General features: G+C 35.5%; 1 protein-coding gene across 1 annotated transcript; it reads right to left on the reverse strand.

Moving 5' to 3' along the window:
• Positions 1-11253: 11253 nt before the first annotated feature.
• Positions 11254-47192, reverse strand: LOC148943605 (venom protease-like). The gene is made up of 6 exons (XM_089101886.1): positions 47124-47192; positions 43188-43352; positions 37880-38006; positions 35596-35858; positions 22176-22330; positions 11254-11428 (listed from the first exon to the last, which is right to left on the reverse strand). Exons 1-6 carry the CDS (start codon positions 47173-47175, stop codon positions 11270-11272), a joined length of 921 nt encoding a protein of 306 aa, XP_088958012.1. The 5' UTR covers positions 47176-47192; the 3' UTR covers positions 11254-11269.
• Between the last annotated feature and the right edge of the window lie 5308 nt (positions 47193-52500).

Consider the following 52500-nt stretch of genomic DNA (forward strand, 5'->3'; position numbering starts at 1 on the left):
GTGTGTGTGTGTGTGTGTGTGTGTGTGTGTGTGTGTGTGTGTGTGTGTAAGTTTCTGTGTGTGTGTAAGTGTAGCGTGTGTGTGTGTGTAGTTTTTGTGTGTGTGTAAGTTTTCGTGTGTGTCTGTGTGTGTAAGTTTTTGTGTGTGTGTGTATGTGTGTGTGTAAGTTTTTGTGTGTGTGTAAGTTTTTGCGTGTGGGTGTAAGTTTTGTGTGTGTGTGTGTGTGTGTGTGTAAGTTTTTGTGTGTGTTAGTTTGTGTGTGTGTGTGTGTAGTTTTTGGGTGTGGGTGTAAGTGTGTGTGTGTGTGTGGGTGTGTTAGTTTGTGTTTGTGTCAGCTTTTGTTGGTGTAAGTTTTGATGTGTGTGTGTAAGTTTTCGTGTGTGTGTGTATAAGTTTTTGTGTGCATGTAAGTTTTCGTGTGCATGTGTTAGTTTTTGTGTGTGTCTGTGTGTGTAAGTTTTTGTGTGTGTGTGTAAGTTTTTGCGTGTGTGTGTTAGTTTTCGTGTGTGTGTGTGTAAGTTTTTGTGTGTGTGTGTTTAAGTTTTTGTGCGTGTGTGTTAGTTTTTGTGTGTGTGTGTAAGTTTTTGTGTGTCTAAGCTATTGCGTGTGGATATAAGTTTTTTGTGTGTTTGTGTAAGTTTGTGTGTGTGTGTGTGTGTGTGTGTGTGTGTGTGTGTGTGTGTGTGTGTATTTTTGTGTGTTTGTTTGTGTAAGTTTGTGTGTGTGTGTGTGTGTGTTAGTTTTTGTGTGTGTATGTTTTGGAGTGTGTGTGTTTGTTTTCTTGTGTGTGTGTGTAAGTTTTGTGTGTGTGTGTGTGTGTAAGTTTTTGTGCGTGTGTGTGTGTGTGAGTTTTTGTGTTCTTGTGTTTGTTTTTTTGTTTTTGTGTGTGTGTGTGTGTTAGTTTTTTTGTGTGTTTAAGTTTTGGCGTGTGTGTGTGTGAGTTTTTTTTGTGTTCATGTGTAAGTTTTTGTGTGTGTGTGTGTGTGTGTGTGTGCGTAAGTTTTTGTGTGTGTGTAAGTTTTGGCGCGTGTGTGTGTGAGTTTTCGTGTGTGTGTGTGTGAGTGTGTGATTTGTCGTGTTTGTGTGTGTGTTTGTGAGTTTTTGTTAGCATGAAAGTTTTTGTGTGAATTTAATTTTTAGTGTGCATGTTTAATTTTTTGTGTGTTTGTGTGTGTTTTTGTTATTTTTTGTGTTTGTGTGTTTGTGTAAGTTTTGGCGTGTGTGTGTAAGTTTTCGTGTGTGTGTGTGTGTGTAAGTTTTCATGTGCATGTGTAAGTTTATGTGTGTGTGTAAGTTTTGGCGTGTGTGTGTAAGTTTTCGTGTGTGTATGTGTAAGTTTTGTGAGTATGTGTGTGTGTAAGTTTTTGTGCGTGTGTGTGTGAGTTTTGTTGTGTTCATGTGTAAGTTTTTGTGTGTGTGTGTTTGTGTGTGTGTGTATTTTTTTGTGTTTGTGTGTGTTTTGGCGTGTGTGTGTAATTTTTGGTTTTTGTGTGTTTTTTTGTTTTGTGTGTGTGTGTGTGTGTGTGTGTAAGTTTTTGTGTGCATTTAAGTTTTTGTGTGCATGTAAGTTTTCGTGTGCATGTGTAAGTTTTTGTGTGCTTCCCAAATCATAATTTTCTGAAAGGACACACCTATGAAAGGCTAAGAAATCTAGCTTAGAAAGGTCAAAAATAGCAAATTAACCATCCCAAATCATAGGTTTCAGTCAACACACACCTACGAATGGCTATGAAATCCTGCTCAGAAAAGTAAAAAAATATCAGCCCACACACCCCCAAATCATAGGTTTCAGACATCACACACCTACGAAAGACTAAGAAATCCGGTTATGAAAAGTCAGAAATAGCAAATTACATATCCCAAATCATAGGTTTCAGGCATCACTCACCTATGAACGGCTAAGAAAACTAGCTCATAAAAGTCAAAAATATCAAACTAGTCATCCAAAACTATATGTTTAAGACAACAAACACCTTTGAAAGTCTAAGAATTCCAGCTCAGAAAAGTCTAAAGTAGCAATCCAAACACCCCAAATCATATGTTTCAGACACTACACACCTATGAAAGACTAAGAAATCCAACTCAGAAAAGACCGAAATAGAAGACCACACATCCCAAATCATAGATTTAAGACACAACACACATAAGAAAAACTAATAAATCCTTATATTAAATTTCGTAATTCGCAAAGGACTCATCCCAAACTATTGGTTTCAGACAACATTCACCTACGAAATACTAGAAAACCTTAGCTCAGAAAAGCCTGAAATAGCAAACTACACATCCCAAATCATAATTTTCTGACAACATATACCTATGAATGGCTAAGAAACCTAGCTCAGAAAAGTCAAAAATAGCAAACTACACATCCCAAATCATAGGTTTCAGACACCATACACCTATGAAAGACTAAGAAATCCAACTCAAAAAAGCCCGAAATAGTAATTTACATATCCCAAATCATAAGTTTCAGACAGCATTCACCTACGAAATACTAAGGAACCTTAGCTCAGAAAAGTCTGAAATAGCCAACTACTCATCCCAAACTCGAAGTTTCAGACAACAAACACCTATGAGTGACTAAGAATCCTAGCTCTGAAAAGTCCAAAAAGCAAACTACACCTCCCAAATCATAATTTTCTGAAAGGACAGACATATGATAGGCTAAGAAATCTAGCTCAGAAAAGTCAAAAATAGCAAATTAACCATCCCAAATCATATGTTTCAGTCAACACACACCTACGAATGGCTAAGAAATCCATCTCAGAAAAGTCAAAAAAATAGCAACCAACACCCCCCAAATCATAGGTTTCAGACACCACACACCTACGAAAGACTAAGAAATCCGGTTATGAAAAGTCGGAAATAGCAAATTACATATCCCAAATCATAGGTTTCAGACAACACTCACCTATGAACGGCTAAGAAACCTAGCTCAGAAAAGTCAAAAATAGCAAACTAGTCATCCCAAACTATAGGTTTCAGACAACAAACACCTATGAAAGGCTAAGAAATCCAGCTCAGAAACGTCAAAAGTAGCAATCCACCCCTCCCAAATCATAGGTTTCATAGAACACACGCCTATGAAAGACTAAGAAATCCAGCTCAGAAAAGTCAAAAATAGCAAACTACATATCCCAAATCATCGGTTTCAGTCAACACACACCAACGAAAGACTAAGAAACCTAGCTCAGAAAAGTCAAAAATAGCAAACTATTCATCCCAAACTATTGGTTTCAGACAACATTCACCTACGAAATACTAGAAAACCTTAGCTCAGAAAAGCCTGAAATAGCAAACTATACATCCCAAATCATAATTTTCTGACAACGCATACCTATGAAAGGCTAAGAAATCCAGCTCAGAAAAGTCGAAAATAGCAAACTACACATCCCAAATCATAGGTTTCAGACACCACTCATCTATGAAAGACTAAGAAATCCAACTCAGAAAAGTCAAAAATAACAAACTACATATCCCAAATCATAAGTTTCACTCAACACACATCAACGAAAGGCTAAGAAACCTAGCTCATAAAAGCCTGAAATAGCAAACTACTCATCCCAAACTATTGGTTTCAGACAACATTCACCTAGGAAATACTAGGAAACCTTAGCTCAGAAAAGCCTGAAGTAGCAAACTACAAATCCCAAATCATAGGTTTCAGACAACACACATCAACGAAAGACGGGTGCTCGGGGAGAGCCTTTGAGGGTCTGTTGGGTCCCTTGAGGGTCTGTGGTCCTTTGGGAGCTTGGGGGGACCTTTGGGGACCAGGGGTTGGGCTTTGGGGTCGGGGGATGGCATTTGGGGGTCTGGGGGGGCCTTGGGGGCGCCGGGAGGGCCTTGGGGTGCCTGGGGGACATTTGGGGACCGGTGGAGGGCCTTTGGGACCCCGTTGGTTATTTGGGAGCTCGATGTGCCTTTGGGGGGCCCGGGGATGGCATTTGGGGGTCTGGGTGGGCCTTTGGGGCGCTGGTGGCTCTTTGGGAGCTTGGGGGGCCTTTGAGTGTCCGGTGGGGACAGTTGGGAGCCTGGGGGACATTTGGGGCCTGGGGATGGCCTTTGGGGGTCTGGGTGGGCCTTTTGGGGACCGGTGGAGGGCCTTTGGGAGTTTGGGGGGCTTTGAGGACCGGAGGCTTCCTTCGGGGTTGGGGTGGGAGGATTGGAACCCTTTGGGGTTGGGTTAGAGGACATCACAACACTGTTCAAATGAAACTTGTGTATTATAACGACCACACTCAAATTCTCTTCTAAAATCTCTTCAAAAATCTTCTTTTAAAATGTCTCTATCTGTTTCGCCGAAATAGTTCCATAACCTGTCTAAAACGGTTTCACCCAAATAATCCCTAAACGTAAATTCAGCGTGTTCCTTTGTTATTGGCATCTCTGCGCTAACGCATTTCAAATTAATATGAAACCTTTTCGTGCGCTAAAACAATTCATCGCTAAGATGTTTCTCGCCTAATTGTTTCCATGGCCTTTGGTTATTAATATCCTTTGGAGTTCGACCAGTAGAACTGTTCCCGAGGCAAAGACATTAATGATTTGGATCTATTCCTGGAGAAATGTTTCTAGGCGAAAATTTTTAAAGTCTGACAGATGATGTCATTGATTGATTGATCTGTCAAGAAAGGGGAAATTAATTTGTTGTTTCTAAGGGGAATTATTGATTCACGATAGGTGAATTGAGGTCGACAGCACAGGTGCTCTGACTCGTGACAGCACCACGTGGTTTATGGTTTTCTCAGTGAGAAAGTTCCTGTTTTTTCAAATTCTCACTGACAAAAACCATAAAAACATACAAAAATGTGAGAAAGTTCCTGTTTTTCAAATTCTCACTGACAAAAACCATAAAAACAGACATAAATGTGACAAAATTCCTTTTTTTTAAAATTCTCACTGACAAAAACCATAAATAATCCATATCCATCCATGAAAACAGACATAAATGTGACAAAATTCCTGTTTTTCAAATTCTCATTGACAAAAAAACCATAAACCACGTGGTTCTCGTGCCAATATATGGTGTTAAAAAAAGTTGTAGGTGGCAGCAGGGGTGAGGGATCGCGCCTTCTGACCCCTCTCTACTGTCGTTCGCTCTTTACTAGGTTGCAGCTGTCGCTGCAACGATGATACCTTGCCGGAACATGCTTTAAAAAATGAGCCTAGAAAAAATTAAAAAAAACAACTGTGGATACCGATACCGATATTCCCGATACGATACATACGATAACAATACATCCGATACCGATACGCGCAATATCGATACGCCCAATACCACATACAGCCCTTCCCCGGGGATTATGGAGGGCCATATCATCATCAAAACCATATATATTGGACCTTTGAACTATGTTGAACAAAATGTCTATCTCAAAATTTTATAGGACTAGTTGGAGGGAGGGGGCCTGTATGGAGGGGGCTATTTGCCCTCCAGTCTTTTTTGTCACTTAAAAAGGGCACCTAAAAATTTAATTGCCTTTCGAATGAGCTATTACACACCTCTCTATGATGCTCTGGCCACCCCCTAGCCCTGCTAGAAAAGAAAAGAAAAAAAGGGAGACAGATCAGTGCTACCCATGCAGAAAAGTCATTTTCCTTGGTTTTCAGGGTGGGGGGCTGTACAGTATTCTACACAAGGTTTTGGTTGTGATTCCAGTGGTGTACTTTTTATTTCGATTTGACGCAATTTTCAAGGGGTTTCAGACTCTTTTTCGAAATCATCATAAATTTCTTTTCGCAATAAACTTTTACTTCTAAGATTAACCGGAACAATAATTATTATTCCTGATTCAGTGTCAGATGGAAATTTTTTCTCACTAGACAGTTTTTTTGAACACATATTTTCAACTTTTTATTATTATGGGTTGTTGTTCGCTCTTTACTAGGTTGCAGCTCCCGCTGCAAACATGATATCTTAGCCCCAGACCTCCTCACATTGCCAGTAGACTCCGAAAGGATTCGAGGCTGAGACTTCACCCTGACATTCCATTCTGAACACACTGTTTACTATTTTGCTGCATTTTCTTATCTCCAGTTCTATGCCTGCCACTTCATTCCAACCCCTTATTCCACAACCATTTAAAACTGATATTACCTGCGAAGCCCTTAAACTTTTCGTTCTGTATTGCAACACTTCCAGGCAAGCTGCATTTACTAACCTATTATTTGGTAAGCTAATGACCTTTTCCCAATATCCTGCCATTATAACCATTCTTGTACCCTCAATGAAAACAATCTTTGATCGCCCATTAACACCAAATTATTGAATTTTACGCTTATGTTATTAAAAATTGGTTTTATTTTCTTATGAACATTAATTTAATTGGATACTTATTCCTTCACGGGTCAATTTTTCTTGCGTAACCTTGAACTTGATTGAACTTAATGGACTAATAGGACGTTAATCATCTTAAAGACTAATAGGACCAACAGCCAATTATCATAAGTTGAGAATAAATACTATTTTCATGAAAAAAGCCAACATCTTTTGAGTTACAGCTTGCCATTCCTCACTGGTCTAAGTATCGATTGTGTCCCATGTCTCGCATTCTAGTAGTCCTTACAGAAGGTTTAGTGCAATACGACGCATATTTTCGTCAGCAAAACATGTTTTCGGAATGAAAATAGAAATAGACAATAATCATGGTTGCAGCGATAGCTGCAACCTAGTAAAGAGCGAACCCGAACCCATAGTAACCAAAAGTTAAAAAAATCGTTTTGAAAAAACCGCCAGGTGAAAAAAATATTCACACCTGACACTGACTCAGGAATGTTAATTATTATTTTGGTTTGTCTTGAAAGTAAAAGTTTATTGCGAAAAGAAATGTATCGTGATTTCGAAAGAAAGCCTCAAACCCCTCGAAAATGGTGTCAAGCCAAAATTAAAAGTGTACCATTGGAATCATGAAGGTCGAAAACCTCATATAAGGAAATTACAGTCCCCCTTTTGAACAACAAGGAAAATCACTTTTTTGCATCGGTAGCACTGATCTGTCGCCCGTTTTTTTTTTTTTTTTCAACAGGCCTAGCGGGCTACCAGAACATCATAGAGAGATCCTTAATGACTCATTCAGAAGCTATTTCTCATATTTACGTGATTTTTATAAATATCGCCATCTGCAAGTCCTACATGGCACTAAAATGGCACTTTTTGTGCCATTTCTCAAGGGGGCACTTGCAGGCTACCAGAACATCGTAGACAGATCTTTTATAGTTTATATAAAAGATATTGCTCCTATTTACGTCCTTCATATAAATTCCACCAGCAGCAAGTTCCAAATGACACTAAAAACGGTACTTTGGGTGCTGTGTCTCCAATGAAAAAGCTGGACCATTGGGCTATTGGAAGTTATATGAGTGATGTCTAATGACTCGTTTGAAAGCTATTGCTCACATATACGTGCTTTTTTTTTATTTTATCATTCGCAAGTGTTATACAGCACTGGAAACAACACTTTTGGTGCCACTTCTCAAGCAGAAAAGCTCTAAAGTACAAAACAGGTACTATTGTAATAGTTATCTTCCAGAACCCTTAACTGGAGGTTCACAAGGACCCCACCCGTAAACTCCTCCTCCAAGCCCTCTTATTAAGTTTCATAAATTATCTGCTCGTCAGTAAGCTACTGAAACATTAGCAGGCTACCACACTATCGTAGATACATGTTTAATGGCTCAATTAAAAGCTATTGGTTATATTTACTAGGTTTTCAAAAATTCTACCACCTATTAGACTTCACAGATTTCAATGTTAACTAGTTCCTGGGGAGAATTTGCAATGAAATCTTGTCATGGTTGGAGCATTAGCTGCAACCTAGTAAAGAGCGAACCACAGCCCACAGAATCTAAAAGTAAAAAAATGTTAAAACGGTTTTTTTTTTCTTCTTTTTTCCAGACCTAGTGTGTTACTAGAACATCATATAGAAATGCTTAAGAGCTCATTCAAAATCTATTTCTCATATGTACTGGGTTTATATAATTTCCATCGTCTGCAAGCGCCATATGGCACGAAAAAAGGCACTTTATGCCGTTTCTCAAGAGATGGGGCTAGAGGGATATAAGAACATCTTAGATTTTTGATAGCTCTTATAAAAAATATTGCTCATATCTACGGTCTTCCTATAAATTCCACTATCTGCAAGTTTCAAATGGCACTTAAAATGAAACTTTTGGTGCCTTGTCTCAAGTGAAAAATCTGGGGCTAGTGGGCTACCAGAACTGTTTAGAGTGTTGTTTAATGACTTATTTGAAAACTTTTTCTCATATCTGCGTGATTTTTTTTTCAATTCTACCATTTGTAAGTGAGATATAGTACTGAAAACAACACTTTTGGCGCCACTTCTTAAGGGAAAAATCTTGCAAGCATAAGACGGTATGATTGTTATAGTGCAAAATCCTTAACTGGAGGTTTGCAAGAACACTTCCTGCAAATTCCTTTTCCAGGCCCTCTTAATAAGCTACGTAATTAAATTCCTACAAACGCCAATATATTAAATTATATTATTAGAGGGGTGGTTCTATTAGTACAGCCCTGGAATTAGATTATCATGCGTTCGATTCCAGCTTGGATTATTTTTTTTTTCAATCATGATTTGTCCCTGCTTACTATTACTTTTCAGATAATCCACTATTTTTGCAAATATGATGCAGTCATTTTTTAAAGCATATCCCGAGAAGGGTCAGTTTAAAGCTATTAATCATATCTACGTACTTTTTGACAATTTTACCATCCATAAGTGCCATATAGCACTAAAAACGGCACTGTTGGGGTCAGTTCTTAAGTGGAAGAGTTTGGCAGCATAAAATGGTTACATTGCAATAATTAATGTCCAAAGCCCTTAACTGGAGGTTTATAAGAACCCCTCACATATACTCCCCTCCAAACCTTCTTAGTAAGCTTAATAAATCGCTTACTCATCTTAAAAGTAAGAGATTATTGCGAAAAAAAATTAACTAAAACTAAAAACTTTTCAACTAAAAATCTAGGAAAAATTAAGCTTGAATGATCAACAGTTTTGAACTGAACCTTCAAACTCGTGGCTTCTTCAGGTGATGTCAGCCGAGTAAAAATAGCTTTTTGCTCATTGAAAAACAAATTTCCTGAAAAAAATATATTGTTTTGTGAAGTATGGACAATGAAGTATGTGCTATAGACTGAAAGTTTTTCGTAGCTGTCAAGGTTGTTTGCAGTATTTTGTAGAGGTGTCATATCTCCCCTAGATCAGTGATAATTAGAAATTATATTAAAAAAAAGTTTTCAACTGAAACCAAGGAGTGACATTAAAACTTAAAACGAACATACATTATTCTATACAAATAAAAAAGATCATGGCAGCGTTGTTTCTACATTAAATTTTAATAAAAAACCAACAAAGATTAATTTGAAAAAACAAAGCTTTTTGAGGGAAGTAAAGAGCGAAGTTGAAACTTAAAATAGACAAAAATTATTACTTCACAGCCTATCGAATATATATAAATAAAACTAGTACAAACAAACCAATTAATTATTTTTCCCTACGTTTTTATGATTATGAAAACTAGCGCTTTACTGAAAACACAAAATAATATAGGAGTTTTGGCACAGTAAAAGCAAACCAATTAAGGACACTTTTTACAGAAGAAAAATATTATCAATCCCTTTTAGGGTCAATCCCTTAAAGACAAAACAACAATTCATTTTAGGATTGTTGCTTTTATATATATATATATATATATATATATATATATATATATATATATATATATATATATATATATATATATATATATATATATATATATATATATATATTTGCAGGAAAAAAAAGGGATTACCTCAAAGGGCTCTTGGGAGCTTAAGGGCTAGGCAAACGTAGCTGATTTCGGGAACCGATTTTAGCAAGGGTGTATTCCACGTCTATTAATTCAAATTAATGATTCGAAGAGGTGGGGCTTAGTGACGGTTTTTCGGTGATTAATCATCATTAATTGCGTTCTAGACAAGGAATTTAGTAGAGCTATAGAGCTTTAGGCATGTAATTGATCGCATTTAATGATTATCGTAAATTAATCGTAAATTAATCGTAATTAATGATGATTAATCAACGAAAAATGTCACTAATCCCCGCCTCTTAGCATCATTAATTATAATCATTCGACGTGGAATACACCCTTGCTGAAATCGGTTCCCGAAATCAGCTGCGTGTGCCTTGCCCTTTAGTGTTAATTGAGAGCTTTGTTTAAAATAGCGTTGGGTTTGATTCTGCGATCCTTCAGATAGAAAGCATTCTCATCAGAGGCAATACACCAGCGTTGATTTAACAGAGCGCCATTCGCCTCTAATTAAAAATTGAAAGTTCTAGTTAACTTTTTCAAATATGAAGGCGACGTACTCTACCCTTTCACGGCATCAGATTAAGATTTTTGGGTATTCACTCTTTTTTTACCCTGGGATAGCCAAAAGGTCTAAAGAGTGTGCCTCTGAAGTCGACATGACCCCATCCCACCCAGGTGGAACGGTCTGTGCAAATTATCCAGTTTTCACAGATACGTTTTAGTAAAGGGCGGCCAGGTTTGGTCTTTATTTTCCAATCACCTTGGAATCTTAGGGATTCTTTGCTAGGCCATGATTTCCCAGAACTTAACAGGAATCTGTATCGGGATAGACAAGCAAATTTAATTAAATTAAGACTTTATTTGCGTCCAAGTATTCGGAATGTATTTTCTGCAATATCTATGGAATGGCTTGGAAGACCAAATTGAAACTTTAGAAGAGTGTTGGAGAGATCAAGCAAATCTCGAATTATTCCTTCGGAGTAAAGATAGGTAAATCAAAAGATGATATGTGTATCCAGGGTACCAAAGTAGCATACCTGGAATGTCTCGGGAATGGCTTGTGCGAGGGAGTTGAAAGGTAGTTTGGGAGGGGGGCACAAAGGAAATTAAAGTGTACTTGGAAGGACTAGAAATTGCTTGTCTGTGATCCACCCAAAAGTTTATGTAGCTTACTATAAGCCCTCATTGGACTTGACTCACTGTCAAGTAACGAGATAAATCAAAAGGCATTGTGTTTTTTTCCTTCTAGATTAATGACAAACTACGTCTTTGGACCAGGTTAAAACTTTGAGGGAGATAGAAACAGAAAGATAATTGAATAGATAGATAGAAAGAGAGAGATCAAAAAGATCTTTAACTTCTTGCTACAAGTAAGAAAAGTCATTTACTCATTCAAAAATAGTTTTTATTTGAGTACAAAAATAATCTGAGAATACTATGAAAAAAAATGCATTCATTCCTCAATGCTAGACATAATCCATTCAGAATAGTTGGGAACATACGTGTAAACGCCAGGGAAGCTAGCGCTGCCGCATAAATGACCAGTTGACACAATACCAATGACGAAGAATCTACCACTGACTTGGTAGAGCAAAGGGCCACCAGAGTCACCCTAGAATGATATTATGAATTAAAGGTAATGAATTAATGATATTACGAATTAAAGGTAATAAAAATGGCAATAATGCTGCCAATACTCTGTTTTTTAAGGGTTGGGTGGACAACAGAACAATAATGTTTCTCGTTGGTTAATTTTACTAATATTACTTTGAGAATTCGAAATAGTACACAAAAAAAAATGCACACATATACATGACCTACTGATCTTAAAAAAAAAACATTACTTTTTTTTTGTTATAAGCAGTTAATATATGGTTTCTGTTATTTACAACGGATAGATCCTTTCTAAGCAACATTTACGCTTCCTAGAAATCTGAACAGTGTTTACATCAGAATAAACACGTCATTAATATAAAACAAAGAATAATAATTTTAGGGGGTTATTCATTAATGTTGTGTAAGTTTTATTTGGATTTAGAGACCTTTGAAATATATTTTGGTCATTGGTGCCATTTTAAAGTTCTATCTTTATTTTGCTACATAACTTGGATGTTTCATGAGAGCCTTTTGATATTTATCAGCTGTTAAGGTCTATCTCAAAGACTGAATACTTTTTTGTAAGCAGAGATTACTCTGCAGAAAAAAAAGAAGTTACATCATTGAATTTTATCCAAGTGAGGTTTCGTTGTCCCACCTCTTGGCCACCCAAGGACACTATCACCTTAAATACTACATGTGACTACACGTAAATCAAAGCATATCCTCATTTTTTTCAGTGGGTAAGTTGCTTTCTCTTTTTTCCTTAAGAATTTTCAAAGAAAAAGCTTTTTTTTTAAAACCTTGTCACCTGAAAATGCTGTGAAGCAGGACTCAGATAAAAGCCTATAGTGATGAAAAAACAACTTTCAGACTGGGACAAGATACCATAGATAAGCGTTTACTAAACCCATAACAACATTCTGAAAACAATTTTTTCGGTTAAAAGAAATTATCTAATAGATTTCATCAGGTTTGACAATTTTCATAGCAGTTTCCTGAGTTTTCTTTCCTGCTCTTTTTCAGCTGTTATCATGGTTGCAGCGGCAGATGCAACCCAGTAAAGAGCGAACAATGGCCTATAGTAACCAAAAATTAAAAACCACGTTTAGAAAAAAATCTGCCTAGTGAAAACAAAATTGCTATCTTACACTGATTCAGGAATGTTAACTATCATTTCGGTTCGTATTAAAAATAAAAGTTTATTGGGAAAAGAAATTTATGGTAGTTTCGAAAAAAAGGCTGAAACCCGTAAAAAATGACGTCAGATCGAAATTGAAAGTGTATCATTGGAATCAGCATAGTCAAAAACCTTATTCAGGGAAATTACAGTCCCCAACCTTGAAAAACAAGAAAAATCACTTTTTATATGGGTAGCACTGATCTGTCTCTATTTTTTTTTTTTTTTTCAGGGCTAGCGGTTTACCAGAACATTAGAGAGAAATGGTTAATGGCTTATTCGAAGTTTCTTACATCTACATGCTTTTTATAAATTCCATCATCTACAAGTACTATATTGCACAAAAATGGTACATTCTGGGCCATTTCTCAAGGGGTGGGGCTAGCTGGTTACAAAAACATCGTGGACAGATGTTTAATAGCTCACATTTAAGCTATTTCTCGTATCTACGTTTTATTTATAAATTCCACCACCTGCAACTGCTAAATGGCACAAAAATGGCACTATTGATGCCGTATCTAATGTGGAAAAGCTAAAGGCTAGTGGGCTGCCAGATCTTCTTAGAGATATGTTTAACGGCTGATTTGAAATTTATTGCTTATATCTTCATGCTTTTAATCAGTTTTTTCATTCAAAAGTTCCCAATAGCACAAAAAACGGCACCTTTTGTGCCACTTCTTAAGTTTAAAAGTTTCGAAGTATAAAACGGTACCATGTAATAGTTATGGTCCAAACCCCTTACTTGGAGATTTGAAAGGGACACTTCCCGTATACTCCCCCTCCCACCCCCTTAGTAAGTCTCATTAGTCCGTTGGGAGAATTTACTATAAACTCTTTAACGCGGTCAGAATCAAAAGTCAAAAATCATGTTTAGGAAAAAAACTACCTAGTGAAACAAATTGCCATCTGGCACTGATTGGGGAATGGTAACTATTATTTTGGTTCGTCTTAAAAGTAAAAGTTTATTACGAGAAAATATTTATGATGATTTCGAAAAAAAAATCACCATGGACGAAAACCTTATACAGAAAAATTAGAGTCCCCCTCCTTGAACAACAAAGTAAATGACTGTTTCCTTGTCGTAGCACTGATGTGTTTCCCGTTTTTTCTTCTTTTTTTATTTTTTTCTAGCAGGGCTAGGGGTTGACCAGAACATCATAGAGAAATGTATAATGGTTCATTCGAACGGAAATTAAATTTGCTGGTGTCCTTTTTAATTGACCATAAAGATTAGAGGGCAAATAACAACCCTCCCTTCCAGAAGGTTCCCTCACCCCAAAGTCATCAAATCACAATTTTGAGATAGCCATTTTGTTCAACATGGTTCAAAGGTCAAATATCTGTAGTTTTGGTGATGATACGACCCTCCATAGTCCCTGAAAAATAGGCTGCACATTGTATCGGTATTGGGCGTATTTATATTAGGCGTATCGGTGTGAGCGTATTGATTTTGATCCTACAGATAAATATGTAAAATCAAAAAGAAAGGAATTGGAGTCATTGAAAAATAACTTTCACATTACCCCACAGTTTTATAAAAAATATTATCCTAGGGGTTGTTCGGCACCCAAGATTTATTGTCTACCTAAGATTCATAAGACTGGAGCCCCCCTCCGTCCCATTGTGTCAACTTTTCCGTCACCTGTTTTGAAATTAGGAAAATGGTTGTCGGTAGCATTACGTCCACTTTTGGGAACACAAAGATCATATTTAAAAAATTCGACTGATCTTACTAATAAATTGAAAAAATTCACGTTGGAGGATAGTTCAATTCTTTGTAGTTTCGATGTTGTTTCTATGTATTCAAATTGTGATTTAAAACGGTGCGAAGACATTTTAAAAAGCAAATTAGAAAAACATTTTGATTTAATGCAAGATGTGACTTTAGTCAATTTGGATATTGAAGTTATTATGAAACTAATTATCCTAGTAAATGAATTTTCTTTTTATTTGGGTTTTAGATGGGAGTTTTATGGACAAGTTTTTGGGTTACCTCTGGGGGCTTCTCTCTCTCCTTTGTTGGCAAATGTTTTCATAGATGCTGTTGGAACCTCTGCTATACACAGTTTTAGAATCTCCCCTTGTTTCTGGGGTAGGTTCATGGATGATGTGGTTTGCGTTTGGAAACATGGTTTAGGCTTCTTAGACCTATTTTGTAAGCATTTAAATACTTTTGATAACAATAACAAATTTACAGTTGAGTTTGAGGAAAATAATAAATTACCCTTTCTGGATGTTTTATTTATTAAAAGGGATGTCCATTTACCTTTCTCGATTTATAGAAAGCCTACGCACAATGATAGGTATTTGAATTTTCATTCTTGCCACCTTATGTCGGTGAAACGGGGGGTTTTAATTTCACTAGTGTATAGAGCCTTCAGAATTGGTTATCAGGAATTTCTGGATTCGAAATTGTTGTACTTGATGGATATTTTGTTTTGTAACAATTACCCAATTAGTTTATTGACAAAATAATTGAAAATAGACGTGTTAAACATGATATTAGGGTTATTGGGGTTTCTCAGTCTTTAGATTTAAATGTATAAAAAAGTTTCATTTCATTGCCATATGTACCTGGTTTGGGTGAGAAACTTTCACGGATTTTTCGTGAATTTGGTATTGATACATGCTTCCAATCGTTGAGGCCAATGGGTTGTTTCTTTAGTTCTGGTAAGGATTTAACTCGGGGAAATTTAGTAAGTGGGGTGTATAAAATTCCGTGTTCTTGTGGGAAGTTCTATATTGATAGGACTCACCAACAATTTGTTGAAAGGTTTATTGAACACCGAAATTCAATAGAAAAAACCCTACTATTAAGCAAGCCTCCAGGAACTTTTGTTCCAGCTTTAGCATAACATATTTGGTTTCTACCAGATCACTTTGTAAAATTTGATGAGGCCTTAGCTATTTCGAAGGATAAGGGGTATACACAATGGGCGAGAGAAGCCATTGAAATTAAAAAAAATAAATGTTTGCTAACCTTTTGATAAATAGGGACACAGGTAGTTTAAATATTGACCCAATTTATGATAATCTTCTAAAGAGTGAATCAACAGTCAATAAGGGAATTAAGATTTTAAATAATCACCAGGGGACTATTTTACCTGCTAGACCAAAACGGGTTGCTTCAATAATAGCCAATAAAAGGACTATTTCGTAACAGAACAGTTAAAGTAATTTCCATTTTTTTTTATTATTCTGCCTCAGTTGCCATGGTGTTCTCACTAAATTAACTCCATAACAGCATCTTTTCCATATGCGGATAATTTTGCGCAAATTCCATAATTTTTTTTTTTTTTTTTTTTGGTTGTGGTTTTATTGGTTTTTTAGTTTTAACTTGTTTTTTTTTATCTTGTTCTTTATTTCGTGCTGAAGACGCCTTCCCTTGTTTGTGATACAGGTGAAATATCCGCGTTGTTTGGTATTTGTCTTTTCTTTTCTCTCCACTGGCCGTAGTCCCGTTTGTTGTTGTTTTTTTCATTGAGATTTTTCTCTTTGTTGTATTTTTAGCTTATTGTTGTTGGGTGCATTAGTAACGCATCTATCTAGACAGACTTTTAATAGCTCATATAAAAGATATTGCTCATATCTACGTCCAGTAGCATAATTTTATCAAAATCCTGAGGGGGGGGACAAAGTTGGATCCAGTTTTCCCAAATCAAGTGAAAATGAAAAATGTCCTCTATATTCACATAGAGGCAAAGATATACTAAAGAAAGCTGACCTGTTTCTCTGGATTCTTGAATGATTAAAGCCTATGTTAGTTTTGACAAGATTTATTTGCAGAAACTTAATTTCAGCTGGGGAAAAATGACTTCTGGGGGGGGAGGGCAAACCTGGGCCTGGATGGGGCAGTTGCCTCCCCTGCCCCATATCAAATTACACCCCTTTCTAAGTCCTTCCTATTAATTCCACCATCAGTGATTAACTCAAAAAAAAAATTAAAAAACACAGAAAATGGGTAGCATTAGTCCATGCCCTCTTGAAAGAAAAATTACTGGTACTTATGTGTTATAGCAAACACACTCAAGAAGTGATGTTAGGTTAATCATAATGAAAGATGCCTTAACATGATGAAAATATAATACTTTAGTTTATATAATGATATAATTTGGGCTAAATATTTGTACATTAAGGGGGGGGTAAATAAATCTCAGAAAGGGGTTAAAAACCTAATTCTACGTAAACTTACTCCTCCCCCCTAATGTGCAAATATATGGCCTAAATTATACAAGTCCAATGCATTCTGTCATCCGTCATTTATCCTTGTGGCTATGAAATTGGTTTGCTCAGATCGTATATTCGGCAAACTTCTCGACTGTTTGGTATTATGGTTGCAGGGGTAGCTGCAACCTAGTAAAGAGCGGACCACAGCCCATAGTAACTAAAAGTTAAAAAAAGCGTTTTGAAAAAAACTCCCCAGTGAAAAAATTGCCACCTGAGACTGATTAACGAATGGTAACAGGGTTAATGTCCATGAATGGGGTTAATGTCCAAGAAAATGTCCGTGTTTGATACGAAGTACGCCAAGGAGGCGTCTTATCCCCTTGTGCTTTTAAGCTTTGTATTGCTAGAGTGCTCTCTAAGATACGTGATGCTTGCTTTCTTGGTTTTTCTGATATATTCTATATTGCTTACGCGGATGACATCCTACTATTTAGTAGGAGCAAATTTTCTTTGTCTAAAATGGTGGATAATGTGAGAAAAGGTTTTTTAGATATTGAACTTAATTTAAATTTTGAAAAGTGCGAGCATCTTTGTTTCAACGGTAATGCTACGAATTCTCCTCTGAATTGTAATTATTCTTCTATACGTTCAGGTGATAGCCTACGTTGGCTTGGTATTGCTCTGTGTAATAATATGTTTTGTTTTTGTCAGTCAGCTGTTAGGGACGCATTTACCAAGATTAGATGTGGGCATTCCAAGATTTTTGAAAATCGGTAGAAATAGAATCGCAAAGCTTTAGTGTCCCTGTATTCTGTTTTTTTGTGACCATGCTATTTTGTACCTTTCAGGTATTTACATTTTGCTTTGGAAGAATGACCTATCTAAATTAAGGAAATGCTATTATCAGTATAGGAAATTTTTGTTGTATCTTTCGTTATCATTTAGTAATCGCCGTATTTAACAAAAAGTATAACACACCTGATATAAGTGAAAAACTTCGTGATTTGGATATAAAACTGTCTGCAAATGCCTATGGAATTTGTCCCCTCACCATGGTCTCATTCGTTTGCTTCGCTGAATTTTTTTTTCATTTGTTTATATTACTTTAAGTGTTGTGTTTGTTTATTTTTCTTTCCTTTTTCTCTCTACTTCACTATTTTTCACAATGTTTGGGTTGTGGGTTATAAATAAGTTATTGTTATTATTATTATTGACTTTTATTTCGGTTTGTCTTAAAAGTAAAAGTTTATTGCAAAAAGAAATTTATGGTTATTTCGAAACAAAATGGAACCCATACAAAAAGGTGTTAAAATGGTCCCTGAAACCTATCCCAAATGGTATCAGATCAAAATGAAGAGCGTAACATTGGAATCAGAACTGTCGAACACCTTGTACAGGAAAATTACAGTTTCCACCTTAAACAACAAGAAAAATCACTTTTTTGTATCGGTAACACTGCTCTACACTCTGCTATTTCTCCAGTGGTGGCGCTAGCAGACTTCCAAAACATCGTAGACAAATTTTTCATAGCTCATATAAAAGATATTGCTCATATCTACGTTCTTTTTATAAATTCCACCATCTACAATTTCCAAATGGCACTCAAAACGGCACCTTTTTTGCCATGTCTCAAGTGGAAAAGCCGAGACTATTGGGCTAGCAGAACTTATAAGAGTTATGTTTAATGGCTCATTTAAAGCTATTGTTCGTATCAACGTACTTTTTTTTTTTTAGTTCTACCTTGAGTAGTGCGAGATAGCACTGAAAACAATGCTTTTGGTACCAATTCATAAGTGGGAAAGCTCTAAAGTACAACACAGTTACTATTGTAATATGTTCCAGAACCCTTAACTGGGGGTTTATAAGAACCCTTCCTACACCCTCCCCCTCCCATCCCCCTTAGTAAGTTCCATTAATCGTTTGCTCAACAGTAAGCTACTGAAACATTAGCAGGCTACCACACCATAGAGATAGATGTTTAATGGCTCAATTATAAGCTATAGCTTATATTTAATAGGTGTTTTTACAAATTTTACCATTTATTAGATTTCATAGATTTCAATATGAACTAGTTTTTTGCGATAATTTGTAATGAACTATTTGTCATGGTTGAAGTATTAGCTGCAACCTATTTGTCATGGTTGAAGTATTAGCTGCAACCTATTTGTCATGGTTGAAGTATTAGCTGCAACCTATTTGTCATGGTTGAAGTATTAGCTGCAACCTATTTGTCAAAAAATGTGTTGTAAGTGCCAGTTAAGTATGATGTATTATTAGTTGAAAATAAAAGTCAAGTCAAGTCAAGTCAAGTCATGGTTGAAGTATTAGCTGCAACCTATTTGTCATGGTTGAAGTATTAGCTGCAACCTATTTGTCATGGTTGAAGTAATAGCTGCAACCTAGTAAAAAGTGAACCACAGCCCAAAGTCATTAAAAGTTAAAAAACTTTATAACTTTTTTTTCTTTTTTTCCAGGCCTAGCGGGTTACTCGAACATCATACAGAGATCCTTAAGAGCTCATTCAAAAGCTATTTCTCATATGTACGTGGTTTATATAAATTCTACCATCCACAGCTGCCATATGGCACGAAAACGGTTACTTTATGCCATTTCCCAAGGGTTGGTGCTAGTGGACAACCAGAACATCGTAGATAGATTTTTGATAGCTCATGTAAAAAAAATATTGCTCATATATACGTTTTTCCTATAAATTCCACCATCTGCAAGTTTCAAATGATACTAAAAACGGCACTTTTTGTGCTATGTCTTATGTGGAAAAGCTGGGGCTAGTGGCCACCAGAACTTCTTAGAGTGATGTTTAATGGCTTATTTGAAAACTTTTACTTATTTCCACATTCTTTTATCAATTCTACAATTCGTAAGTGAGATATAGCACTGAAAGTAACACTTTTGGTGCCACTTCTTAAGTGGAAAATCTTGAAAGTATAAAACGGTATAATTGTAATAATTATGATCCAAAACCCTTAACTCGAGGTTTGCAAGAACACCTCCCGCAGGTTTCTCCTCCAGGCCGCCTTAATAAGCTACGCAATTAAAGTCCTACAAATACCAACACATTGAATTAGATTATTAGAGGCGTGGTTCTCTTAATACAGTGCTGGTTTGTCCCATCTTATCATTACTTTTTAGATAATACACTATTTCAGCAAATATGATGTACTAATTTTTCAAAGCATATGCCGGGAAGACTAATTTTAAAGCTATTACTCATATCTACGTGGTTTTTATCAATTTTACCATCCATAGGTGCCAAATAGTACTAAAAGTGGCACTTTTGGTGCAACTTCTTAAAAGGATGAGTTTGGAAGCATAAAACCGTACCATTGAAACAATTATGGTCCAAAGCCCTTAACTGGAGGTTCATAAGAACCTCTCATATATACTCCCCTTCCAGAACCTCTTAGTAAGTTTTATAAGTCGCCTACTCATCTTAAAAGTAAAGATTATTGCGAAAACAAATTAACTAAAACTAAAAACTTTTCAGCTAAAATCTACCATAAATTAAGCTTGAATGATCAACAGTTTTGAATTAAACCTTCAAATTTCACTCTGCAATGAAGCCTGTGTGCTAGTTCTAAAGGCGATAATTGAGGGGAAGGGACGTCCTTGCCCCCTTAATTTTTGCTGCTGCCTAGGATTTGAAAAACACCTTTTTTCAGTTGTTCCATTGAAAAAGGCACTTTTTTTATTTGAAAAAAGATGGGTGGAAAAACGGAAAGTGCACTTTACGGGATTGTGCTATCAAGTCAAATCTATAAAAAGTGATTAGGGATATATATAATATTTTAAACGCGTCCTTAAACAGCTCCATAAATTTTCAACTGAAGCTAAGGAATGACAATAAAACTTAAAAAGAACAGAAATTATTCCGTATAAAATAAAAAAGATCATGGAAGCGTTGTTTCTACATTAAATTTGAATAAAAAAGAGCGAAGATTAATCTAAAAAAACGAAGTTTATTCAGGGGAAGTAAAGAGCAAAGTTGAAACTTAAAACAGACCAAAATTGTAGCTTCAGAGCCTATCTAATATATATCAATCAAACTAGTACAGTTAAACCAAACAATTATGTTTCTCTGTGTTTCTAGGATTATAGAAAACTAGCGCTTTACTGAAAACAAAATAATATAGGAATTTTGGTACAGTAAAAGCAAACGAATTAAGGAGACTTTTTAGAGAATAAAAATATTATCAATCCCTCTTAGGATCAATCCCTTTAAGATTTATAACCATTCATTTTAGGATTGTTGCTTTATTTTTTTTGTTTCTCGTTTAGTTTGGTATCACTTCTGCACGGTTGCTCATTTCAGTGCCTGGCTGCCGTTTTGGTTTTAAAAAGGACATGTTACGATTAGTTTGTAGACAAGCTCGAAGTAAAGCCATCTTGATAGCATTAGAATTAGGACTATAGCATTAGGATAGCCTTAGTATTAAGCTTTAGACTTTGTATCATAGCTTGAAATCCACTGTTGTACAGAGACAAATAACCACGTTTTCAGAGTTCATATTACGTCTTATTTGATGTTCATTTCAAATACTACTAAAGCATATTTATTACATTTCAAGATTGTTTATTAATCCTTACTGATAGTATAGCATATAGCACAATTGAATATTATACCAAAATGCTACCTGATAAATCAATCCAATATTTCTGTATGCTGATCAATTACTTCGCGGTTATTAAAAAATTATTTAATTTTACGCTTATGTTCTTGAGGTAATTTTAATTGTACATTGAAAGTTACTGATGCCACAACTGGTGTAAGACTATGAAAAGCTTTAAAGATTAGTTTAATGTTGTCAGGCTACATACTAATTTTTGACTCACTCCCAAATAATTATTCCTATTTTTAATACTTGATTTTTTTTTATAATCCTAGAAACACAGGCGAACATAATTAGTTGGTTTATTTGTACTAGTTTGATTGATATATATATTAGACAGGTTGGGAAGCAATACTTTTTCTCCGTTAGTTTTAAGTTTCAACTTCGCTCTTTACTTCCCCTAGAAAAACTTTGTGTTTTTAGATTAATTACTAAGAAGCTCCTTCGTTGGTTGTAAGGTCTTTCCGCATAAACAGATCTAAACTACAGCCAATTTGTTCAAGAAAATACTAATCAACATTATTGAAAAAAATTTCATAGGTATTGTGAATCACATTGTCTTTATATTTTCTTGTCTTGTACCTAGCAGTAAGGAGGATACTTAAGCGACCGTGCTTTCAGCTTTCTTTGACAATTAAAAGTTCCAGGTCATACTATGGAATTGGACCAATGATTTGTTAATATTTTAAAATGTTTTGGGAAGTAAATCCACTGATTTCTTCTAATTAACTTTTAGCTGAAGATATAATACTTTTGTTTCTTATTACTTTACTTCAATTTCAACTCACCCTGCATGCGTCTTTTCCTCCAAATGGGTGACCAGCACAAATAGTGTTGCTGGTGATTAGCACGTTTTTAAACCGAGAATACGCTTGGAGACACGAAAGTTTGGGAAAAATAAACACCTCCACTTCCTTTATTACATCACTTAGTTCTCCTTCAGCTGCAATAAGAATTAAAATAAGTGGAAATTCTGCGAAGTAAAAGTCTCTTTCGTCTCTTTTAAATGATACAGAAATTCTAATTCGTCTCCACGGAAATGAAATTGACAACTTAATTCACAGAACTAGTTGTTGAAACCTCAATATAATATTTGCAATCGACTTTTTTTCTTTCTATTTGCAATCGACTTTTTTTTTACCCACGCTGATGCACGTCCCCTTGCTTTTATGTTGATTCTGAAATTCATAAGCCCGGTAATTCACTTCAACCCATTTTTTTTTCTTTTAAGTCTCCCCCAGGGGAATTAAGTGAATCTTCACCAGATATATATCGCCTACTAATTCAAGCTTGGAATTCCCCTATTAAAAAGTCCGCTGATTTAGTTTCCAAGGTAAAGCAAGTTTCAGTTAAACCAAATACAAGAATTGGCAGTTTTGATGCAGATTCAATGTATACCAATTGTGATCCTCAAAAGGCCGAACTGTTTTTGGAGTAAAAACTTAATTCTAAACCGTCTATATCAGAAAAATCTACTCTTTTAAAACAGACACTTCTTTAGCTTATAGCCCTTTGTAGCAGAACTTCCTTTTAACTTCCATTATATAGGCATTTTTTATAGACAGAAATATGGGCTCTCCATGGGTGCCCCCTTTCTCCAATACAGGCTGATATTTTCATGGAAGACCTTGAAGAAAGGGCTATTTTGCAAAGTTCTTGTAAACCTGAATTTTGGGTTCGTTTTAAAGATGAAATTTTTTATTTATGGGAGCATGGTGACGAGTCTCTGGGTTCTTTTCTTCACTTGCTCAACTCCTTGGATCCAAAACTGAAATTTACTCAGTAATCAGAGATAGAGAGGCGTCTTCCTTTCTTAGATGTTCTGGTGCACCGAAATGATTCATGTTTCGAGTTTAGTGTCTATAGAAAACCCACATATAATGACCGTTACTTAAGTTATTCCTCAAATCATTCTCCTGCTGTGAAAAGAGGAGTTGTCACTTCTCTAGTTGATAGAGCATTGAAAGTTTGTTCAACACGTTTCTTGGATTTAGAGCTCAACCACCTTATAGATATTTTATTTGGAAATGGTTATCCAATTAGTCTAATAAATTCTGTAATTGCAAAACGCATTAAAAGATTATCAGATAATTACATAGAAAACACAAATCAAAGGGAAAATTCAGTTTATCTTGGTCTACCATATGTTAAAAGGATTTCAGACCACATTTCAAAAAATCGAAGGAAAAAGAACATTTAGACTTATTATAGACCCAGAAAACTATCAGGTCCCAAATTTATCAAGGTACAGGCCCTATCCCGATGGGTGAAGACTCCAGTGTCTACAGAATTCCTTGTCGTGTGGTCTTTGGTATATCGGAAGAACACTGATCAGCGACTAACGGATAGATTAACTCAGCACTCTATTTCATTTAATAATACACTTAAAAAGCGGAAAAAAACAGAAAATTTTGACTCTGCCCTTGCAGAGCACAATTTTGAAAAAACAGATAATAATATTGGGCTTCGTCAAGTTAGCTTTATTTCGCATGACAAAAATGATGTCCAGCATTACAGAAAAGCTTTTTAAATTTATATATGCTAGCATTAAGTTATAACTTTATACAGAGATTCTGGGGATTTAAGGATAAACGACTCATATTTTGGTTATGAGATATAATGATGAGATATACATTTATTAAAAAAGAAAACAAACACTATTCGCCTTTCGCCTGCCAAGAAAGGCAATAAGCTTGAAAGGGCAAGCGAGGTTATCACTCTCAGCTAATTAAAACAACATTCATACCTTGCTACTCAACACACAAGAAACTTATCGGATGAAGGAATAAAGGAAAAAAGGGAGAAAGAGGAAAAGACAAGAAGTAGATAGAAAAAAAAGAAAAAAGAAAAAAAGCAAGCTAAATCGGGGAAATACCTTAAATAGAATGACAACCTGGAGTGGGCATAACACCAAATTCACTCACTAGATAAAAGAAACTTCTTTGCCCGTGACTTGAAAGCCGGAAGACTAGGCGCATTTTTCACACACTCGGGCAATATATTCCAAACATGGGGACCATAATGGCGAATCACAAAAGATGCCCGAGTGGTGCTCCTAAACTCATGAGTTAAGTCATCAGCTTTTCTTGTATTATGATCATGAAGGTCTCTATTAAAATTAAAAATATTTTCAAAAGCAGGGGTGAGCAGCTGATTCAAATATTTATACGAGAAAATCGCGACTTGGTAATCTCGAATTTGGGATACATCCATTAACTTATTCTTTTTAAAATGCTCATAAGCAGGAACCTCATCAGAATCATCAAATTCAGATAATAATTTTACAGCTCTATTCTGAAGTTTTTGTACTCTTTTGAAACATGTAACAAAATTACTTGCCCATATAGAGAATCAATAGCTAATATATGGGTAAAATAAAGAAAAATAAATCATTTTAAGGATCTTTTTTGGGACTAGGTTTTTAATTCTTCGCATCACCCCAAGGCCTTTGTTTAATTTTTCAGCTATTGTACTTGAATAGTTTTTCCACGACAGGTTTTAATCAACTAAAAACCCCAAATACTTCGTTGTTGCTACTCTCTTTATCACATTTTCTTGAACCGTGATATGGTCATTTCCAGCACTAGAACAAAGTCTAGAAAATACCATGAAAAAGGTTTTAGAAAAGTTTGGGGTTAACATATTTTGTTGAGAAAAAGTTAGAAATTCAGAAACTGCATTATGAATTTTATTATACAAAACATCAAGTGAAGGCGCTTCCAGAAAGAGTAAAGTGTCATCTGCAAACAGGATAACACCAGCCTCTGGCAGGTAATGTTTCACTCGATCAATGAAAATAATAAAAAGTAGAGGTCCCAAGATTGACCCTTGTGGGACCCCACACTCTAATTTCTTTTTTTAAGATAAAAATTACCCATTCTTAACTATCTTATAGCTATTGTTTATATATTATTAAAACCACTTTAGACTTGAACCCTTAAACCCAATTGAGTCAAGAGCTTGAATAAGCTCTGAGTGGTCCACCGTATCGAACATTTTTTCTATATCCACAAACACAGCTGCGGGTATGAGACCAGCTTCAAATGCATCACTAATCCAATCAACCAATTTCAGAACTGCTATATCCTTAGATAGCCCTTTTCTGAACCCAAATTGATTTTCCATTAGAATTTTATTCTTTTCAATATAATAACTTAACTGGGCATGTACCACTTTCTAATATAACTTAGAGAAAAATGGGAGAATAGACATAGGTCTTCGATTCAATGGGTCATCTTTTGTCCCTCCTTTATGAAGAGGAATAACTCTTGTAGTCTTTAGTGCTTCCGAGAAGACTCCAAGATCTAAAGAAAGGTTGATGAGGTACGTCAATACAGGTAACACCCTCGTTTTTGCGGCCTTTATGAGTTTCAGGGAGAACTCGTCCATCCCGCTAGAGCTTGACTTCATCGTACCCAAGAATCGTGCCACTTCCCGTTCCGAATACCTTGCAAACTCAAAGGAATTCTGACTTACAGGCTGTCTTTTAACGACAGATCCAAAACTCGAAGATGTGTGTAGTTTAGCCCGCGCTTGATCGCACAGTCTGTTTCCTTCATTTGCAAAATAACCACACAGAAATTCAGATATGTCTTGAGAATCAGTAAGACGACCTCGTGTTGTCTACATGACTCTCACCTCCTCCTTACTCTGAAATTTACCCAAAAGTTTATTTATTGTTTTCCATGTATTTTTCATAACCCCTTGATTTTCATGAAATTCATTTTGGAAATAAAGTTTCTGAGCATTCCGTTTTACTGAATTTAAAATATTCCGAAATCTTTTGAATTTTATAAGACTATCATCTGAATGATCCTTTAAATAATTCACATAAAGTTTGTTTTTCTGCTTTATTGAAACTAGAATAGCTTTTGATATCCATGGTTTCTTAGGAAAATTTCTACTAGGGTTTATTCTTCGCAAGGGACATGTTTCATTCATTACATTCGTCACTATCTCACTGAATAGGTCATATGCAGTATTTGGACACTTTTGCTTTATTACACGCGAGAAATTTGTTTCATCTATCATATGTGCGAAACTCTTTAGGTTTTTATTATCCATTTCACGGTAAAACGAAGTCCTTTCATTTCGTTTATTTTTCTTTGACTGATTTAGCTTTATTTTACTTATTAAAAGAAGGTGATCCGAGCCGTCAGACACGACCACATCTGCTTGGGATCTTTCAAGCAATCCACCATTAACGAAAAAATTATCAATGAAAGATACCGAGAGATGCGAAATCCGAGTTGGAATAGTCACAAGAGGAAAACTATCATGTGACACCATCATATTAACAAAATCTAAGCAAATCGCTCTTTTTAGTAAATCTATATTAAAATCTCCCATCATAAATTTGTTTTTATTTTCATTATTAATTTTATCTAACAATGGTTCAAATTCATCAAGAAAAAAACTAATATCACATGACGGATTTTTGTAAATTAATCCCAAAATAAAGTTCCTTTCCCCTTCATTTTTTATTTCAATGAAAAGTGTTTCGATCCTACCTTCAAGCCACAGGGAAAGGTCATCCCTAACCCAATATTGGGTACCTTCACTAATCAAAAGGCCTAGACCGCCCCGCTCCTTGGTTGTCCGTTCTCTTCGCTCGCAAATATATTCTGGGAAAGCAAAATCCCATGGCAGTGACTTGCTAGAAACAAATGTCTCACAAAGGCCTACAATGCACGTTTTCTTATCTAGCGAACTTAAAATCTCCCATAAAGAAGAATATGCCGTTCTTAGACCTTGACAATTCCAGAAAACGATTGCTCTTTCTGCAATCGCAGGATTTGAATACTCATAAAGATTATTTGGATTCACATAATTACTAGGGCGACAATTCAACGAAAAATTATCTATGCATTCATCATCCCCCGCAAGTGTGTCACGAGCTTGGCTTCCAAGAATAAACCGGTTTTTTTTCGAATTCATTCAAAGGGTCATAATATATATTCGCACTCATTGAAGTGGGTGATTACCTTTACGACAAAAAAAAATACTGATAGGCAGAAAGAAGAAGGGGAAAAAAAAAAAAACGACGAAAGGAACGGAAAATTTGCCTATAAAATAAAAAAGGGACAACAAGCATACAAGTAATTCAACAACACAATTTACACAACACAAAATTATATGGTCAGATTCGGCAGACGAACCACTTCAGCCATAGCTCGAATTTTACGGATCTCTCCCATTGAGTTTTTTTCAAAAATCGTCCCGTTATTCGACCAAACATTTCTGTTTCCAAGCTTACTCTTAGCCAAGTCAAGAATCTGCTTCTTTTTTAATGTTAGGTACTCGGTGACAAAAATTCCCGACCGAGCAAGCTTTGACTTACATGCAAACACTTTTCTTGCAATTTCAGCGGACTTGAACGCAATCAACACAGGCAAAGGACGCTTTTTTGCATTTACAATGGTGTCCGAATCAGTATAATTTGCTCGAAATTTAAATACAGAAACTATTGCGGTCGAAGAAAAATCAGAAATTTGCATTTTATCTGTAATCACATTCAATACACACTCAGAGATGGGAAGACCCCCACTGTGGTCAACACCATGAAATACGAGCTGATTCAGTCGTTTTTCCTACTCTATATTATCAAGACGTGCTTCAAGCTGTTCAACCCTATTTTCCAGGGCTAGGTTTGCGTTTTGAAGAGCCCGTAGTTTGTTTTCAATCTCATCAAACTTAGCCGAATACTGAACGAGTATAGAGTCGTGAATCTGAGAAATGATAGAGTTAAACATATACGCACAATTTGACATTACAACTTTTTTGCAAACTTCTTTTTCAATATCATTCCAGATACTGGATTTAAGTGTGTCCAAGTCCGATAAAAACAGAGTTTACTGAATTCACCGATGTATTTGGTAAACTCGAACCAGTAATCTCAAGATGCTTATGAGGAAAATCAGCTAATTCCGCAAAAGCGTTCGCAACGCCTAATTCATTTTTCTTCTTAGCCTCCTTTGAAATGCTAACAAAGTTCGAAAGCTATGAGGCTGTTGTTATCAAGATTTCATGGCTTCCGTAACAAAATACAACGTAAGATATTTTATTGTTCTTGGCCTTAATTATGTCCAACACTCGGCAGGGCCATGGTGGATAACTTCTGAATTTTGCTAGAACAACAGCATCCTTTTCGAACTGAACCATTGAAATGTATTATCAAATAGACAAAAAACTACCCTTAACTTTGAATAGGTAGGTCAACGTGAGCTTATGAATCACCTTATGATCGGTTCATCCGTCCAAATATCCAAAAAATTGTATCGGTAATATCGGTAATATCCAAAAAATTGTATCGATACAATGTAATATATTGTATCGGTTTTCTCAAAAGAGAAGCCGATACTTTAGTAATCCCTGAAATAAACCTTGAACCACTTTCCCAGTCATCTATTCAAACACGTGAACAACCCCTTAGGTCTCAAAGGGTGTCTGCAAGAAATGTATTAATTAAAATCCGAAATCAAATTACATAGTTCTCCAACTTATTTAATTGCTGGTTCGTTTTGTTTTTCGAGTGAATGAATTGGTTCCTTCTCTTTGACAGTTGTTCACTAGTATCCGTTGATGGCAGTTCATATTTTTCTGGATTTTGTGCAAATCGCGAATATCGACAATTAACTCGCTTTTATGGTTGTTAGGTAGTTGGTTTTAATTCTTTTAATATTTGGCTTTTATTGATACATCGTTTCGTTTCGTGCTGAAGAAGAGAGGCGTTTGTCCTCTCAAAATATTCGCTCTGTTTTTTCAGTATCTTCATTTGGCCTATAAAAACCCTATTTTCGCTCGTTTTTCTTTCTTTATGTATATATATATATATATATATATATATATATATATATATATATATATATATATATATATATATATATATATATATATATATATATATATATATATATATATATATATATATATATATATATATATATATATATATATATATATATATATATATATATATATATATATATATATATATATATATATATATATATATATATATATATATATATATATATATATATATATATATATATATATATATATTTAGCTATATTTTTTGAGTTTTAGTTTTTAGTTTTTTTTTCTCTACGCTGAACACATCTTGTTGTACACGGGCGAAATATTCGTTTGATTTTTTGTTCGCATAGTTTTCATTTACTGGCCATAGACCCGTTTATCATCTATGTATTGATTTCTTTGTTTTGTCATGGCTGGCATGTTCAGCTTTAGATCTTTTATACTTTTGAAAAACTTTTGGTTCTAGCAGAAATTACTCGGGCCGTTATTTAAAATGTAGAAGTTGATAATCTACACAAACTCCATCGAAACTTGTAAAAAAAAAATAATAATAAAATGAATAAATAAAATTTCTACCCAGATAACGCTGCACTGTCAGTTGCACTAATAGCTTTGAATTTCTGTGAAACCTATTTTAAATGGCTAATTTTTGTTTCTATTTAGGTTAGACACCGGCGCCGCGCCTGCAGATCGACCGATCGCCACTGACGAGACGCCCGGTCGAATTCCGCCGAAGTGTCGTAACGCCACCGGCAAAGGTGGTGGCAGTCGGTCGACGGTAAATAAATTGTGCGGCCAGTCTTTATTGCATCAACCGCGAAGTTGGATTTTGCCTTTCTCGTGTGGTTTATTATTTAGTTCTTCCTAATTAGAAATCAAGCGGGCTTGCACTATCCCTAAATTTTCGGGTATTTCCCCGAAAAAAATTGGTTACCCAAATCCCCGAAAATCAAGCAATCACGGTGCCACCCCTAGCGATTTATCACCAGTGACTTTCCCTGCCAAATATTACTTTGCATAACATAATTCTTCACTACTCTCTTGTTCATTAATTTTTGTCTCTTTTGTTACTTTGCATAAAAACCAGACAGATGCAATATGCAATTGCAAATATTGAAATATACACAGTTCTTCATATGTTGACAAAAAAAAGTATCGTCTTTATGAAATGAGTTTAAATCATTTCGAATGCAGGTTCCCAATCGCTATTTCTTACATCATATCGTAGTAAAGAATTTTATTTTCAAGTTGAATGTAATTATAGAACAGATTCACTGCTATACAGCTTCAGCCTTCAGTTGGATTTTGAAATTGACAGCCGATAGATTGTTTCTACAGCTGAATTGTAAGTTTGCAGATATTTTTTGTTTGCTGTTTTTAGATTTTTTTAATGTTTAATACTCAATTGTTGAACGCCTGATAGAAAATACAATCTACTTTCTGAAACATTTTTACTCCCCCCCCCCCCCAAAAAAAACCTTCGATTGAGACAAAATTTAGCTATAGACTAAGCTTGTACAAGCTATGTACAAGGTTAGGGAATTAAAGATCGAACCGGAAGTTACCCCAAAAATATGATTCATAAATAAATTGTAAATTATTTGCCTGATAATTATTTTTTTCATTTAAAGTTGAGACAGAAGAAAATAATACCAAATTCCCTGGGAAACCATTGAAATATTTTGATAGACCCAGGGCCCCCCATTAGGAATTGTTCATTGTCTTGGTTATTGTGCGATTTCTCATAGGCTACTGGCCTAATTTGGCTTTTGTGTGTGCTTCCTTTTAATTAGATTCTTTGGATCTTCTTGAATGCTACGGCGAATTTATGACTCAGTTTTCCAATAATTTGAGGTATACCCGAATAATTTCGATATTTTTTTGTTCTCTTTGTACCCCTTTGCTCATACCCTCAATTTTTTTTTCAAGGAACACTAAGCTGTGTAATGTTATTTTCGGTGTTTTTTTGAACCATGTTATGACCTTATTAATTATTAAGTATAATATTTTTCTAACGAAAGCTGAGACGGTATACTTTACAAGTGGTATCCAGAGGGAAGGGGGTAGGGAGGTATTACATTTAAATGATAATATCTCGAAATTTTTTTTTTATTGAAAGCGGGGATCCAAAACAGTTAATTTTTTTCTAATTTAAAGCAGAGACGGCATCCTATCAAGGTGGTATCCAGTGGAGGGGAGGGGTAGTGAGCTATCATATTTAAATGATAATACCTTGATATTTTTTTAAAGCAGGGGTGCCAATAGTTTAATTATTTTTTTTTATTTAAAGCAGAGGCGGTATCCTATCAAGAGGGTATCCAGGGGGGGATAGGGAGTTACTATATTTAAGTGATAGTACCTTGATTTTTTTTTTTTATTGAAAGCAGGGATGCCAAAAAGCTGAAAAGTTGACAAAAATTAACAAGATTTGCGTGAGCTATACTTGATACAGCACTTGCATGGTTTTATCGTCCAAAGGGAAAGGGACATATGCGTCCAACCCGTTTTTTTCTTATTGATAAAACGGGTTTACTTTGAAAACATTCATTCATAAGTACCAGGCAGATTCACACTAAAACGAATTGGTGTGACGAAAGTGATATCGACATCCCTACCTAACGTTGCGCTCGAGTGACAATGGCGCCCTTGGTCCAGTGCCCAAGTTACATTAAAAGGCCAGGTCATAATAAAAGTTTTCAATTTGGGAGGTTCAAGGAGGAGTCTTTGACAGTCTTATGACCTCAGGGTACTAGATGTTGCAACGTTCTTACGTATCTACAGTGGTTTAAAAAATTCGATCAAACCACAAATGATTGCCAAAAATATGCACAAATACAACAAATGAAACATTTAGAATATTATAACACTTTTTTCAAAGCTTTGAAGAAAAGCAAAAAAGTCTAAATACCCATAACTACGCTTGAAAGTTATTTTAAAAAGAAACTCTTTGGAGATTTCCATGGAAATGACCATGCAGAAGCTTTGAGCCTGGGTGGGGATCAGAGAAGTCTTTGAGTATTTTGACCACAGGTGACTTATTGTTGCGACTTTCTTAAATTTGGTAATTCTTGTGAGCATTTGGAAGTCAAAGCTTAAGCTCAATAACTGATGTCCTAACATTTTGCTTGGATTAAAAGTGACGAACTAGGAAGAAAATCTCAACATCTTCCTGGAGCTACTTCAGTCTGCATATTATTTCATTTAATTACATTTAAACGGACGAGCTGTTCATTTTTTACCTAAGAAAATAGCTGGCACTTCATTTTTTTTCATACCGAATAAACCATTAAGTTTTTGTTGTTTCATTGTAATTGAAGTGTTATCATGTGAAGTGGTCATCATGTATTTTTCATTTTGATAAATTTACTCCTTTTAGGTGTAGTTTATAATTGACTGATATTAGGTATTTATCAGTTTATAATTTGGAATGAATCCCCAAGAGAAAAAATGATTAATATCCAAAAGAGCAGCCAAATGCAATAAAAAAGCAGCAGTTCAGCCTTAGCCTGCATGACGTATATTCTATAAAGGAGCCAAAAAAAACTTTAAAATGTATTTTTGTTTAAGTTGTTATTAAAAACCAGTTTTTAATACAAGAAGGCTTTTTAGGAATCCAAAAGAGCAAAAAAAAACAAAAAACAATCAATATCAAAGTCACCCATTTCAATTGTTTTAAAGGTGATAGAACAGATATAGACAAAGAGCATTATGAAAAAATTAAGCTTCTAAGTTCAAAGTTATATTCAAAGTTTTGTATGCAGTAATGCTCGATAAAAAAAATACTAATTTTGATAATTATTTATGTTAAGAATACGTAGCTAATAGATAATTCAACTATTATGCAAGGGTTCTGAAACAACACAGCCAATTTGTTTCTACCAGATTTCTACTTCTCTTGATGAATAACGAAGCAGACCAGTTTACAGCCAGCGACTTGTGAATTTTTGAACTCATGAATAGGCTCGAATCTGCTGTAAATTTAAGCTGTGATTTGAGAAAGACTGATGAAAACATTAATGTTTGCGGTCAACATTGATCGCGGCGCGCCGCCAACATCTTACCAGTGGCGCGCCGCCGACATCTTACCAGCGGCGCGGCGTGGCGCGCTGTTATTGGCCCCACCGCTGCCGATCTTCCCTCATCGGCGTGGCGCCGGGGTCTAATTTAGGTCTTTGTTTTTCCACTGAAATACTGATATTTTCCTAAGAACTCAATAATTCCAACAGGTTATTATTCTAATTGTATGGCTAAATCTCGTAGCCGTCATCAGTAAAGTAAAAAAAAAAAAAAAACATATTTAAAATTCGACGCATTGATCGAACAAAAAAAGAAGTGACCCATTACTCTACCGATCACAGAACTGTGAGAAGTATCTACTGTGCTTATGAAAGAGCACCGAAGATTTTAAATTACTCAACTTCCAATTTTTCCCTGCTATGACTGTTCCTGGGAGGGTGTAAAAAGGGAGGATTTGAATAGATTGGGGTGGAGGAGGAGCATGCGTGGCTCTGTTGGCCTCTGGTGGCTTGGAGATACGGTTAGTTGTTAGTAGTAGTAGTTGATAGTTCGGAGGGTAACCAGTCCCCACACACCCTTTTTAGCTGTCCTCAATAAAGACATCCGATCAAAATTTTTAGACAGTCATTTTTTTCAGTTTAAAATTTAAAAGTGAAATAGCTGTGCTTCCGAGGATGACATGAGCTCCTAGAGAAAGGGTTGTAAGCAATGCAAGTTTCCAATCCTTTGCACATTGAATTTGTGGTTGTGAAAGAAGGGCTGGTTTGGTCCCAGATCGCCAAAACTGCTTAGGGTATTAAGAGGAAATTTTACAGAATTGGGGAGGGGATTATTGAGCAAAATGAAAACACAGTATGTGCATAATAATTGTTCAAAGGACGTATATTTAATGACTTGTAACGGCTTAGGGTATTGATTTGGAGCCTTTAGCGCATATTGAGGTGGAAGTGGGGAAATTATCGGAGGGCAACCAGCCCCTGTCCCACTCTTTTCAGATCTTCCTCCCCTAAGCATTGATTGAATGTTTGAAATAACCATTTTGTTCAATATAGTGAAGGGCCAGATAACTATTCCTCTGAGGATACCATGCCCTTCATAGCCCCTGGGGCAAGAGTTGTAAATTATGCAATTTTTCTATTGTTTACATACATGATAAATTATTGGGAAAGGGGGGAAATGTGATCCTGGGTGTGTCTAAAAACCGTAAGGTATTAAAATAAAAGTTCAGAGCGTGTTGAGGAAGATGCTGCAAAGTGATTAGATGGCACCCTTTCCACTGCTCACCCAATTCAGATTCTCACTTGACAACACCTAACAAAAGTCTGATATAGCTAGTTTTTCACAATATTCGAAAGATTCAATAACTATGCCTCCACGAATAAAATGACCCATCCCAGTCCACGGGGTAATCACTATATATTATACAATATGTCCATTGTTTATATTAAAATGATATATTAGGAGGAAAGGGAGGATTTTTGTTCCTTGGTGGGTTTGCTTAGGTCTGCTTAGGTCTAAATGGTAAAGGCTTAGGGAATATTGAGGGGAATGCTGCACTAAATAAAAAGACTCTATGAACATCCAGGTTATTAAAATGGCGTAGCTACTCAGCGGACACTTCGCTGGTTCACTCATGTTCTGCAGCTGCCTGCCGAAACTCCGGCTTAGATTCTTTATGACTTTGAACCAATCAGCAGCGGCAGGAAACATCCAAAAAGAAGATCCAAGTTACGGTTGAATGACAGTTTCGGGAAATTCCTGGACCAAGTGGACATTCCACTCTCAGATGCAGGAGCCTTTGCTGCTCACCACCCCATATGGAGAAGACTGACCACACTCTCAGTGCCACTGCGGCATGAGGATTAAGTAAGTGATTGTTAGCTCTAAAAAAAACTTAAAATTCATATGTTAGAAATATGGAAGCAATTTTTTGCACGCCAAGAAATAAAAGAAAGGAAAGTTTAAAACAAAAAATTAGTACTGAAAGAGCATTAACTATAAAAAGAAAGGAAAATTATACGAATATAGATTGACCAATAAATAGACAAAAACAAAAAAAAATTCAGCCTTTTCAAACGCGCAATTTAGTAAGGAAAAACATTAAGATACGTTTTTCGAAATTTGGCGAGTCTATGTAAGCGTCAATTGTCTTCTCGCAACACACAAATAAAAGAAAAAAGGGGGGAAAGGAAAAAAAACTGAAAACGAACTAAATTTTAATATCAAAGTAAGAACATATAAATAAATTGGTTTTTGTAACTTAAAAACCATTTATTGAACATTTTCATTTCACCCATGATCTTTATGCATATAAATTTGCGTTGTTTTTTTTATAAATAATAATACTATTTGAATGTCTATAAAGCTACTTACTAAACGATCTCCTGCCAAATCCAATAACTGTTGCTTTTGCCCCTGTCAAGTCAGTATTCACCCACTCAAGGGAGGAAGGTAGGCACGAAGGTCTCAATCTCTCACTAAAAAGGATCGTCCTCGAAAGTTGAACCAATGCAATGTCGTTGGTATGTGTTTTTTCTATATACTGAGGATGGATGAGTAGTCGTGACACGCCAACATCTATGTGCAAACCATCACTTATTGATGTGATATTATGCTCCTTTAGCCGCACTTTTATTCTAAAAATAATATAGTTAACATTTTTCAATCCAAAAAATTGATTTTCTAGAGCTTCAATCGTCAAGCTCTAAGTATGTGGTCTTTTAAATCCTAAGAACATTATTTAGTCCGTCGCTAAAACAGGAATCAAGATGTTCTACGGATGTACAAGTCTATATATTCACCATTTTAAGTAATTGTACAAAAATCATTTCTAAATCCCTCCTAAGACTTCACACGGAAATTGTTTATTCTCCTAAGTATTTGAACTTTGGAGTCACCGTGCATAAACAGAATTTCTTAACAAAAATATGCTTACATAATAAGAAGCACAATTTTTCCAAGGTCTCAAGTTAATGAAAACAAAATGAAGGATTTATGAAACTTAATAGGGGGCTGGATGGAGGAGCATACAAAAGGGGGGATGGTAAACATCTTAAGGTTCTTAGATCATAAAAATTATAATGTTACACTTTTTACACTTCCCAGCTTTTCTACTGAAAAAATGATACCAAAAGATGTGATTGTTGGTGCCAATAGTCCCTTATTGATGGCTATACTGAGACGAATCCAAAAAAAGTACTTAGATTAAATTAGTATCCTTTGTACAAGCCATTGAACATATCTTACGATATTGTGGTTGCCTGCTAGCCTTGGTAAAATAAGAAGGAGACACCAATACTATGCCTGGTAAAAATGATTTTTCTTGTTGTTCATGGGGGTTGGTAATTCTCCTGTTTAAGGTTTTCGATTTTCGTTAGTCCAGAGGGGAACTTTTCAATCAATCTACCACAATTTTTGATGGGTTTCAAGTTCTTTTTGAAATCCCAGTAAATTCGTTTTCAGAATATACTTTTACCATTGTATTCACTGAAATAATAGCCAATGTTCCTGAATAAGATTTAAATGGTTATTTTTCTCATAAGGTAGTTTTTTCCAGAACACTCGTTAGAACTTCCCGTTACTATGGGTCATGGATCGATCTTTACTAGTTTGCATTATTATTGCAACCATGTTCTTCTGAACAGAATCAGATCTGTATTTGACGTTAATACTTCCAAGGGCAAGAGTGTGTTTATAAGAATGTTACGATAAAAAATTAAAACTTTACCTGAACAAAAGATACTATCGTATAAATACAGAGAAATTACATGAGTGACACTAAAATACCGCTTATTACTATTGTAAAATACCATTTGCTACAAACTATTTTACCAAATATAATATACCATTTTCCTGGAAAGAACTTATTAATTTCATTACACTAAGAAAAAACGTCTTTTTTTCTATAAGTAGCTGTAAAGTCAAAAAGGTGAAATTCTTTTGTGAACTGGACAAATGTTGGTGTAAGTACTCCTAGAAAAATTTATTTATTGACCCTGTAGGAGCCCAACATTGTAATATTTCAGTTAGGACACTTTTAACTAAGATGGTGACAACTAGTAGCAGTGAACTTTAAGGCTTCTCTCGTAGAAGGTGAGAAATTAGATAGATTAAATTAGAACGAGGTTATTGAAAAACAAAATCAGCTTTTTATTGGAAAAATTACATGGATTATTCAGACGTGAGTTATGAAGTAGTTGATCAAAATCATTTACTTTACAATTGATAATTATCTTGTCAGTTTGATCTAAATTTTTGTATATATACCTCGATTCAAAACGTTTGATTTAGTACAAGACCTACTTATGTATCAGAAACCTTTCGTTTTAGGTTAATATTAGCTAACTTTCTTGGGAAAATTAACTGAAGCTTTTTATGAGTCTAATAAACCTGAGTTCATATGAGTTCCTGAATTCATATAAACCTGATAAATCTGAGTTCATACCAGGAAAATGGTATATTATCTTCGGAGACAATAGTTTAACTTTACAGCCATTATGCGAGCCATGCATAGGAGAAAACAGTAAATATTGTCGTTAGTCCTGGATCTGAAAACCTACCAGCGAAGTGAATTAGGTCTTTCGTGATGAATACTTTATGTGTTAATCTTTTGTATTTTTAAGGTTACCCTTTTCATATTTTTTTTTTTTAGGTTTACCTTTGAGGACCCCGGCTTCTCAAGCAGTGGGCTGCTGTAAGTACCCATCTGTTTGTCATGATTGTCCCTCCACAAATATATGCCATTGATCTGTGATCTAACAAGATAGCTAACCATGGCCAAGAACCTGTAGAAATTAAAACGGAAAAATTGTTAAATAAAATCTGGAAATACTTTTAAGGGATGTCACGTGTTCGTAGAAAGAGGGCTATAAAAGTAAGACAAAAATGGCAAAATTAGGTCCTTGATAAAGGACTGTAGATGCATTGTTTTCTTATAAGTTTTAAAATATATTCAGCTAATATAAGACAGCCTATAGAGTGACTTAAACACAACAATTATTGTAAGTAGTTTGTGAACTTTGAAATAATCTATGTTTTCAAAATTTTATTTTTGTGTATGCATAAGGTTTTCATAAATTAAATTGTTCAAGCGTGAACAGAGAAACTGTTCGAAGGTCAAAAATGACAAAAAGTTATCTGGGGATTAGTATAAATTTCTCGAGTAAAAATAGTGACTCATCCGATTTAAGAACTTTAAAAAGGTGATAATGCAAGGAATCGTTAAAATCAAAATAATTTAACTTATTGCCACTACTAAGAAAAGCTTTTATTGCGGGTAGCATAAAGAGTTTTCTATAACCTATAGTTAGGTAAACATAACAACATTTTTTTTCTACTTCTTAACTAACGCGTTCATTCTTCCTAGTTTATACACAGAAAAATAAAGAGAAAAAAAAGTTAAGTAAACTTTTTACGCCCACTTTTAAAAATGGAATCAAACACTTCCCATCAGCCACTCTTTCGTGGAAATTCATTTTTCATGTATTTTATAGCTACTTCTTAAAGCTTTCTTAAAGAACAACAATTTAGAAAGCAGTTTCTTTGAACAATCGTAGATACGTGATGGTAAGACAGCAAACCTTATTGATTATGTTATAGTAAACCGAAGACTGGCAGGATCAATACAAGATACTAGGGTATATAGGAGTGCTGTTATTGATGTTAAAAGTAAAGATCACCATCTAGTGATCCTTTATTTAAAGCTGAAATATCGGAAGGGTAATTACCTCCCGGGAAGTTATGACGTTGGTAGACTCCAGGATGAGAATTTGAGAGAAAATTTTCAGGAACAGTTGAACACTAAACTTAAGAGTTTAAAATTTGACAATGTGGAAGATGGTTGGAATATTTTTAGAAAAATATTTTGTGAAGTTGCTGAAGTAAGAAAGCTAGAACTGTAGCTAAGAATATTAGTGAAAAAGCTTTATGTTTATTAGAAAGGAGAAAGGACTTGTACAAGAATTATCTGAGTGATAGATCGCATGAAAACAAAAGAAATGTAAAGAAAGTGGAGAAAGCATTGGAATATGAGCTAAGGAGGTGTGAAGTGGAGGCCATGGATAAAATTGCCGAGGATTTAGAAGATGCAGCTAGACGGCATAACAGTAAAATACTGTTCTGGCACGTTAACAAATTGAGAGGTAGTAGTCAATCCGGACTTGTCCCAGTTAAAGAGAGGAATGGGGTGGCAATTAGCGACAAGGAAAAAGCTATAGCGAGATGGGCAGAACATTTTGAGAACTTGCTCAACCGAGATAGAGTTGCAGGAAAAAATATAGAGGAAAATGAAAAAGTTTGTGATCCCTTGGATGTAACGGAAGATTTGTCTTGTGGGGAGAAATTAGCAACAGTACTAAAAGGATTAAAGAATAATAAGGCTCCAGGTGCTGATAGGGTAGTAAATGAGTTTCTTAAATATGGTGGCTCTGAGGTTAGAAATAAGTTATTGAAGATTATGAATATGATTTTTGAAAAAGGGGAAGTACCAAAACGATTTTAGGAAAACCTTAATTAAGCCACTTTATAAGAAAGGTGATAAAAGTGAGTGTGGTAATTATCGAGGCATTAGTCTGGTCTCTGTAGGTAGCAAATTGCGTAGTAATATGAGACTTTTTAGACTGAGAGTTGCCGTAGACAAAGTTTTAAGAGAAGAGACGTGCGGTTTTAGAAAAGGTAGAGGATGTTTTGACCAAATTTTCAATCTTAGGTTAATAATTGATAAGTGCTTAAGTTTTCAAACACCTTTGGTCCTCAGTTTTATAGATTATGAGCAAGCGTTCGATTCTGTTGATAGAGGAGCTTTAGTAAAGGTTTTATCCTTGTATGGTATACCAGACAAATACATTAAAGTGATTAGTGCTATGTACGAGAATAACACTGCTGCGGTTAAGGTAGGAAATGAGGTTAGCAGCTGGTTTTGTATTAAGTCAGGAGTTAAGCAGGGTTGTGTTCTATCCCTCTTTGTATGGATTATTTTGATTGACAATGTTTTAAGGAACACAGGAAAGGCAATGGGAGACCACGGAATCAAATGGGGAGGAAAAAGTCTCCTGGACTTGGATTATGCTGATGATTTAAGCATCAAAAATGAAAATGTGAGCAAAATGAATGAAGTTTTATAGGTTTTGCGAGTTCAGGGTGCTAGAATTTGTCTGAAAATTAATGTTAGGAAGACTAAGTCACTAAGGCTAGGAATAAGTGAAGATGAAAAGGTGACGTTGGGTAAAGAAAAGATTGATCAGGTGAGCAGCTTCGCTTACCTTGGTAGTATTATTAGTAAAGATGGTGGGAGTATTGAAGATGTTAAAAATAGAATAGGCAAGGCTCAGGATGTTTTTTCACAGTTAAAAAAAGTCTTGAAGAATAGGAAGATAAGTCTGCAAACCAAGATTAGAATATTAGAAGCTACAGTCATGACAGTGGTCAAATTCGACACGGAAGCATGGGCGCTGAGAAAAGCGGATGAAATTTTGCTAGATGTTTTCTAGAGAAATTGCGTAAGGATTGTTTTTGGTTTCCGGCTGACTGACAGCATTTCAAACAATGGGCTATACGAAAAATGTGGTTCAATACCGCTTTCTAGGTTTATAATGAAAGAAAGGTTGAGGTGGTTAGGGCATGTTGTACGGATGAAGGATGACAGATTGGTGAAGATTGTTCTTTTCGACCAACCATCTAGGGCTAAACGGAAAGCAGGTCTTCTCCATCTGGGGTGGGAGGACGTTATAAAGAAAGATTTAAAGGAAATGGGAACTTCGTGGGCGGGTGTAAAAAGGGAGGCTTTGAATAGATTGGGATGGATGAGGAGCGTGCGTAACTGTGTTGGCCTCAGGCGGCTTGGCGCTGCGATGAGTTGTTAGTAGTAGTATATATATATATATATATATATATATATATATATATATATATATATATATATATATATATATATATATATATATATATATATATATATATATATATATATATATAAAAAGAGAAGTAGGGTATTTGATCCACTTGTCCTGTTAAAATCTGACTTTCAAATTCTTGTTGTATCTTGTCTTTTGATAGTCAAATTACTGTACATGTTGGCATTAGCCAACTTTAGAAACCATTTATAATAGTAAATAGAATTCCATTGATGCTTTGACTAAGCACCAATTACTTTTTTACTTTTTTTACTTTTTTTATTTACTTTTATTTAATTTTATTTAATTACTTTTAATTCTACTGATTCACTACAAGAAAAACTGCTTAGTATGTTATTGGTTATTCCAACCCTTGTGCCTAGGATTTGAAGTGACAGACACAGAGGGAAACGTAGAGTCGACAAACCAGATCGTCAGATAATCTGCGTTTTCTGGCTACGCAGCTTTTATTCTAATATAGCTTGGTCCTAAAAATACATTACCCTAATTATTATTTCCAAAAATTCAGAGAAACCCTAGGAGGAAGCAAAAATGCCGAAACTTCACTTTTTATTTTTCTGTGATAGACAGTTGGAAAGAAGTACGAGTATTATTTTTTTACTCATCTCTTAGACATTCATATTAGTAAACAAATACCTAAGTTGGTTAAATTTTGTCAAAAAGCAGCCAACAATTTTGATTTGTGCAATTAAGCATGCTTAAATAACCCTAGTTGTGATTTAGTTAGCTTCGAGTAAGGTTAGATCCTAACTTATAGAATCTTCCTTCAGTAGCTTAGGAAAAAATTTTAATCTTGTACTTCATTCATAAAAATCTATTACCTTTCCAAAACGGAAAGAAATTGTATTCTTTGTTTGTTGTTTCGGTAAGTTTTGTTGCATGATTTGATGTCCACTAGCGCTATTTGGCTTTATGGAACATGGCTAATACCCAAATTCATTTCAATTTAACGACAAGAAATATGTAATCAAGCACAAACTGGTATTCTTTATTTGTTTAAATTTTTCTTGTTACTTTTATGGATTGACAATTTATGCGAATTAATTATTCCACTGACTTTGATAAAGGTAATAGTCACAGACACACACTCAGGAGTTATGTCATGGAAGGGGTATTGGGAATTGGAGAAGAGAATAAATCATCAAAAAAAGAATCAAACTGCTAGGAAAGTTGAAAAGGTTCCTATATGCTAAAATGAGAGATTTCTTGAGGAAATTATATCCGAGTAAAGTCTTTCTAGTTCAGCAAATTTGGTTCAGATCCAACTATGGCTTTTGACATATATTCTCACGACCAGTATTTAAGACCATTCCTTCCGAGTGAGTCTTAAGTTCATCCGTGCATCAAGACATAAGAAAACCAAAAATCTTTGCTTTTATTGCTCACACGGCTTGGTTATAGCCTGGAATCTAATTCTCGGAGATCTGCAAATGATAATTTTTAGGAGCCTCCCTTTCCCTGCCCCCTTAGAGACTATGTCGGGCACAATTAGACCAGACTCCCAAAAAGCATGATTTAGGATACTAATCCTCAGTTTCCACTATGTTTAGCTTAGACCTGACGCGATACCTTCTGAAGGTTGTCATGATGACTGAAGTTCACGGTTCTCTTTCCTCCTTTCCTCGTAGGTTAGATCAGATGGGATTCTTCGAAATGAAAAACTATGATCCTCACTTTTGCTTTACAGTAATTAGAGTTCATATCCGAATTTCCAGTCTGACGACCCGTGGCGTGAGATTTATTCTATCTAGATTGTATTTTGATGTGAGTGATTTTGATGGGATTTCGATTTGTGATTTTGCTGTGAATGTCGGTCACATAGTTTGGACGTACTGGATGTTCTTTCAAATTAACCACCTTTTGAAACTAGAGGGCATTTAGTCTTTGCTTCTTTTTTCTAGTTTTAGTCATAAAATTTGCGTTATTTTTTAATTTTATCCTTAAACATTAAGGTTGCTTTAAAACAATCAAATTTAAATGCCGAAAATATGAAAGACATTTTTTTTAATATATTATTTGACGGGTATATAAAATGGTAGCTTAGCTTAGGCTTACCTAATGCCGCGTTCTTTCCTCCCACTATTCTAGTTGCCGTTCTACCAGGGATTCCACACCACCTAGAATTCAAGACTGATCCCTCCTTTCGGCTGTCTAAAGTTACTGGAAGTCCTTCAGGAGCAAAATCTTGAAACTCATTGTCAAAAACAACTTGTGCAGAAACTAAAAATTTACAATATATTTTAATCCGTATTTAAATCAAGCTAAAACCATAGCTAGAAGAGAGAAAAAACATTTTATAAAAATATAAACTTCTTGTTAATTATAAACCAAGGGTTTGTTGTTAATCCCTTTACATATCCCTTTTTCTTAAAAAAAAAATTCTAAACATCAAAGTGATATTTTGTTAACACTAAAGTTTCAGAGTTCTCGCATTTGGAAGTAGTCACGGTGGTAGTCACAAATAGTCTCATTTGAAGTCGCAATAGTCGCAGCAGTAGGCCATGAACGTTTTAAGTTAATACCATTATCCGTTTTTAAGATATTTCAGATACGCCTTTTTGATAATTTAGATGTGGATAGTTTCTTCTAATTTAGTTCAATCTTCCCCTCTACATTTCCAAAAATTTTGCCTAAATTTTCTTTGCCTTTCCGGGCCCACTCAGGATTAAGCAGCCCCCCCTTTACCAGTGATAAATCCTACATGTAAAAAATGTGTAGATTACATAATTTACAATACTGGCCGAGGGGGCTGTGGGGACATGACATCTCCAGAGGCATAGCTATTAGACGTTGTGACCATTATGAATAGCATCGATTTTTAATATTTCTATTACTGTCAAAGGGGGCATCTAAAGGGGCAAGAGGGGGATAGTTTGTCCTCCGTTCCTTTTTCAACATCCATTTCAACATGCCTTTAAAGTTTCAATTTAATACCCGTAGCTGTTCCTTGGATAATTTTGCTGTGTCCTTATGACAATCCTTCAGCCCATAGTGGGTTTTTATTTCATTTGGCACCCCACTCAACATTTTCTAAAGAATTTTTTTAATACTCCTAGTCTTTTTGGAGACACAGGATAAAACTTGCCCCCTCTTCCCAATAACCAGCCTCGTTTATAAACAATGAGCAACTTATATAACTTACAACACTTGCCACAGGGGCTTTTGGGGGGTTATCTCATCCCCAGAGGTATAGGTATAGGATTTTGACTGTTTTCAGCCAGATGGCTATTCCAAAATTTTGATCAGATATCTTTGGAAGATGGGCAGCTTAATAAGGAATGGTAGGGGGACTGGCTGCCTTTCTACCACTTTTCAACATCCTCCTCAACATGCCCTGAAAGTTTAAACTTAATACCCTCAGCTGTTCGTGAGGTATTACTGATAAACCATTTTGATACACTGGATACACATTTGTTTATTTAGTTTAATATGTCTCTCATTATTCCTCGAAGTTTCACCTTAATACCCTTAGCCTTTTCAAACAAACCTAGAATCAAACATCCGCCCTTTTTGTGATAAATCCTACCTGTAAGAAAAAGGCAAATTGTATAATTTAAAATCTTTGTCCCGGGGACTGGGAAGGGGCATCGCATCCCCGGAGGCAAAGTAACAAGACCTTTTGACCGTTTAGAGCCTAATTGTCTTTCAGAATTATGATCAGTGATGAAGGAAGGTAGTATCTAAAAAGAGCAAGGGGGCTGGTTGCCCTCTGGTAACTCTTCAATATCCCCCTCAATATCCCCTATAAATTTTCAACTTAATACCCTCGGCCGCTTCTTACATATTGATAGTATGTCCATCCTACAGACAGCTTGCAGATAGTGTGATTTATTGTGTTCGGCATCCCTCTCCATGGCCAAGGCTGAGGGGCTGGGGTATCTCATCCTCATAGGCATAGTCATTTGAACTTTAGACTACTTTGAAGAAGATGTTCATTTCAAAGTTTTGAATGAAAATTTTCGGAGGAAGGGCAACTAAAAAGGGTAGGGAATGATAGTGGAAGCCCTTCAACCCCTTTTGAACATCTCCTTCAATATATCCTGAAAGTTTCAACTTAATATCCTTAGCTGTTCTTAAAATATTTCAAAGCCTCCCTTTTTGACAAACTGGATAAAGATAGTTCCTATTGATTTAGTATAAAATGCCTCTCCAAATTCTCCAAAAGTTTCACCTTAACGCCCATTAGCCGTTACAGATACACCCAGAATCAAACATTTTCCATTTTCCTAACGATAAATCCTACAAGAAAACAATAGACAAATTGTATAGTTTACAATCCTTGCTCCGGGGCTATGGGGAGAGTGGTATCCCTGGAAGTATAGCTATTAAAGCTTATAACTAGTTGGAAGAAAATGACGATTTAAAAATTTTGATCAGTGTTTAGCAGAGGGGCAAAAATAAAATGCAAAGAAATTGCCCTCCAATATCTCTTTAAGATCTTCTCAACATATCTTGAAAGTTTCAACTGAATACAGCCGTTCTTTAGATATTATGATACTCCCTTTTTATAACCAGGAACCCTAAATTGTGGTTCAATTGTGTTTGACATCCTCCTCAAGATTTCCTTAAAGTTTCACCTTAATACCCTTAGCCTTTTTGGAGACCCAGGATCGAAAATACCCTTTTTTTAATAAGAATCCTTAAAGGCTATGCTAACAATGGGCAACCTGCATAACTTATAGCCCTTGCCTCGGAGGCCGGGGACATCAACTCCGGAGACACAATTATCTGACCTTTGGCTAAAATAATTGAAGGGCTGAACAAAATGGCTATCTCACAATTATGATCTGATGCATTAGGGAAGAAAGAACGAAGGAGGGGGAAGCCTAGTTTCCCTCCGATCCCTGTTGGCCATTAAAAAGAGAATTAGAACTTTTGATAATAAATCAAATGAAGTTCCTCCATAGTTTATACAACAACCCCTTCCATAAATACATTATATGTTAACAGTGAGCTACTTACATAGCTTATAGCAATTGCCCCATGGGTTCTGGGGGCTTGACCTTTGGACTATCATACATAGAATGGGTATCTCAAAATTTAGATCGATTACATTGGGGGAAAAAAGCGTGGGGGCTGGTAGCCTTCCAATCAATTTCAAATCTTAAAAAGAACACTAAAGCTTCTGACTTCCAATCGAATGAGCCCCTTTCAAAGTTTATGCGACCACACTCTTCCATACGAAATGCCTCTGGGAAAGAAGAATAAAAAAAAATGAATAATAAACATATAATGATACAGTCAAGCCTTTTGGCTTTTTACGGTAGGCAATGCTATGGCATTGTCTCTGGTTTTACCGTAACATTCATATCAAAGGACTAGGTAAACTTTGGTGCTTGGGGGGAAACCATTTCTGCGCCCCTCTCCCCCCCAATCCCCTAACGATGAAAGATGCTGTCTTTCATTAAACATATCTAATTTTTTTTTCAGTAGATCCTGCGTCCACAGACACGGGTACCCCCTTGCACTATTAGCTATCATGCCACTGCTGATGTTACCTACTGTCGCTGAATTTTATTTACTATATGTCTTGGCAGTGCACGATCACAAAACAACTGTTTTACCATGAGTTTTCTTCAAAATATATTCTTTAATATATAATTCGATTGGAAATTCTCTATCACCGCGTTTTCCCCACGGAAAAAAAACTATTAAAATCTCTCTTATTACCCTAAATAATGTAAAATTTCCCTTTTTTCTCTGTGTCTACTAACTTGTACGTCTTGTCTTAGAAAAATCGATTTGTGTGCCCAAGGCCTTATCTAGGGGGGGGGGTCCGACCCCCCCCCTAAAAAAAATTTGTTGGGCTCTTAAAAACCTAACAAAAATGCATATAACCAAGTTTCTGATACGGTTTTGACGTTGTTTTTGTAACACCCCCCCCCCCCCCGAACAAAAATCTCAGATACGGCCTTGTGTGTGCCCCATTGCCTTACCCCGTACTATCATGTCTTGCAAACAAAAATGTCGAACAATGAATTAGAAATTTACCTAACAGTTGCTTAAGAGGCAGAACTAATAGAAATATAGCTAAATCCTTCATAACTTCTTGTTTTAAATATCAAGTATTAGCTTTTCCATATCTAAAGAAATACTAAATGTTTTAATAATCAATTTTAATATTCTCAAACTTTTTGGCATAAGAAGATATTGAGTTTAATAAACTGTTTAATCTTTTTAAATCATGCTCAAGAGCCTGTGACAAAAACCAATGAAGCATAATTTCAATGATAAATGCAATAACCTTTTATCTTATCTACGAAGCAATCGCTCTATTCAGTATATTTGAAGCAGCACCCACAATTACCAATTAATTTGAGTTTACAGATAAGTCAGGGGATTCATTTCAAAAAAGCTTATCTGTGATGTCATCCACTTTTGTTTCATGTTTTTTTTTCTTGCATTTTATTAAGCTCTTTTTAAACCTTTGAGTTATATAATTAGTAAACAAAAACAAAATGACTTTTCACCTAGTTTTCCTTCGAAACCGATTTTCAAAACGCATTCCTTCAAAAACACTTTTTACTGGTAACATTTTTGTTGAATTTATTTAAGAAAGGTTTGGCCGATACCAACATATACCGAATATTTCCGATTCTTGCTCCGGATCCTTTTAGAATGGAAAACATAAAGAAAATAAAAGGGAAGCTATGTCTTATAAAACAGTACAAAACGTGTAAGAGAGACAACAATAAAGGTAAAACAAAATCTCAAATCTAAACAATTAATTTTCAGATTCAGTAATGCGTCAAAATAGGAAGAAAGAGTACTGCAGTGGTATCTAAAGGACCAGAAGATAGAAACTGATGCCTCGCTGGTTTTATTTTCGGTTACAAATAGCTGATTTTTAGGGAAAACGGCGGTTTGCTTTGGTGCCCTCCGAAAAATTACAACAGGCCGCTGATTTTTCTTTGGTGGCACGCCACCGACTGACACCGATTTTATTTTATTAGGAAGACATTTCAAATCCATTAAAAACACCCGAAATCTCAGTCCAAAGGGGTTGAAAATTTTCTTCAACCTCTTGAAAATCTTGGATCCAGAAATCTAGGTCCAAAGGGGTAGAAACGTTGAAATCTTATAGTCCTTTGCTCAAGGGTACATGTGCACCAGGGTACACGAATAAAAATATTAGTTTCCCTGAAATAGGGTCACACAGGCGTAGTCCGCTACAATAATTTTCAATGCTATACGCTGGGAGTAAGACTAAGATCCATGTCTTTGCTCTCAACAGCCAGGGCTATATACTGTTCCCTGTTTTACGAAGTACTGCCATCTCTAAAAAACCTTTTGTGAGCTGTAATGGCCACCTACTAAATCTTGCCCAAAAATCTATGTAAATATAAAATGAACTGAAAATACAATAGCGAGTAAAACTTTTAATATATACATTAAATATTTAAAAAGAATTATTTATATTACATAAAGTCCATATGTTTCAGCTTCGCATCCGGAAGCCTAGATCAACTGATAAAAAATATTTTATTTCGACTCTGATGCAGAATTTAGATCTTAATTAACCGTGAACCCTACAAGAAAACTTTGAACATGTTCTAATTTCCTTTGTATTGGCCGAGGTTTGATACTTTTTAGTAATTCATTGGCTCAGAATACAGATAGATAGATAGATAATTTATTAGTGACTGAATCGGAAACCCAGTATCTCACATTTACGACTAGAAAGACCGTAAAACACTAAAAAAAGAAATAAACACAACAAAAACCAGAAAGGGAAAAAAAGGACTACGGACTAAATATTAGAAATCAACTATGAATTTGATTGGATCGGGCCGTATCAATAGGAAATTGAATCACTAGAGAACGAGTAAGTTTACAAGCACTAAGCAAATACAAATCGAAAGGAAAGAAGATTTACAAGTCATTTATACAATTTATCAAAAGTAAACGAGGAAAAGAATAATTAGTACATTCAAAGAGGACATGATAACAATTTTCAACACCGCCATACGAGCAGAGTGGATTGTCACCTTTCCCAAGTCTGTGTAGGAAATAATTTAGGTGGCTGTCTCCAGTTATAATTGGGTTAAGCAAGGAGGCATGCTAAAATTTTTAAGAGACAAAAGATCATCCTTATTACGAAAAAAGTTCATCGTCCAGCTACTGAAGGAATTCTCAAACCTATTATACCATTTATGATATATTGCATTGGTCAAAACGGTACGGGGACAAAAGAGAGGGAGTGGTATTCTTTTGTACTATAATATCTGTGACCAAAAAATGAGCAGCTAATTCATCAGTAAAGGTACTGTGATCAGCAGAACGGCGAAATAATGGAAATACAGGGGGGGGGGGAATTTGGCCAGACATTAGGACGATTTTTATTAAAGTAACGTAGCAATGATATTTCTATAGCCCGATAATAAATGGGAAATGCACCAGAAAGGGCGACTATGACCTCACTTGAAGCAGTTCTAAAGGATTTGGAAATCAAAATCAAGGAAGGGCTTTGAGCTGAAAGTGGGGCTTTCCTTATATGTGTTTCCCTGATTGCACTGATCCATATGGGAGCAGCCTGCAGAATAGTACTTTCAATAAGACTTTTATCCAGCAATCTTAGGGCAGACGGTTTTAGACTCCAAGTTGATCGGGCAATACTAAGAAGGCGGCTGGAATATTATTTAGCTGAATTTATTCTGTAAGTGATATGAAGAGACCATAATAATTATCTATTTAAAATAACCCCCGGGTATCTGACATTATCCTGAATCTTAATTATATTACCACCGAAGCATAACTTAGTATGATAGGATTTATATTTGGAGTTAAATAATAGACCTTCGGTATATTCATATCAAAGGTGAGTTTATTATTTGAAGCCCAATCAGTGAATCTTTCGAAGACATTTGTTGCCGGTATTTCCATACTTGAAACCTTCGAACCCGTTATAACAACGCACACATCGTCTGCATAAGCTTGAACTTTGCAATTAGTATCAATATTTAACTCGATTAAATCGTTTGTATTTATAGACCAAAGGAATGGAGACCATATACCACCTTGTGGGCATGAATTTTCTAATTTGAGAAAAGTAACATTTTCAAAACAGACAAATCTATCACTTAAGTAACTATGAATTAGTTTTAGAATACCAGCGGGACAATTTTGATCAATCAGCATTATTGAATTAATCCGCAAAAAATTAAAACGCTCATTTGAAAATTTGGGGCTGTGCACATGACGCAAAACTTTGTACAGCTCATGTGCAACCGTGTAGCAAAAACAGGTAAGGATCCAACGAGACCAGACTCATGGCACCTGATTACTTTAGCCTCATGTGTAAGCAAATTATTTGAATACGTACTAAAGCAGAAATTCATGGTAAGGGTTAAGACACACTTACAAGTAGAACAATCTGGATTCTTCCCCAGACGAAGCATAATTGATTTCTTAGTCAGATTGGATAAAGCACAGCTTTAGAAAAGAACAGGAAACAATTGTGGGGTGTTAAATTTGAGAAGGGTCTTAGAAATAATTGATACAGATTTAATTACTGGAAAGTTAAATGACAGTGAGGTGTTACTTCAGTATATGAATTGGACTGAAAGTTTTCGCAGAAAACGGAAATTCAAGTGGTAGTATCAGTAATGGCTTTTTGGGTTTATAACCACGGGTGAGGATATCGGCCTGCCTCAATGTATGGTGCTGAGTCCCTTGCTGGGCCCTCAAGCGCGCATTTAAGAATATTTCAGTAGTAAACGTGCCACAAAAATCATACTGAGTACAAATTATGTATCTTATGAATCTGCTATCAGGTTGCTAAAAGTATCCTCTCTTCTTGAGTGTAGAAAAAACTCCTTGGAGCCCAACTAAACTAAAATCAATACTTTAAAACCTAAGTCAGATATTCTTTCCTGTACAGAGCTTGTCCAGGGAACCTCAGATGTTCCTAACCACTCCAAGAATCTGAACATATTAACTACTTGTCATTAGCAGAATTATTACACATATATTCTACCACTTTTAAAATAGCAAACATGTCATCAGAAAAACATCTAAATTTTATGGCAATTTAAATGCAAAGCTTAAACTAATTTTGCTAAAAACAATTGCACTTTCCACCCCTGGACCATTTTTTGATCCTTCAATAAAAATCTGATTGTACTGTTCGTAATCCTGAGTCACACTTAGCCAACTATTTCTCACTAGGCGTGCTGGTAATCTTATCTTACTCCCAACCTCAATACCAATTAATCTTGTCACTTAATCCACATGGATTGGACCATCTTCTAGGGTTGTATCCTTAGGATTCTTTACCTCTTGGGGGGGGAATCTAAGTTATCCTCAAGAACCTACTTAGAATAGGTTCATCTCTGGGAAGAAATCTAGAGCTAATATCATGAGTTTCCAAAGTCTCTTGCAGTATAATTTCTTTGTATTGCTTAATTTGATGAAGAGAATACTTGATCAATAATAGATATCTCCTAGTTTCTCAGTTTACGATACCTAAACTCACAATGCATAACTGTTCCAGGAGGAAATTTCTCATCTCTAAAGATTCTTCTTACCATCATATTGAAAGCTATTATTAGTCCTGATGGGTTCCTCTTTGATGTTTTGACATACTTAAAGCATCCGTCTCCGTCATCTAGTCTTCCAACCAGCACTGCTTTTATTAGTTCTGACGAGCATCTATACAGCACTCCTCTAGTACCAAGTGACATTGTACTTATCATGATTGGTCCTTAATGAATGCAGCAAATAAAATATTCCACTTATCTTGATCGAGTTTTTTTTGTACCCAGGTGCAGACCGGGGCAGCAAGCCTCTACTGAAATCATAACTGAGGTTCCTAACATTTTCACTATGAGATTTGAGGGATGCCTCCTTAAAAAAAAAAAAACAGCAGCAAGTTTTTGAGGAGAAAAGAGGATCAACTAAATTATGCTATTTTTCACAACAACCATAATTTACAAGGTGAATAAATTACGAACGATTAAGTGCACTGACAAAACAAGGAACAAAAGAGTTCACCAAATGATGGATGCGGCAACTGAATGGCTCAATTTTATTCCTTCTTTGGGTAGGCAGACGACAAGGAAGTGGCAATAATTCGCGGTTCTTCTGACTCGAAAGTAGTGAGTGTCCAAACTTAAAGATAAGTCTGCGGTCAAGGAGAGAGGGCATTCTTAGCGACTTGAAAGCAGAATCACAAGACACGTAATTTTCACCGAGTGTAATTTTTTAGCACGTTTCTCACAGTTTCAGTGTCTCTACTGAAATATTCTGTGTTCTTTGCTTGTGAACTCAACAAGAGACTCAGCACCCACCTGAAGGCATGCCGATATCCTCATCTTTGGTTCTAAACCCAGTAGCCAATAATGATATTACCAATTGAATTTCTATTTTT

Source organism: Artemia sp. Qi Xiang Cuo, chromosome 15 (genome assembly GCF_049724085.1).
Source record: "Artemia sp. Qi Xiang Cuo chromosome 15, ASM4972408v1, whole genome shotgun sequence".
Taxonomy (NCBI): Eukaryota; Metazoa; Arthropoda; class Branchiopoda; order Anostraca; family Artemiidae; genus Artemia; species Artemia sp. Qi Xiang Cuo.

Excerpts from the sequence above, each read along its gene's own strand:
- LOC148943605 (XM_089101886.1), bottom strand. The coding sequence starts at position 47,175 with ATGAAGGATTTAGCTATATTTCTATTAGTTCTGCCTCTTAAGCAACTG. Across the intron at positions 43,353-47,123 it reads GCCTCTTAAGCAACTGTTAG|TTTCTGCACAAGTTGTTTTT; the intron begins GTAAATTTCTAA and ends GTAAATTTTTAG. Across the intron at positions 38,007-43,187 it reads AGGAAAGAACGCGGCATTAG|GTTCTTGGCCATGGTTAGCT; the intron begins GTAAGCCTAAGC and ends TAATTTCTACAG.